Source organism: Limanda limanda, chromosome 5 (assembly GCF_963576545.1).
Source record: "Limanda limanda chromosome 5, fLimLim1.1, whole genome shotgun sequence".
Lineage (NCBI taxonomy): Eukaryota > Metazoa > Chordata > Actinopteri > Pleuronectiformes > Pleuronectidae > Limanda > Limanda limanda.
This window is the reverse complement of record NC_083640.1, coordinates 22,867,846-22,938,362: the sequence shown is the minus strand read 5'-3', so window position 1 is coordinate 22,938,362 and position 70,517 is coordinate 22,867,846. Positions and strand designations below refer to the sequence as shown.

The 70,517-nt window shown below is 40.5% G+C and overlaps 7 protein-coding genes across 7 annotated transcripts; all 7 read right to left on the bottom strand.

Annotated features, from left to right (window-relative positions):
* Nucleotides 1–35,811: 35,811 nt before the first annotated feature.
* cenatac (centrosomal AT-AC splicing factor) lies at nucleotides 35,812–39,940 on the bottom strand. The gene is made up of 11 exons (XM_061071090.1): nucleotides 39,704–39,940; nucleotides 38,771–38,937; nucleotides 38,579–38,677; nucleotides 38,421–38,487; nucleotides 38,193–38,255; nucleotides 37,782–37,849; nucleotides 37,561–37,675; nucleotides 37,438–37,468; nucleotides 36,893–36,994; nucleotides 36,400–36,532; nucleotides 35,812–36,168 (listed from the first exon to the last, which is right to left on the bottom strand). The coding sequence occupies exons 1-11, from the start codon at nucleotides 39,818–39,820 to the stop codon at nucleotides 36,045–36,047; spliced, it is 1,086 nt and encodes a 361-aa protein (XP_060927073.1). The 5' UTR covers nucleotides 39,821–39,940; the 3' UTR covers nucleotides 35,812–36,044.
* An 886-nt stretch (nucleotides 39,941–40,826) lies between these two features.
* LOC133001498 (zinc finger protein 892-like) lies at nucleotides 40,827–42,914 on the bottom strand. The gene is made up of 2 exons (XM_061071089.1): nucleotides 42,689–42,914; nucleotides 40,827–42,079 (listed from the first exon to the last, which is right to left on the bottom strand). Exons 1-2 carry the CDS (start codon nucleotides 42,858–42,860, stop codon nucleotides 41,115–41,117), a joined length of 1,137 nt encoding a protein of 378 aa, XP_060927072.1. The 5' UTR covers nucleotides 42,861–42,914; the 3' UTR covers nucleotides 40,827–41,114.
* Nucleotides 42,915–43,493: 579 nt separating this feature from the next.
* On the bottom strand, nucleotides 43,494–45,858 carry LOC133001495 (oocyte zinc finger protein XlCOF6.1-like). The gene has a single exon (XM_061071084.1). The coding sequence runs from the start codon at nucleotides 45,630–45,632 to the stop codon at nucleotides 44,445–44,447; it is 1,188 nt and encodes a 395-aa protein (XP_060927067.1). The 5' UTR covers nucleotides 45,633–45,858; the 3' UTR covers nucleotides 43,494–44,444.
* Nucleotides 45,859–48,522: 2,664 nt separating this feature from the next.
* Nucleotides 48,523–51,520, bottom strand: LOC133001491 (gastrula zinc finger protein XlCGF26.1-like). Its single transcript, XM_061071078.1, has 3 exons — nucleotides 51,165–51,520; nucleotides 50,932–51,060; nucleotides 48,523–50,806 (listed from the first exon to the last, which is right to left on the bottom strand). The coding sequence occupies exons 1-3, from the start codon at nucleotides 51,340–51,342 to the stop codon at nucleotides 49,440–49,442; spliced, it is 1,674 nt and encodes a 557-aa protein (XP_060927061.1). The 5' UTR covers nucleotides 51,343–51,520; the 3' UTR covers nucleotides 48,523–49,439.
* A 1,985-nt stretch (nucleotides 51,521–53,505) lies between these two features.
* LOC133002169 (zinc finger protein 567-like) lies at nucleotides 53,506–56,221 on the bottom strand. Its single transcript, XM_061071934.1, has 3 exons — nucleotides 56,050–56,221; nucleotides 55,038–55,166; nucleotides 53,506–54,918 (listed from the first exon to the last, which is right to left on the bottom strand). The coding sequence occupies exons 1-3, from the start codon at nucleotides 56,219–56,221 to the stop codon at nucleotides 53,705–53,707; spliced, it is 1,515 nt and encodes a 504-aa protein (XP_060927917.1). The 3' UTR covers nucleotides 53,506–53,704.
* Nucleotides 56,222–62,745: 6,524 nt separating this feature from the next.
* Nucleotides 62,746–65,574, bottom strand: LOC133001492 (zinc finger protein 567-like). Its single transcript, XM_061071079.1, has 3 exons — nucleotides 65,260–65,574; nucleotides 65,027–65,155; nucleotides 62,746–64,901 (listed from the first exon to the last, which is right to left on the bottom strand). The coding sequence occupies exons 1-3, from the start codon at nucleotides 65,435–65,437 to the stop codon at nucleotides 63,628–63,630; spliced, it is 1,581 nt and encodes a 526-aa protein (XP_060927062.1). The 5' UTR covers nucleotides 65,438–65,574; the 3' UTR covers nucleotides 62,746–63,627.
* Nucleotides 65,575–66,040: 466 nt separating this feature from the next.
* On the bottom strand, nucleotides 66,041–69,899 carry LOC133002168 (zinc finger protein 239-like). The gene is made up of 2 exons (XM_061071933.1): nucleotides 69,878–69,899; nucleotides 66,041–68,434 (listed from the first exon to the last, which is right to left on the bottom strand). The coding sequence occupies exons 1-2, from the start codon at nucleotides 69,897–69,899 to the stop codon at nucleotides 67,308–67,310; spliced, it is 1,149 nt and encodes a 382-aa protein (XP_060927916.1). The 3' UTR covers nucleotides 66,041–67,307.
* Nucleotides 69,900–70,517: the final 618 nt, after the last annotated feature.

The following is a 70,517-nucleotide window of genomic DNA, read 5'->3' as shown; positions in this document are numbered from 1 at the left end:
GTATCTCTTCATGATAAATTGGTGTAGACAACATCTTTCTTCTTACTAATTCTCACTCTACTAAGTTAAAATCAATCATACACAAAAGCTCATACACAATATACACCAGCCAGTGCAAGTCCTCCAAGGTCTTGTTAAGGCCATGGAATGAGCCACACGGCCCCCTGGGTAATGGACTGGGGATGTGCTGGAGGGAAACTCAAGCCCTCTTGCCATTCCAGGCAGAGCACAGCAGGCCATACTCAATATCAATGACAAAAGCAGACAGGCAGCGAGCGCTGATGCATAAAACATGAGCCTGAGAAAGTTCGCACAACTCACTCGATTATCGTTTTTTTTTTTTTTGAGGGTCGGGGAAAAAGACGCTGCAGCAGAAGAACTATATTAATGTTTGTCAAATCACATAATAACTTTATTACCAAAGGAAGCTGACATTATTTAAAGTGCTAATATAAAGGAGGCTACCTTCATTTCCTTTAAGTGACAGTACAATCTGAGACTCTGATTGGGACGAGTGACGTAATCTGACGCAGAGTCCATGGAGAATACGACTTAAAGAATTACTGAAGGGAAAAGTATCTAACATAACAATATTTAGTGAGAGACAACTTCGCTAAGGAGCGTTAACTCTAACGCAAACACATTTAAACAGGCATGTAGGCAAACTACTGTGTAGTCCACAAAGATACAGCAGTTTTGTGTAAATCCAGACAAGGCCAACGAGTTGTTTTGGTTGAAACCATGTGGGACTCATTTGTGAGGGAGCTTCTGGCATCGATTCCAAGGCCTGGTTTTGATGTTCAGATAGGCACGGTACACATTCGGTCAACACGAAACCATTCCAAGATAAATGTGTCGCTGTCGTCGTCATGGTGAGAAAACGGCAAACCTAAATCATGCACACGTTAAATTAACTTTAATTTATTTCCCCAACATAAATGCAGGGAGTTGGGTTGTTCCACATTTTCTAATAATTGCGTCCAACGCCCATTAAATAAATGTCAGTTTTAATATTTCTCATCTATTAAGTCAAGCGAGTTTTATTGGCGAGATATTCCAGTAATTGGAATCCAGTATAAAAAAACAATAAAGTTACAGTGAACATTTCTCAGCTCAACTTTTAACAGGCGGATTTTTTTGTGTCTGCTTTTCTCTCCTGCTTGGATCAAATTAGTTGAGGGGCCTGTTCAGGGAGAACTGAAGCTACAGCCGAGACCAACACAAGGTTCGACTCCAAAAACCTCTTTGTTGCATCAGCTTCTCCTGCAGTTACATCAAATCTTACGAAAAAGGAGGAGGAGGAGGAAGCTTCCCCGAAACCAGAAACCACGTGATGACTGTCTGCACTAACCTGAGACCTCCTCAGACAAGGGGCCAAATAACATCTGGGAGAGGATTTTTATTCACTCCAGTCCAACTTTTTCATGAGAAAGGAACGAGGTATAGTGTTTAAGACCTTTTTTTTAAACACAGGAAACTTAGAAAATCAGCGGAAATGGACAAGAGAGGAACATTTTTCTTCAAGCCCCTTATACTTAAGAAACCAATTCAGTAAATGATAGTGTGTTGAGCTGTTTCCATGCATTGAAGTATATGGACAGTTTTCAGATATTTTTTCAGAAGGGCCTGAATGTAGAGGCGTGACCCGAGAGGAAGGTTCAGACAAAAAGTATGAAATGATATCATTCATTGCAAAAATACACTTATTTTGATAAAAACTATTTGTGAAGCCTTTATACACTGATACATGGCACACAGTTAAGTCAGTTAAGTCACTTAAGATGCTTCATCTGTTTTCAAGCAAATGTTCCACATATAAAAAAAGACTGATTTAATCCTTACATTCAAAGTACATTAATCAATCCTGTACAGCAAGTTACCAAAACCTAGTTTAGCGTATACTTTAAATTACTGCTGAAATCATGAGGACATTTTATCCAACAAAAGTAATTCATCCCATTTCGCTACAGGGAGCCGACAGCAAAGTGTTAGAAATATTAAGTTATAGAAAATGTAATAAGAGGGATATCTGGCTTTAGAGCAGAAAATCTGAGAACGCTTTCAAGTGCTGGTATCATTCAGCGGTTGGATAAAGAGGAGCAGTGGTAAAGCCTGCAGGAATCTTTTTCACCTCTGAGGAATCTGACAGAGTCAAATCAAAGTGCGTGGAGCCTCGGTATTTCTTTCCTTCATGCAACCTGCTTTGAGCAGTGAAACTTCAATCTTCATTTCCTGCAGCACAGGACTCTTTCAACCTGGAACCTAAGTCTACCGGCAGCTGCACGCCCGCATGGAGCTGCCTCCATGAGAGATCCTCCGCCTGTGTCCATCAGGTAGACTGAAGGGCTGAGGACGTACTACAGGCCGCTGGTTAGGTGTCACGTTCACATATTGAACAGGTGAGATACAGAGAATCAGTAACAGGTACACACACCTTCACAAACTCACTCAGTATTAAAGTATAACAAAGGTTCTCCTACTCTATCCCAATCCATTCATTTCTACTGAGATCTTTAATGGCTGCATCTTTTGATTAAAGGCAAAAGGACTTTTTCTATGGCCAGTTGGCGGCAGATTCCTCTCGTAGCATTAAATGTAATATCAGACACATAAACACTTAAATGTATCAATGTAATAAGAACCACCTAAATGAAAGGAGACCATCTTTGGTAAATAATTATACCGCTTTTTTGGTGGCTAATAGAGTAAGTAGGGTTTATGACCCATACTGCAGCCAGCCACCAGGGGACGATCCAGAGGATTTGGCTTCGATTTCTAAATGCCCAGTGAACAATGTGGTTTTAAAGCCTTGTCACTGAAAACAGGTGCCTCCTGCCGACGATAACAATGAACTGTAAAGTTGTGGCCAAACAGCTGAGCTGAAACTATAAAGCTCCGTAAAGCTGAGGACAGCTGATCATTCTTTGTGGCTTCATCACTATGAGTCAACAACAGTCAAAGGTGTGGTTGTCAGGGACCATTTCAACCATGGATTAATACACATTAGTTTTAATGGCAGTTGTGATGGTGCATCTGGGGTCAACTTTAAATAAAGTACAGTCCCTGCACATTCCTCATTTTTAAGTGCTCTGGCTCTGGGATACCAACAATACAGAATATATGTATTTGTCTAAATGTGTTGAGCTGTTACATAATCTGCTGCCTTGAATGAATTTGAAAAATGATAAGGGAAGAGTTTATCTGCATCTTTTATCATTTCACACTCATGATTTCTGAGTGAGGCCCGAATACTTGAAGGGAAATGAGATACCTTCACTTCTGGTGGTGCCAGCTGGTCAGAGAGAGAAAGATGTGTGTGTTCATGTGTGTGTGTGTGTGTGTGTGTGTGTGTGTGTGTGTGTGTGTGTGTGTGTGTGTGTGTTAGTGTGTGTATGTGTGTGTATATGTGTGTGTGTGCATGTGTGTGTGTGTGTGTGTGTGTGTGTGTGTGTGTGTGTGTGTGTGTGTGTGTGTGTGTGTGTGTGTGTGTGTGTGTGTGTGTGTGTGTGTGTGTGTGACTGAGGGAGGATGCAGCTGCAACCTGGCTATATGATGGTAGGGGTTCAGGAGCAGATGGGGGCTTCAGGCTGCGCTGCAATATGATATCCATTTTTGAAATACCCACATATGTTTTTTACAAAAACAAATAAAAATCACTTTCTTCACCAGAGTTTCTGAAACAAGAACCTGTGCATTTCCAAAGCCCCTATTTATTTAAGTTTTTATCTTGTGTTTTTAAAGCTCAAATATCCGGATGTCATCTTCTTATCCTTTTAAAACAGCTTCCTGCACACGGACACTTTAAGACTTTACTGTATAATTTTCACATGATAATACAGCGACACACTGGATTCATACACAGATGTAGTTTCCATCTTTCTATGAAGACACAGTTTTCCTTGACGAAAGGCATCAGCTGATGATGAAGTCCTGCAGACCAGCATTGGAATTCAGCTTTTGTCAAAGGTCTCGAGGTTGGAAATGACTGAGGAACTTTGGCATCTGAACTGAATGAAACCTAATATTAGGAATGCTTCCCCCCCCCCCCATCTCTCCCTCCCACACTTTCTACCCTGAGGGGTTTCAGTTTATCCTGAGGCCTCTCTCTAATAGGAACAATAATAAAGGGCAGAATGCAAAGGAATACGTCATTATCTGGCTTCACCACAGTATATCTACATGCTTATACACTGTCCTCTCAATGAAATAAATGAACAAGTGCACCAAATATTAATGGGATCTCTCCTGACCCATACCGCATCCTTCTACCCAGTTTCATGATAATATATCCTGTGGTTTTTGTGTAAGTTTTGCTTATGAACAAACAACAAACAAAAGGACAGGGGTAAAAACATGTCCTACTTGGAGCAACTTAGTATTTTCCGCAAAAACAGCATTGATATTACGACATATAAGAGGTCCACTATTGTGGGAAACTTTGTAACATCGAAAACCCAAATTTAAATCCATTTCAGCAGTTCTCAGGAAGTCTGAAGCCAACAGGATAATGACATAATACGGGCTCACTGAAAACTCACACATTTATGTAATTTCTCAATAATCTGTAATGTATCAGGTCTCAAATCAACCTCAGTGGGGGGGAATAGATGTTCCAGGCTGAACGTGATGAAGGAGGAGAGGAGGAGCCGCTGCCTCGCTGCCCTGAATGTGACCCAGACCTGCTGTCCCAGGAGGAGGTCGACCCCATGAGGCCGGGAACCCAGAAACTCACAAAAATGTCATCAGTCTTCTGCCAAATCCGTTTGATTACTTCTACTTTTTCTCATATTTTTCTTCTGTGACAGCTCTGGGAAAAAATGAAAAGGACACTCGCTGTTCTGCAATCCAGAGTGAAATACTACACAATTGATTTCAGGTGACACACATATCATCAGCAGCTTTAGAGATCCTCAGACCTAAGATGATTATCTTGGGGGTTCATTACACATCTTCAATGTCAGGCTGACCTAAGCCCCAAGCTTTGACTGTAACCATGGTAATCAATGTCCATATGAGTCTTTAAATCATACTATCATCTTCTTACATGCTGTACTACAAAAATATCAAAAAGCCCCTAAGATAAAAAAGAGAAATCCAACATTACTTACTAGTTATTATTAGCTTTTTACAACACATGTTAGCTTGCATGCTAACAAACTCACAGTGGGACTCAGTCAGACTAACTGTATTTCAAAGCTCATCGGCTAATCGTGCTCTCACTAAGAAAGCTGTAAACATAATTTCCGAACTGCAGAACTTTTCAATCAAACCAAATATCGCAAAACCTCATTCTTGTGTTTACGATTTCATTAAAGGTCCAGTGTGTAAGATTAAGGTGAAAGGATCTATTGTCAGAAATTGAATATAAAATAATCCTAGTTATGTTTTCACTAGTGAGTTTCATCTAAATTGTATGAATTGTTGTTCTCTTTACCCTAGAATGGGCCTTTATATTTAAATACTGTATATTTACATCAGGAGCAGGTCCTCTCTACAGAGGCCACCATGTTTTTTACCAGTAGCCCAGACTGGACAAACTAAACACCTTTGAGTTTTTATGAGAACTGAAGGTTACCACAGGTTCATGTTTTGGAAGGTGACAGTGAAGTGAGGGGTATTCAGCTGCAACATGTAACTTCACCACTAGATGTCCCTCAATTCTACACACTACACCTTTAATTATAAAGACATTAACCTAAATATTGTTTTGTTTGCTCCACCATGCCAGATAGAATAACTCCTACCCAACGGCATGCAACTCCCCTTTATGTCACCCAGGTCTGGACATGAGTTAACGCAGCTATAATGTGGAAGCTGTTTCACTTTTATCGCTCCAATTATAGTTAAAAACATGACGCCTGCATAAATGCCTGTTTGAATGTTCACTCATCACGAAGAGAGGAGGGGAGGGAGGAGGGCAGAGGGAAACGTACACTCAACGTTGTGAAGTGAGGGTTTATGAAGCGCCTGTCCCCCCAGCAGGAGATGTTTTATTAGCAGTGTTTAAATGACCGGCTTGTTAAACATCAAGCGGCAGGCGGGCGGCCAGGCGGCTGTGGCCTCAGGATCCGCCGCGCTGCTACATCGCTGGCTATTTTCACCCTCTTCAGAGCTTTATTTGACATGCTAGTGTGCAGACAGGGTTGTTTCGAGACACAATAATCACTTTTAACCTCAGCTGAAACACTAGATTCCCACCTGTGAGTGGGAGTTGGGACTCGGGTGGTCCCGACTCACTCAGTATCTCCACAACATCAGAGACACAGAGGAGTGCGCCAGGGAAGAGAGGTTAGATAAATAAGAAGCCTTGACACGCTCTGAGGATTTATTCAAAACCTCACAAGGACATTCAGACGCACACAGAGAAAGGAAAAGATTTCTAAACAAATCCAAAGCACAGTTTTTAAAATTCCAATGGAAGATAATGTGATTCCTTTGCTTGAAAGGTCATGGGAGCAGATAAAAAATAAAGGATCCCTGGAGATGAAGGGTGCAGTCGTGGAAAATATGAGACATCGAGTCTGTTCTTTGATGATGACACAGATGGAACATCACGAAAAAGGGTCAAGCTACGGTTTCAGACGCCCATTTGTTTTAGGACACAGCTGATTATTACATCAAACTTCTCTTGTTCTCATACTCTGTCTGAAAGCTCAATTGGCTTAAGTCAAAGTCAAAAAAAGAATTATGCCTTAAACATTAATTTTTATGTTTACTTGAGTGATTTGATTAAATAAACGTAAAACATGAAACCTGTAAGTTAAATGTAAATATTTATCTAGAAGTTCAACTATATTAAGTTATTTGATTAATTAATACAAACTCAACATGACAGAAAACACTAATAAAATGGAAATGTAATTGATATATTAAGTGAAAGCTTTAGGCAGAACTATTTTTTGAGAGGAGTTATGCATGAATTCAGCTTGGCAAAGAATTCAGAGCCAAAAAATGAATGGCCAAATATGGACGACACAAACTCAGAGTATGAGTATTATTTAACATAAACAACATCATCGGCACATTTCTGCAAAGCCACACTGAATAAACTTTACATTGCAGAATTTCCTGTGCTTCTGTTGAGGTTTTAACCCTTTCTGCTGACAATGCTAAGTGAAAATACTTTCCCTGTCTTTTTTATACGCCGACTCCAAACTGTAGAGCCAATGAAGAACAGCATCAAAGTCACATCCCTCTGACTGTCAGTCAAAACGAGAGGACACTAGTTGAATAAAAGACAAAATATTTTCTTAAATATTCTATGATTGAATTTTATACCCTTTCTGGATTTGCGTCAGCGCGGCCGCAGGCATGAGTATGTAAACTTCTCTGGCTGGAGACAGGAAATTGGCACAGGATCAAAATTCAGACATGATCACATTCAGGTGTTTTTTCTGTGGATGTCAGATCAAAGCGTAATTCAATCAGCGTTGCTTGAAGGGTTAAACATGGGTGACTTTCTTTTTTTTTTTTTTTAACAATCTGTTTATTGAATTTTTTACATAATTAACAAACAAACAATATTGTTCCATCAATAACAATTACAGATGTAATTTCAACATACCACAGAACAGATACCAACCACCCACCCCCCTCCCTCTGGCACCTAGCCCCAACAGATGAGCACATATAGTTGAAAAATAAAGAAAAACAAACAAAAGATGGGTTGATAGAGGAAGAGAGAGAAAGGATAAATGAATATAATAAAAGAATAAAAGAATAGATGACATAAATCATCATAATAATAATAATAATAATAATAACAATATAAGAGTAATACTAAAAATAAATGAATTAATAAATAAATAGATAGATACATAAGATCAATACAAAAAAATAAAAAATAAAAATATTAAGAAAAGAAATAAAATAAAAGAAATAAAAGAAAAGAAACACAAGTTCAGCAAGGCAGTACTTAGCTCACAGCGATCAGACAGCTTGTGCTATTAACATGGGTGACTTTCAATCAGGTGAAATAGAGAATGTCAGTCTGAGGATCATTTACTTGCAATGACGCAACTTCAAAAACCTTAACTACAACTTTAAAACCATCACTAAAATCTACTTTCTGTAGTTAACATGTGTCAATGTTGTCGTTCCTTACATATAATATTTCCTAGGTATACTATTTGTGTTTTAAAAGTTTTGCCTGAGTTTCTATATTGAGGCAAACCATGGAACCTATTCGAATGGAACCGTGAAGGAGGAGGGTTTTTTTCAGCAGGTAAAGTGAGTATTATGTTCCGCTGCTATTTAAAGTACTGTAACTTCTCATGTAACATTTACACAGACATGAATAGTCTGCTATGTACACTATAGATAAGTAACCTATACAGGCTAAAAGACCTTGAAGCTCTTCCAGAAACTGAGCAGAACCCATTTTATCTCAAAGAACGCATTGGATTTAGAAGCGTTATCGTCAAATACACCTGCAACAGTCTAAATAAAGCTTGGCCTGCAGCTCCTTTGTGGTCCTGGTTGGGCTGAACACTGAAGGGGTGGTCCCGTCTGGTAATCAAAGCTGTTTCTGATATATTATCACTGTTTCCATGTCTGTAATAACTCCAGGTTTGTTCCAGACCAAAGGGAATAACTGCACAGGGCTTTTGTCTCCACTTGAGCTTTATAATTAGCTGGAGGTGGCAAAGAGATGTTTTTTGACCTCAATCGTCCAGACTGCTTTAAAAAATTATAACTTTAGGAACAGTTATCAGAGAATCAACTTTAAAATGTATTAAATATGTCAAAGATTTTGCTGTGCCCGAGGAAATTTAATGAAAACTCTGCACAGTTTGTGACATTAAGTCAATAAGTCAATAAGTCAAGCCCTGACGGAAAACATGTGGTCAAACTGCAAGAAAAACAAGGCTAATAATCTCAGCAATGCCAGAGAACAGGAATGTGCATGTAACATTCATACAAATGTTTTAATATTTCATAGAGGGCCTGAGGCTTGCATGATTAAACGTTTGAAAAATGCAATCTCTGTGCGAACCAGTAGCTCATCTTATAGAGCATGTACCATTAAGTCTTCTCTCTCCACTTTGATAATCACTCTCGGCAATGACAAAGATTTTGTGTAGTGTAGTTTCAGATTCATGAAGCTGTTGCGTTTAAGCTAAAAGTTAAAGAGATTTGTTGTGCAATTTTGTTGTGTATTTTTTGCTTAAATGCAACAGTGTCATGAATCTAAAACTACCCATTAATATCTTTGTCATTTGGAAATTAGTTTGCCGAAAGTAATAGTTAAATCCCAGAAATGGATGTTTTAAAACCAGGACTAATAAAAACTAAACTACCTAAAATACATTATACTGAAAATGTTTAATCTCTAGCAGCAACATGTAAATGTATCCTACTTGAGTTCCTCTAGTTCTGATCTTTCAAAGAAAAATTATTTTCAAACATTCATCGCTTCCTGTAACTACGATGTGAATTTCGTCTACAGGAGCAGATGCAAGCTTTTAATAGCGAGTCCTGAGCCGTCCAGTTGATGGATGTGATTTAGATCCTGCTGGAAATCGCTCAGCGCCGTTGTCCCGACTGCCCGTGATTTATCTGGTGTCTACAGATTAAACAGTGTACACTCCCGGCAGCCTCGGAGACAAGCTGCTCTCAGAACAATTTCAAATGTAAATACAACCTGAATATGAAAATCTATCTTTGAGCTCTGGGGCTTCGCCGTGTTGTCAGAGCAAATGAGGGCAGTGGAATCAGCGCCGGCACAGGGAGTCTTCCCGCAGCGAGCAAAACACTTTGAGAAGGTTGTGCAAACCCGGGCTCGGAACCAGGAAATTGTGCAGAACAGGCAAATTATCTACGCCGATACACCTTTGTGCAAACAAAAGCATAAAGACTGATTGGATGATTCAAATGACAACAAGAGCAGAGGGCAAACCCTTGGTCTAACACGGCGTCTAAACAGAACAAGCTGGACAAATCCTCCTGTGTACTCTGATCATATTCTATACCCCGGCCTGTTTTCCCTGTGAGAGATGAGGCCTGTAAGCAAACGCTGGCTTCTCAGACACTGTGCTGTATTAATGATCCACCAGGGAGTGGTTTGAATCCAGAGCATATTTCATGAGCCAGAAGGAATGAGCGCTGAGGTTTCTGGTTTGGGGTCATCTGAAGAGTCAAGACCAAACATCCCCTGTGGAGTCCCAACAGGAAGTCATCGCAAGGAGTGCAATTAGAGAGAGGAGGCCCCGCTTTCTGCTCAGAGTGTCTCCCAGATAATGTTGGCCTTTCGAGGGCGGTAAAAAACAAGAGAGCTGGTTGGTACCAGTTGTCTGATCTATCAAAAAGTTATAAAGCCGAAACACCGGATAAATTGGTAGTGTATTAATAAACTTTGAATCAACAGGCGACCAGCGCTGTGCAGCAAGTATTCAAATCTCTCCTCCCTGGTTTAGTTGAAACACTCAGTTCAGTCTCAGTTTCATGTTGTATTATTTGGTATCAACCTCAATAGTGACTGATGGAACTGAAGAAATCCAAGAACATGTTAGTTTTCAGCTCCTTTTTACACCAATCTATTTCCTCGTGTTCAGCAGTGACACGTCAGAGCTGCTGAACCCAGCGACTCTTCTCTCTGCGAGATGACGTCTCCGTTTGTGATGAGTGTTTTACGCGGCCACTCGCTCACACAGCTGAACGACGTGTTTACGTTTCGGAGGGTTTTGGCGTTAGCACCAGGTGGGCTCCTCGTCCAGCTGGTTGTTTACGTTCACTCTGGAGACCAACCACCTACAGGGCGCCATGAGCTCCGTCCAGAGAGACACAACCACCGTGTGCGAGTACTCTCCCACTGTAAATATTTCCGTAGCTGTGCATTTGTCGGCCGCCGTCTCTGGCAACGCTCAGGTTTTTAAAAAGGTGTGGGCTCGGACTGATGGAGACCAAAGTGGCTCGTGTTTTTAGAGAGCAAAATGTTCTCTCAGCAGAATCACGTCCTCCTGCATGACGGCTGAGAGACGTCCCGGGTGGTTTTATGTGCCGAGCTGATTAATGGTGACTTTGTCCTCATCATAACAACAATGAGTCGTTTGACACATCAGCATTCACTGCTTTTATTCAACAGAAAATAGATATCAGAGCCAAGTCAGCTTTCGAAACGAGACATGTTGTGATTTTCATTTTAAAGTCTACAAAGTTAAAATTCCCAAAGTGTCTGTGGTAAAGGGAGAAACCCCCCGTCAGAAGTTTGTCAGATACTTCAGCTTCATGGTGACATCACACTGTGGATCACATGTGGACAGCATACTTTTTGCGGCTAGTCCGACACGCCCCCTAACAAAACCACACAAAAGCGACAGCGGAGGTCAACGTTTCCTACACGTGCTAGAAGTGGTCGACCAATCAGAGCAGAGTGGGCCAGCTGGCCAATCAGAGCAGCCTGGGCTTTATCGGGAGGTGGGGCCTTAAAGAGACAGGAGTTCAAACCAAGTGTTTCAGACAGAGGCTGAAAAGAGGACCTGCAGCAATGGACAGTTTGAGGAAAGTGATGTATTCTCTGAACTTTAGAGCGTGTTAACATTTTCAAGGAAATACACTAATTAAAGTTTAGAACCTGAATATGTCTATAAAAACGTCTCTTTTAATATATTAGTCCAAATTGATCAGCATTTCTTATCTTTTCCTCTTTGACAGTAAACTGAATATTATATGAAACATACCATGGCCTCTTGGGATGTAGAGTTTTTTCCAATCATGACAATAATCTGTAGACTAATCATAAATCCCTATCAATTCAACACCACCTCTTCAAGTGTTGTGAATACTAAATAAAACATTAATAGTTCAGACATTTGCCGCATTGCCTCATTTACAGAAGTTTGGTGTCACATCAAATTTGACCTTTTCCAGGATCTAAAGTTTTTAGAGTTTATTGTCAGTATGTGTTTGTATGAGGCAAAACTAATTCATTAACTGTTCCCTGAGCACTATACATACATTAAATGGATTTTTACAATAATGCCACAAAATACTACAGCCCAAGGAGTATTTACACACTAAAATATTATATATAAAACCCTCACAGGAGGACAAATATGAGAATGAAAGAGTTATGTTGGTTTATACCAGTTATGATGAAGAAACAACATATACTGATTGAGCGAGTGTCACCAAAATTGAAAGCTTCTTGTGCGTGTGGCATTTTATTACACAAAAGCAAACACAAGCGGGACTCATTATACAGTGGAGCATCACACATCTGAGAGATTTTGCTTCACAAACAGTTTAAACATTAAAAAAAAGCTTATTTTCTATTTCAATCGAGAAAATCATTAGTGACTCAACATATTAGTTTGGATCAGGGATGGATTTTTATTTTTACAATAATTAACTAGTTGCTATGGCGATGCTGAGGGGAAAATATGATGCTGCGCCATCGGAATGTCTCCTCGGTGTCCTGCCAAATCTGAGCTGGAAACACTTAGTAGGGAACCTGTGTGTACTAGGAACCGCTAATAATTTGCTTCAGGGAACTCACATCTGGTTGGACGGCTGAGGCAGAGGTTAAGAGTGTCGAAAGTGGGCCACCGCTCCTCGCCAGTTGCAGGCTGAGAATAGTGCCTAATGTTAAACAAAAATGTTAACTACAGGAAATAGGCCTGTTATCATAATATAACCATTTGCCTTGGCTGACAACCAGACTGAAATTGCTGCTTGTTTACTACTTTTGAGTGGGGCCAAAAGTTTATGGACAGATAAATCACAAATCCTGAGCAGAGCAGTGGCGTTCGCCGAGCTGTTTATTTTTGGTATCGCGGCCAAAAAGAGCAAAGCACACAGACGGAGCAAGTGTGAAAAAAGGCGAGTTTGTTGACACAGCTATCAGCGTTGTTTGAGGGATTAGATGATAATCCAAAGAGTTCCGCCCTCGGAGCTACTGAGCGGTGACGAGCGCTCGCACACTTCATAATTTCTTGCAACAGCTGCTTTTAGAAACAAAAGCAAACACAGAAGAAGTGTTTAAACGCTGCGGCCTGGCCGTGAAAAAATAGAAAACCAATTAGGATCAGGAAAATAGTGTTCCTTCAACAACATTGGAGGTTGGAAGGAGAAGTTAAAGATTCTCTTGTCCTTCTAGGAATCCTCTTGGAGAAGAGGTGAAATGCTCCAGTCGACGTTACATCACAGCTGTATAGAAATATGAAAGTATTGTCATTAACTATTTAAAAACATATTTCTGTCAGTCAGGAAAAATTTGTTAATATTAGTTACACACTTACATTTTTTGTTTTGTGTGGCTCAAAGTCAAATATTAGCCGACTACTGAATGTTTTTCTTTGCATGAGGTTACTTCACATAAAAGTAATATGCCTGTTAACCCATCCTGTGCTCTAATTGGCTGTAGTTGTCGCTGATTTGTCTAGATGTTTAGCCGGCAGAAATCGGCAACTACCGATCGAATGCCGATTTGGCGCCGATCTCTGATCTTTGTCAGTGACTATTAAAGCTCGTCTGCAACTGGAAAGATGGATTAAAGATAACAAAAGTCTTTGCTAAATTAAACGAGAATGTCCCTCAGTAGAGCACATGTCTCCACCAAGGCCCCGGCAAGTCTACCAAGCTGCATCAGATTGCACACACTCATAAATATCACGTCCCTAAATATGTCAGATTTTTATTTCATCAAGATTTAAGGGAGATCAGGGAAAATCTCGTAAAGTTAAAAAAGGTGAAAAAATCCAAAAATGCCAAAATTGTATGGGCTCATTCTTGGCCCACATCCCATTTGCCAAGTTTCATGGAAATCTGTTGAGTAGTTTTGCATAATCCTGGTGATAAACAAACAAACAAACCGATAAACAAACAAACAGTGGTGCAGACATGACCTCTTTGGCAGAGTTGAAAAGACAAGAAGGGAAAAGAACAGACGATAGAAAGGAATGAAAAAAAAGAGTAGGAGCTTGTTGGCAAAGTGTATTTAAGCAACATGGAAGAAAGTTTGTGGCCTTGAGCTTCTCACCTGTTCCTCCCACTCACTGAACCTTCAGCTCTTTTTTTTATCATAAATTAACTCAACGTGACAGCAATGCACAGTTTGACCTCATGTGAAAATGACCTCTCAAATCCTCTCTGAAAGACCCTTTCAGACGATGGCAGCGGGACCCGGGCGGCACTCCGGTGACCAGGAACCAGCCCCAAATTAGTGCAGCGTTTTGGCAGCGCTCCCTGCCCTGCGCTGACGGGATCAGTGTTTTGGTTCCTGACTCAGGGTGTAGTTTTCCATCACAAATAGGCTGAACCACGTCCATATGAAGTGCAGCATATTTGAGGTTATTAAAGCAGGGGCTTAGTGGCCCATGTTGGCACACTGATCATCAGCTCTGTGTATTATAAAGTTTTAGGACCCCGGGACAGCGCAGCACCCTTGTTACTGCAGACCTGTCGAGAGAAGCCTGGAGAAAAAAGACAAACAAAACCAGCTGGGAACACTTAAAACCAAAGCTAGCATGTTAAGTTTTTCCAAAACCAAAGTAAAGGTCTTTTCACTTCTGTCATTAATGCACCATATCAGCTTTTTTATACTCTTCTTAAATGTGAGCAGTGTTTGTTTCACCAGGTTTATTTTGGGTTTTCCTGCCAAAGAAAAGGTTCTTTAATGAAGCTGCTTAGAAACTGTAACGGGGGTTGGGCCAGGCACACGCACATTGTTGGACTGTTGATTCATTTCATCCATAGATCTGTTTCTTACAATAACAGGTTATGTTAAACAACATTGTTGTGCGTTCTCCTACAGACATTTTTAAACAAGACTTGGCATTAAAACAAGTTTAAAACTATTGTTATTCTCATTGACGAAACAAATGTTAAACATTTCTTTACAGGTTTAATTTTCAAAGGTTATTTTTCAATAACTTTTAGTCTTGAAGGAACATTTTTTGTCAGTTTTCATCAGAATCAATAGCCAAAATGGCCCCTCACTAAGATTTTAACACAACTTTTCAAAATCTCTGCTACATGTTTGTCGCTGAGGAAAACATAAAAGATCATTCTTCATCTTTTGAATGAAAACAAACAATTGTAGGTGTTTTGCTGCTAGAGCAGTTTATGATGATGGCGAATGCTAACGAATTGACATTGGCTTATTCCCACTGGATTACAGCTGAGACTTTAACATTTTAATCATAGTACATTTCAGTCCTAGCTAGTAACACTTTTCAAGGACACACCCACTTTATACCAACTAATAGAGCTGTGGAGAATTTAGAAGCTGGAGTCAGGTGGAGACCAAAAACGGAGCCAAAAGGCAGGTTAAAATTGGATTTACATTAAAAGTCAAGTTAAAAGCAAAAGTCCGATTGTCACTCGGTTAAATCCCCACTTACGATTCACATATCGTAAGTGGGGATTTATGGACAAACATCAGATGAGAACTTAGATGAGAACCATTTACGAAAAAAAATGGTGTATTGTACATAGTGTTTTACTATCAGTTACACAAACACTGTGTAGAAAACTCCAGAGGGATATAATTAATGTCTCAGACCAACAAAAAACAGATGTAATTCTGTTCATAAAGAGGCCACCGTGAAGCCTCTACCCGTGTATTACTGAGAAACTATTTGCTCCAGGCACTGCTACATGCATGTTTCGTTTAACAAGGATTGCTAGGCTCATAATTCTCTCATATTTTAAAGAAGGGGAACAAAAAGAGGGAGGAAAACAAGAGCCGCATTGAATAAAGATGATATTTACCAAAATACTGGGACACTGTAGGTATGATGGGAAACAAAAAACACTTCTCGGAAAAATCGTGAATCACAACCTTCATTTCGCTGCAGTCGACAGGAGCTGGCACGTGTGTTTGAAAAAAACAAAAAGGAAAACGCTTCACAAAGTGAATATGTGGTGCAAGTGAGAGAGAGGTAATGGAGTACACAAATTTGACACATGTGAAAGGTCACTCACATCCAGGTGTTTCATTTGCTCGCCCATTAAAAAGAGCTCTTTGTGAAAAAAGAAGACGCAACACGTTTCCACACTGTGTGAACCGACCGGACTCCGAACGCCTCCACTGAGCCTCGGGTGTGGATTGTGTCAAGAGGCAAAGTTGATTTTACATCATTAGTTTTGTTGTATTTGTGTAATTAAAAGGGGTTTTGAAAGTTACACTGTTCAAATAAAACCAAAGTTACCGAAAGATTTGCGTTCAAATAAACATCAGACTGAGATGACAAAACTCTCATTTGTTTAACATGTATTTGGACTTTTTAGGTTTGGTCCATATGCCACTCGCTAAAATGTAGGAGGCGGGGTTTATGACCTATATTCCAGTCAGCCACCAGGGGGCGGACAAGATGCTTCAAGGGTTTCTCTTTAGGTTATCTCAGGCTATATAAGGATGACATGACAGCTTCTCATTTTGTCCTTATATAGTCTGAGATAACTGATTTTCTTGTGCATTCTAAGTTAAATTATTTTAAATAACGAATACATGAATGTGTGTTAATGAACACATGCAACTGAATTAGGTTTTGGCTGCTTTTATATTGAATATATTGAACAGTATGTCGTCACTGCAGTTTCCATCAGATTAACCAATGGTCTGGTCAGATTTCTCTTGGTTTTTATAGATCGTCTACTCGTCTTTCATGACTCTGCAGCTTTACAGCTCTCTGAGTTTGGTCACTCTGACTAACACGATGACTCAGGTCTTTATGAGGAAAATGCATTAGGTCTGTTAGAGGTTTACTGAAAACTCTGTTGTAAAATCCTGAGTTACCGTAACGTTCTCTCACAGCGCCGACCCTTTCATGAGGTCATTAAATGCAAAGAGTGGATTTTAATGTGGGACAAATCAAGGAAACAGCTTCATTATGGATTACATTAGTGTTCACTGTGCTCGACTCTAAATGCTGCTTTCTACTTCAGACGAGAAGGAAAGTTCTGCAAAGAATGCCACAGTGACTGCATTCAAATGCAAAGAAAGCAGATTTATTCTGAAATTGGTTCCAATCTTAACACAACAAAGTATTATTTAGTTTTCCGGGGTGGGACAGGTAAACGTCTGTGTGAGACAAACCAGTGGGTTTCTGTCTGCAGGCCTATCTCAACCATCTGAGGGAACCCAAAACAGGGGGGGAGGGAGCTGCACCCAGATCTACAGACTCTTGTCAGAGTTCATTTACCCGAAACCTCCTCCTCCCAATGAATTCCAGATGTTCTGCAGACGAAAGTGAGTTTTAAGGGGTAGAGGGGTGCACACGTATAGGGCGAGTTGTTCTTGTATAATCTATGCATGTACCTGACCTAAAAAAAGTCATAAAGGCCCCTTACACATGGCGGGACTCCAAACTCATGCTCAGACATTTTGTCCTCAGTGATCAAGCAGAGAAAATCCAATTTGGCTGTAACTCAAATGCAATAATTAACATTTATAAGGAACACAAATAAAAAATCTTTAGTCGTTAAAGGCAAAATTCCACACAAACTCTATTATTGCCAACTCCATTCAAGTAACAGCCGGCATAAAACTACTCCCAAGACTAATGAAGTTCTGACTTGCACATCTTTGGCACGGAGAGTCCACAATTCTGTGAACCCTGACATTTAAATAGTAGCTCAGGCAAACAGAGAGGAGGTGTTTCAGATGTAGTGACTGTGTGTGGTCCGCCTCACTGGAATAACCTGAGGTAAAGAAGTCACGACTGGAAGAAATATGCTGCTCTCTATTTTTAATAAATATCAAATCCTTCTTGCCCGAGGGCCAGATGAAAAGAAGCCTCCACCTCGTGTTCCTCTTGGCTCCTCATAAAATGGCAGCCCCCCATGAAAGATTCTCAGACAACAGGAGTCTAACGAAAAAATGCATGAAATGCAATTACTGTCCCGGCAGTTTCTACAAAGTCTGCACAGTATGGAAGAGGTTTCTACTCCAGTTATCACCTGAACTGGAAGTGTGCACTTGAGCGTCACACACGTTTTAATCTTCTGCTCGTTTTGCGTTTAGCTTCTCGTGGTTTGTTTTTCTTTCACATATGAACGAGGCTGATGTGAGGGAAGCGTGAACTTCCATGACCCCTCGTCAGATCCATTAAGGCCTCCCTCAAACCACTCCAATCACCACCATCCTCCAACCAGTCGGACTTAAGGCTGTAAATCACGGTTTCATGCTCACCGCTCTTTTGCCTGACTCACTCCACCAGGACTTCAGACTCACTGTTTGCTTTCATACCTGATAGCAGCGCACGTCTGCTACCGCACATGACATTGGCAGCAGATGTGGCGGAGGCCCCGAAAAAATAAACTGGCCGACGAGGATGCCGTCCGCAGAAGCTAAATATTGACTTAGCGACCTGTAATCAGATTCACACACATGACAGAATGGAAATAAACAGCAACATTTGCCCGTCGCCTCTGCCGACCCTCCCACCACAACACAGGAAAAGCATCTCGCTGAGAAAAACCATCCGCCCGGGGCTCTCCGCTCAGCCTATCTGGTAATGAGAACTTGCCAATGGTGCCAAGGGGTGGGAATAAGAAAACTGGAGACATATTATAATGTGTAATTACTTGTGTGACACTTCTGCCTCCGACCAGCCCTGAGAATCAAGCGCTGGAGTGAAAGCTGTGGAGAAAACTCTTATCTGACCTTTTAAATTTAACAATAAACAAGTAGGAGGTGTTTCATGCTGCATTCACCGCTGTTTAGATGGAGTTTTTCTGTTTTTGTCAACAACAAAAAACGAAAGTAGCCTGTTAAAGAGATAACCTTTCTCCACATCTGTTTGTAGGATCAATGCTAATCCAAGCATCTGTTTATGTGCCCTTGTCACAATGCTGGCTCATCTTCTGCAGAGAGGGAAAAATTAAGCCTGCATTCTCTGAGCACTATAAATTAAGGCTCTAAATATGAGACCTTCATGTGGTTGGAATCTGGAGATTAAACAATGGCCGTAAATCAGACGCATCTGGGGTGCAATAAATCTGTCGTTCTATCTTTGGGCTCATTTCGCTCCGGGTCCCGTTTACCAGGATCTGACGAGCTCTCGGTGCAGATAGAGGGATCACTTTGGGAGGGGATCATCTCACATAGTTGTGTTGTTCATCCATGAAAATCACTTTTTTGCTGTGAATCAGAATGCACTTGGAATCAAGCTGTCCATGGATTTCATTACTCAGACACTTACATTTGGTTCCAAGGATTATTTGGACTCACAACAAAGGTTTTTCTTTTCACTGATCTGCAAAAAGAGGCACATGGCTGATTCAGCTGTGACTCATGCAGCCTCATAATTTGAATTTAACACTTCTAGCGAGTCTCACTTTGCTTGTGTTATCACATCTTTATATCTGATGCTAAACCTGCAGGAACTGGTCTTAACGATTGAACTGCTTTTCCACTGGTCAGAAAATGGAAATGCAATGAGAATAGATGCAATCGGCATTGACTCCCAGGTCAAAATCTACAAGCTCATTTCTTCTGCTTTATTTTTTGGCAGCAACTGCACCTCCTATGAAACGGCCATATGATGCCGATTGAACTTACAGGCGTCGGCCCATAAATTTCCATGATCCTTTGCATACTCTTGGTTTTTTCATCTTGGGAACAGCATGCAACTGCAATCTTTTTCAACGTATCATACAAGATGCATCACAAGAAACCAAAGTACTGACTCATTGGTTTCTAGCAAAAAGGCTAATCCCTCTACCATTTTTAAGCAGGTTTACCCATGTTAAAAAATACTGCTAATTTTAGAGTAAAAAGATATGATATAATTATAATAATATTCTGCATAAAAATGGGTTTTGCAGTGTCTGCAAACATGCAACACTGTGGCTTGGTGCATTATTTAAGACACCAAGCCATTGCTCTGCAGATACTCAACCACTCCCTTGTTTATGCATTAAAATATGTATCAGTACCCTCATCATTATGAAGCAATGCGTTTGCCTGATCTCTTCAGACGACTACTGGATTCACGATTGCATCATAATGTTGCTGAAGAGAAGCGACGCTTTGATCGAGAATGAAGTTGCATCTATATTTGAGTTCCACGCATAATTATTATTTCTATCGCCGTCTTCTTGGGTTAATTTGCAGCAGATGTTTGGGGATTGATTCTGTATCATACACCAAACCATATGTTGCTCACTCGCTCTATTTGTTTTGTTTTCTATGAATCCAACACATTAGGATCTTTCATCACTTGCCAGAGGACCCAACTAATGAGGGATTTGAAAGTTATTCTGCACTAAAGCCTTTGACCACATGCTTTTGTAGCCTCTATTTATACATGTGTCTGAAGTCATCAATCTGAAGTACTGTAAGAGGATAAATTGATGTTGAAGTCAACAAGATGTTCATTTCTCCCCTCCATAAAAGAGTTAGCTGAATAATAAGCTCTAGTTCGACCGCACCAAACTGGTGCAGAGTTTTTCCAACCCAAGCTTCACTCCAGGTTTTTACACAAGATAAATAACTCTCCACTCACAAGCACTTTTAATGCAATGGGACACTCTACATCCACTGACTCTTCTGGAAAACCCAAGAAACAAGAACTCGGCCTACATTGAAGTGTGAACTGCGATGTTTTATGTATCTCAAGCAAGTTTCAAGTCTCTGCAAATTGATGTGGATTCTGTGGTGACATGAACTTGAAGTATTGGCTGCCTGGAAGCTACAGTGCAGGGAGAACATGTTAGATCAAACAATCAGTAGCATGCGTTCAGGAAAATTGATGGTTTATTCTATGAGAGTCTCACGGTGCATCCAGTCGAAGGCGTTACACTTCAGATGAGACAAAACTCAAACTAGCTTTCACAAATGATTAGAATCATCAAACTCAAAGGGCCTTATAGCAAACACCTACGACACAGTGTATTGCTAGGATAAATCACACACACACACACACACACACACACACACACATACACGCACACCGACAATCAGACATATAGGAACTGTACTAGAGTCCGATTGGTCTCTAGTTGGTCAATCAAAGTCAATTTGCTTCGTTAAAACTTATTTTTTATACTTTAGAAGCTCTTTACTCAGCAGAAACGTCAATTACAGTATGTGTCGCCCTCCAAAAAATCTGCCGTTTGCTTTTAACCTTTACCGTTTTTTGTGTGCGCCCCCTGTGAGTCATGCCACATGGAAAATTGTGGTGTTAGCTGTCACTGTGAATCCGCTAATGCCCTGGAAATACCAAGCATAAGTACGGAAGTACACAAAGTGAGCATCTAAAGAGCAGGCTTTTGAATCAGACCCAGGTGAGATGGCTGCCATATGGTCCCGTCTATGTGTGGGAATGTGTTTTGACATTTCCTCCCCATTGTTAAGATCTAAATGAACTCTCCAAATGTTGCCCTTTATTTCAGCAGGAGCCTGTAATTGTCGGATTCCTGGATAAACTGTCAGCTTAGAGCAAAATGTATTCTGCGGCCATCTGGGCCATTCACAATTGGCCCCATTAGTCCCCCTTCAGTGCCTGCACATTTTTGGCCTCACTACACAGGAGAGGAGATAGCGGCTCAGATGACGCCAAAGGTAATCGCAGGAACTCCAGCGAGCGACTGCCATTGGTGCTCGGACCAGACTGATAAGTTGGGACAAAACGCACATTGGAGTTTTTTTGAGGAGGAGATTTATTTCTGGGCCGGCTAATTGCTGCTGATTTGCCGGGCAGATTGGTGAATCGTTGGCTAATCACGATGGCAGCAGATTGATCAAACCCCCGACCTCGGCCTTTGAACGTGGGCCTGTTCTCTCCGAGTGAAACTATTCTATCGGGGGGGAATCAGCAATCAGGAAGGAAACACGACAGAAATATGTTTCCTGCTCACATACATTCATCACTAAGGTCAGTTTTGGCATTTAAAAGACATTTATCAATTGACAATATTAACATGAAGGCAAATGACTGTTTTCTGATCATATTCAACACTGGAATTGTTCTGGAATGAGAAGACAAAGAATGAGTCATGCTGCATTACGTGAGCTACCTAAACATTGAGTGTCATAAAGTTTGAGTTACTATTTATGTGTGTGTTATGAGCAAGGATTTATCGTGATTGTTTTCAGGATCAGCTGATGCAGATAATCTGTCATATAATAAATGTAAGCCGGTGTTGAATGAATGCCAAAGCAAATAATTATAAATAAATCTCTAGCTTTATTAGGAACAGACTTTTTCCCCACGTGTTTTGTTCATGAGAACAAGTCTTCTGAAACACGCTAGGTTTGGAGGAGATAGTTTTCCTTCTAATCTTTCTCCAATAAGCAGAAGTCAATATAGGACCAGCTCCTGAATGTGAAAAGATAGATCATTATTACTGCTATATCACAAGATGTTCTGATATTCTAACTGACTGTAGATATTTTTCCAATTGTCTAAATTATCATCATATACTTGGTGCTGTATGTGGACCTCCAACCACAGGAGGAGACAAATCAATATATACGGAGGAAGCATTTGACTACTCTTCTCTCAGTCATTCAGCTGTGAGTTATTGCTTTGCAAATTAGATAATTGAGTCAACACTTGAAACATACTTTTAACAAGCTGTTGCGGAGATTGACCAGCTGAAATGAAATGTTGTTCTCGGCCAATCAGGAATCTTCAGCGCTGCAGGCTCCACCCCTACAAATGAGTTAAAAAGATTTTTACGGAACTTCATTTACATTCCTGCTCACATTGAGTTCACGCAAAGGCTCCTATAGTTCCTGCAGAATAGTAAAGATAACATAGAGGAAGGTTTGGTCGATGTGGCAGCTCTTCCTGCCGCTCGTCACAAGCAGAGTGTGAAGCAGCTGCAGGAAAACAGAGGTGAGCGTCAGAGGTCATTAATCCTCCTCGGACCACTTGTTGTTTGCCGAGATGACACATCTTCAAAGAGAAGCTCTGTCTACGATGAACTTGTTGCCTTCACTGACACAGGTTTAGCTTGTCCAGCTGTTTGAAGTGTGTGCTCTTCTGGAACTGTCTAAATGATGATGAATGAGATGTCGAAGCAGGGGACTCGGCATCAGTTCCTGGAACCGATCTCAGTCTGGAGAATATCATGTGCATCTTTACTACATTTTCCATCTTATCTGGTTCATTTCCTGTGAGCTTCTGCTCAAATTAAACTCTTCACTTCGTGGCCTCTGGCAAGAGGGAATAATGTGGAACAGGGAACTGCCGACTACAAGGAATCACCGGAACCTTCAGCAGCGTTAGATTACTTAAAATATTTAAACCTTTTACATTTTTATATTTAAATCTTTACAAAATCTCACAAGTTTAATTCTCACATAACTAATTTGTCCTTGTTCACTTAGTGTAACAACAAATATTCAACTGCAAATTATCATTTGATTAATTTGAATAAGAAATGTATTATCTTTTTTAAATATAAATGCTATTTTTGCAATGACGTCTGTTCTAGCTGATTTTTGGCCACTTGGGGGCAGTGCATCCAACTGAAAATGATTCTGCGTTTATTCTCAAGCTTCTTCTATGAATATCTTTGAGTTCTTCTGACGATGTCACTTCAGGCTTTAGGAAATTGTGATCCGCCATTTTCTTCCATTTTATAGGCTAAACAAGTAATTGATTAATCAAGAAAATAATCTACAATGAATATAATCTGCAGTTTCTTAATATCTTGTAAACAAGCAGTGATCTCTGCTACAAAAAAATTGATGGAAAATGAAAGAGCAGTTAATCTCTGAAAATATATAAAAATGTGACTTCAACAGATCTCGTGTCTTTGTTACTGTCCGGCTTCAGTCAATGCTTGTGATTTTTTATGTCACAATGGATCCCTATAGACCAAACTAATCCAATCATCAAGCTGGGATTTGCGTCTGATGAATTTAAATCAACCCTAGTTTCCATTTTGGAAGAGCTATGATACAGAGACAGGGGACAGTAAACTGTTGTTTATTCTTTACTTTTCTCCAAGGAGCTAAGAAATCGCCAACAAAGTTTCCATTGTGGAAGAACAGACGTCCTTTGTGTGTCCTGCCGCTGAGTTGTGTGTTTCCATAGCCCTGTGCTCTCCACTCTCTAAATCACAGAATATTCCTGAGCTACAATGACACGTGCAGGATAGAGTTTCTCAGACGTTTTCTGTCAGAGCATCTTAAAAGTAGGCCCAGAAACCTGAGCTCCTCTCCACAGGCCACTCGACTAATGACAAAGACTTTCAGTAAGAAGACTGAAAACCATAAAAAGCTGCTTTGGATTCGATGTTCACCAGCTCATTAGCACTAAACCCCAAAATAATTGGACTGTCATTAGCAAAAAACAGTGTATTGGACAAATTAAAGAAATCATGTTGCTGTTTACAAAGATGGATGACGCGTGTCCATTTCCTCCCACTTTCCCGAAATGAAGCCGAAATATCCAAAATACTAACAACGTCATTTTCCACATTTGAAGCCAGAGTTTGCCAAGTGGCGACCAGTGGGCGGAGCCACAGTCGTGAGGTTCCATCGATACACACACTCGACCAATCATGAGTCAGTTACAGCCCACTTTTATAGCAGCTAACTTAATAACTCACTGTAAAAAATGTACATTGGAAAACACTTGTATGTGATAAGAAGTGACTAAAATGCCAGAAACCATCTCAGGGAAAAACTTACTTGATGTGTACTTTGACTTTTTAGTTTGTCCCAGGTGAGATTTATAAGCTATACTGCAGCCAGCCACCAGGTGGCGATAGAGACACTTTGGCTGATACAGTCTATGGTCTGAACCAAGTTTCATAAAAATCCATCAAATAGTCGTTGAGAGATATTATTAAAAAGCACAAATGTCAAACTCCCAATGGCACTTGAGTCAAAGGGGAATCAGGGAGATTTACATTATCCTCAGGGAACCATGAACGTCTGCAAACAAGCAGACACTGCCTCGACAAGTCAAAAACTGTTATGTATATAGAGCTAAATCATGACATCAGTTATCTCTAAGGCATTTTTCATGTTGAGCAGATCTATGGACTGTGATCTTTAAGCTACTAAGCATGGCTACAAATGAGGATTAGAATCAATGTCTTCAATTTACAAGCTGCTAGAACACTATAAAACATTTTGGTAAAACCATGTAAGTTGTGCAAGTTTGTGCTTCTCAGTTTGACCTGCAGACAACTCCTGTGTTTTAATATTTTGGTATTCATATCTTGGCAGCGTTTCCATTTCCTCTCTCCTCCTTTTCTTCCCTCCTGCACTTCTCCCCTCAGTGGCTCCTCCTCTTTTACTGGCTTTCAGAGACATATCTGTGGTTCTGTGGGATCCTCCCATGTAAACAGGCAAGTTTACCACCAGCAGACTGCCAAAACCTCTCAATTTGTCACTTCCCCAGAGTCAGTTAGCTTCTTTGTGGGCTGCAAGGTGCTAGAAAAGGTGCTTTGAGAGGAAAACCTCAGGAGGAGCGAGGCCAGAGATGAACGAGATGTGGTCGGTGGCTGCTGCCGTTTTCTTGTAGGTGTACTGAAAGTACAAACCACCAGACTGGCTCCGACAGAAAGCGTTACAACCTTCATCTGTTTACACTTCAGACACGACTCAGCTTGACAGATGTTAGTTCTCAGCGAATTAGACCATCAGGTCGTCATATTACTCACAGTGTAGATTTACCTGTATAACCAATGGTCACTGGCAGGATCTGCACATCCACAACTTGGCATCTTGACTCCTCTGAACCACAAACCCACCATTCATTAGCAGTGCAGGGCCGTGGATATGCAATATGCAAAGTACAGGAGATGAATACGGTCTTTTGTAACTTTACACTTCACAGGCTTCTGCTCTAAAGTCACAGTGTGGAGCAAAGTGTCAGAAAAGTCTAAAAGATCAATCTTACACCCATACAAATAATAAGTTGTGGTTTCACAGTATGTCAGTAGAGGGTTATTTGACTTTGACTTAGCTCTACACATGCGATTTCTCCAGGAAAAGATCAATGAGAGATATCTGTTTTAAAAGGAAATCTAATATCTCTATAAGTTATTCACAGCCACAGTCAAAGGAGGAGGTGACATTTTCATTTTGTGTTATTACAGTGAACATACAGAGCAATTCACCGTCTCAACAAGGGGCTCGGATGTTTGTACTTGTAACAGCTTGTCAGATAATCTGCTGCAGCATCGTGATAATCTGGGTATGATGGTACTTGAGGTTTCCTATGTACAAGGGGCAGACAAACATTGACACTGAGCTGAAGATGAACTGGATTTACTCAAATTACACAAAAATGCACGATAACCTGCAACACACTTTGTACGTCTAAATATAGGTCGTTGGTGTGTGTGTCTGAACAGTGCATAAGAAAGATGTGCAGCTAAGTGAGAGCTACAAAACCCACACCAATGAAAACACCTGTGTGGGGATCAAACCTGTGATCATCATGTTACAACCACCAGATGTTGAAATGATGTTAGTGGTTGGGCTGCATGATCAGTAATCATGTGTAACCATGATAACGCAAATTCTGTGACGCTTACATTAACTGAATCAGGTGCTTTCATACTTTTCTCTCACTCGTTCTATTTCACTGACGGTGTTCTGCTACTGTGCATCACATGGGCTAACGCAGCCTTGTCATTGGTCGAGGCGGAGAAAGTAGCGCTTGTTTTGATGTAGCTGAAGTTCCCAATCAAAATGCAGCAGAATCGTTGTCGGTTAGAAAGGAGATTGCATGTATGTGTGAATCGATTGTGAGAATGAGTTTTTAATATGATGATTCATGCAGCCCTGGTTTATATTTGGTGACAGATTTGAGCAGCTGTGGACAGTTCAGATACTGAAGTGGTTTCTGTGGCTGTTGGTTCAGTGTCTCTACAGAACCGAACTCTCACAGGAAAATACTTTCAGATTGGATTTAGCTGACAAAGACCATCAGTGGCTTTTTTCATCACACACACACACTTCTCCCAAACTTGTCTATTGTCTTTCCACAGCTCATGTTCGCCAGATGCACCAAGAAAAAGATGAGAGAGAGAGAGAGAGAGAGAGACAGAGAGAGAGAGAGAGAGAGAGGGACAGAGAGAGAGAGAGAGAGAGAGAGAGAGAGAGAGACCCTGACCACTGAGGAAGAGACTGAAGAAGTCAGAGAAGACAGAGAGATATAGAGGAGAAGAGAGGAGGGAGTCGGGGGAGGAGTGTGGATGGAGACGTGTGGGAATATGATTCTGCAAGATGAAGGAGGGGAGAGGTCAAAGGGAAAGCAAGTGGGGGGGCGAGCATATTTGTACATTTCATGCAGAAAGAAAAAATGTGAAAACATTTTGTGGAAACAATGGTTTCGTGGTTAATCTGGAAAATATTAGGCGGTATTTGGTTCAATGTACGACGGTGGAATACAAATCATTATATTTTACAACTGAATCGGTTTTAGAAACAATTCTTGCCATTTTCAAACAAAAAAACAAAACTTCACTGGTTTTATCTTCTCAAATTTGAAGATTTAACTAAAAATGTCATGTGATTTTACATGTTTATGTTGATTTCAACTGTATCACCCGAGTGGATTTACTGTAAGTTTACCAAACTTCTTCTGGAGTAATACATCTCACATGTCCGTCCACCTCATAACTCCACCTGAGAACATGTCCCTCTTTTCTTCCCGTCCACACAGCCCTTCACAGGGGGCACAAGGTCAGAGCAGAACACAGAAAAAGCCCAGGAGCCCCCTGGAGATATCTGGGGAATGCCGAACTCGACCGGCAAATGAAGACACAGCTGCGCTGGTCTGAGAGCTCCCAGTCTCTCAGGAACGCTGGAGTTATGAGGCCGCTCACACACGACTCTGTTTGCTTAGTCTCTGACACGGAAAGACAACCAACACGAGAGATGGGAAGAGGGTGAGAGAAACGAGGAGAGAAGGGGGGAAAGAGGGTGAGACGAGAGTGAGCGGGTGAAAGACTGATGGTGTGAAGCTCTGCAGATCAAAGTTATAGCACAAAGACAGATGGCAGAAAGAAAGAGCAGAGGCAGAGAGAGACTGGGACAATCTGCAGGCCGTCAACACATGATCAGCCTGATATATAGTTATAAATGGAATTCTGGGGGCTGATGCTGATATTAGGGAGTAAAAGATTTACACATTGGCCGAAATATACATCTATGAAAACTAGAATGTCACTCAGTAAAGTGCAGGAATCCACCAAGGCCCATTCGTTCCCTTAAATTCCCTTAACATGTCGAATTTTTCAAAAAGATCCATGAAAAATTCCTTGGGAAATCTGTGAAAATTGCGACAAAAAATGTAATACAAAAGTGACAGAATATCCCTGGATCCTTTTTCTGGATCTATGTCATAATTTAATGGGATCTTTTATGGCCAATGTCTAATCCATCCTCTAGTTTCTGTATAATATTGTTTTTAAACAAACAAACAAGCAAACAGACAGACTGGGGTGAAAACACAACACAATATTATTATTATTTATTATAAGGAAATATATATAAATAAAACATAAATACAACCAAATGTGTTTATCTTGAATTAGGAAACTAAACAAAATGTAAATGCACATCTATTCTACATTGCTTATAAACACATGTAAACGTTGATTTGTCTCCAAGACTCACATTAGGTGATTGAGGGAGTTTCAGCCTTTTCTGATAACTGCAGACAGGATGATTTGTTTCTTCAAAGAATGCAGAACACACTCCTATTCCAGAAATATTGCAATATTATCCTTTGTTGACGTGAAAAGTTGTTTCCCAAATTCTTGCATGGATTTTTAAAACCATTGGGATCAATCACATTCAGCTTCTGTTTCTTTCGCCAAAGTTTTCCCACAAACCTTCTTGAGAAACTGCAAATGTCGACATGATTTCGTGTCAGGACGATTCTCCAGTTACACCCAAGTTCTCATGTGCAAAGAAAAATATTTTCTGTCCGGCAGCCAAACACAGAATTTCATGAGATGTCCGAGCTCATGCTGCAGCTTTTTTACATTACTTTGTGTTGTTTCCAATGGGTGTGACTCACTTGAAGACAAAACACGAATGTGCTCCTATCGCTTCATTTTTTATATCTTTTATTATTCTGCTCTTTATCAAGGATTCAGACGTAGTCTCTGTCTGAGAACTGAGTAAGACTCAAGCAGCAATTTGTCTGTGGAATTTATTCATTGAAAATTACATATGTTGGTCATTTCGAGAGACCTCTCCTGTTATATTTTTTTTATATTTTGATTTGTGTTTAGATTCTAGTGCTTTATTTCATTGCTTCTATACCAGGATCTCAGCGCTTGGTTAAGTTCCCTCTCATGTACGTCATGTTTTTTTGGATTGACAAGAAAATCTTCCTGAATTTGTGAAATCTGTCTTCATCCCAAAAGGTGAAATGTTACCACACCAAAGCGAATTGTACAAATTAACACAAATCAACACAAATTAACACAAAAACAAATGATATATACAATATAAACGGAACAAATACTGTTTTCAGTGACTTTTCTTATGTGTGGAAACTGGTTTTGTAGATACAAACCCTGCATAGATATAAAGACACACACAAAAAATGACAGAGAGCAATGTAAATTGTATGAGGTGCAGCTAATGGACTAATTGGTGTGAAACCACTGGTAAAGTTGTTTGAAATGACACACACACACACACACACACACACACACACACACACACACAGATAGAGAGAGAGAGACACACACAACACAGCTTCATCCAAAAGGTGTCAGACATTGCTCTTGGTTGGTGGCCCACTGATGTCAATGTTAAGACTAAACCCTCTCAACACGCGCACACACACACACACACACACACACACACACACACACACACACACACACACACACACACACACACACACAGGGTTGAAACAGCTGGCCAAGCTAAACCTGAGTTAGTGAAGGCAACAGACAGGGGTTCCCTTTGAAGTGAGTCGACACCATTGTGAGCAGAGGAAGATTTACGAGCCCTGCAGCTCACCTCTGCTTCACGCAGCTGCTGGTCACAGATACACACACACACACACACACACACACACACACACACACGCACACACAGCAGACAGAGACTCACACAGACTGACACTAGAGACGAGGACACAAGAACTGGTCCACACTTTGTTCGACGAGTATTTAAATAACCTGAGAAACAGGTTTGAATATAACACGTATTCTGTGCGTCAAGTTAAATCCTGATCCTGCTGACAGAGGTGTCAGTGTTACTTCGCTTTTTCTTCTATATGTTTGTAACGTTTTTCTGTGACGAGTCCCAGTGAGGCAGTCACAGCCATATCAACAAGGTAACTAACGCCCCCTAGTGGCCAGCAGTCCTCTCACTTAAACATACTTTGAAAGAACTGAGATTTTGAACCATTCTGGTACGACTGGAAAATACTATTCTGACAATAATAAATAAAAATGTTTGTTTTATATGCGTTTTCAATGTCATAGTTGTCTTTGTTCTGATGCATGTCTTGTTTCAGTATTACCAGTTTAACATTCTGGACTGTTGATCATTAGTTGTAGTTACTGTCAGTGTATTTTTCATTTATTGAAAATGATGTGTCAGCACACAGCTCCTGATATTATAATTAACTGTGTATCCCACATACACATTTTACAATTCTGTCTTTGATTAGATTGCTGTCAGTTATTTTGATAATCAATTCATTGTTTAAGTGATTTTTCAAGCTATAAAGATTTGCTGCTTTTTAACAAAGGTCTGAGACTCTATGTGATATAAAGGGAATATTTACTAATATTTGCATCTGAGAAGCTGGAACCAGAGAATTTATCTTCTATACCACTTATCCTGGAGGCTGGAGCCAATCAGTTAAAACCTCTGTGGGGATTTTACATCCACACGTTCATTGACATTAACCATGAATGATCCCAGTCACTAAACAGCAGAGTAACGTATTCAAAAATCGAAATAAAGAGTTCAAATTTTATTTTAAAAGCCATGTTTTTGTCTGTGTTTGAAAACATGCACATGCACCTCACGCACTGCAGGGGTCTATATTATCATAGAGCTATACAGATAAATCGACCATGTTATTGCATGATTTGTCCACCAGAGGGCACTGCAAGTGATTCTTTCAACAGTTACAAGTCCCATTCAGCCTATGTATGATCATTTAAAAACAAATCTAACAGACCCATTTCAATATATCTGCTTTGTTTGTGTTTAAAAAAAATAATTACTATAGGCTAGCACTAAAATTTGTTTTATTAAACATGCTACAAATATCTATATCAATAACCAGAATCTGCCTCAAAAACCTAGTATCAGCTGGGCAATGTCCCGAGACACTGTGAAAGTGTGACGTATTTCAATACGTACTAATATTCTATAAGGTTCAACAATAAATCATTAAATAAAATAAAGAACTTACAGATTAATGAGACTCTAAAGCTTTAAATCGTAAATAGAAATGGGAAATGTTGATATGATCACAATATATGACATTTCATATCAGTATATTGATGCAAACTTGATTAAATATTAAATAACATTGATTTCAATTAATGAAATAAAGGAGAAATCCAGACTTGACATTACCTTGGTGCAAATGTACGTGAAATGTTATATAAAGAAAACTAACAGAGATTGTACCAAAAGAACATCCAATGGTCTGTAATGGAGTCATATGTGTGAAGAATACACAACCACAACAGGCAGTAAATCCATCTTCATCTAAAATGTTTTATCTTAAAGTCCATTTCTTTTTGAAAACAACAGGACATGGATACTGTAAGACCTTATTTTACAGCAGCAGGCTATGATCAATAGTTTCGGGCTCATGAGTCATCAGACCTGCTGCCAACTCTCACTGCTCCACATTCACGGGACTTCTCCTCACAAACGCAACATTTATACAAATCCCACATCCTGTGAAAATCAGAGCGTCCCTTTTCTAAAACATGCAAAAGTTCTTAAGCAGAAATGCAAACAAACAAAGCCAAAGCAAAACTGGGGTCTCGAAATTGCTACTTTAGTAACCATGAAATTACAAGGTAACATTATAGCTTATACAGCCATAAAAGCATAATTGTGCACTGTGGTTTTATGAATACTGCGGTTTTCAAAATGAGGTCCCTTAGAAAAGCAGAATACCTTTCTGTTAATTTGTTCCCAGGCCTTTGATTCGGCCACTGTGGCGAGATAAACGTTTATAAATCACGGGGTTGGCGACGGAGACACTCGCTGCGAGCACACAAGCGTGTCTGGCCAGAATGGATATGGTTTTGATTTGCAGTGCACACCAATGCTCCAGCCAATGCTAATCGCCAGGGAAAGCTTGTGAAAACCATGATGGATTTCGCAGATATGGGTTTTTGAGCTTGGAATGTCATCACAAATCCTTTTAAGCTTTTATTTAATTTGGTTAAATATACACAAAGCCTTTTTTATCTTTTTATGTGTCAGTTTTTGACCCACTATAGCCTCATTGGAAAGAATGACACAGAAAGGAAAGTTCCTGCTGATACTGACTTCTTGAACTTTAATTCTTATATCTTACACACCAACGGCCCAGGGGAATTTAAGGTCTTGCCCAAGGACACTTTGCCGTGCCGATTGGAGGATCTGGGAATCAAACCATCGACCCTCTGCACCAGTTTCTGCCTTTAACCTCTCAGATTTCTTAACGCACGGATGCCATCCATCCTGTAACAATCATGGCTACTTTACCTCCAGTACACAACATCCACATTTATAGTCTTATTCTTCTTTTATGTTGTGTATATGTTGCACGTTTTGATGCACTACTGATACACTTCGGAACCATGAAAACTAATTTTTATTCAGTCAAATCTGAACTTGAAAGAGAGAGAGAGGGTGACAGAGAGAGAGAGATGGTGAGAGAGAGAGAGAGTGAGAAAGAGAGAGTGAGAGAGAGAGACAGAGAGAGAGAGAGCGAGAGAGAGAGAGGGTGCGTTGGTGAAGACACATTTGTCATGTGTAAGTGAAGCGATCAAAATAACTCATGAGTAACATTTGTGTTCTGCACATTTTGATAAAAGTGAAAACTTCACCCTCATAAATTTAATTTAACACAAAACATAAAAAAAGTCGTTCCTACATCCTACAAATTATTGTCAGGTGCTTATAATAATAATAATAATCATTATAATAGTAATAATAATAATAATAATAATGAAAAATCTCCAAATTCATTCAGTAAAAATTATTTATTTAATACAGTGAATATCTTGAAATTATCTATTCCACAGTGAAAATGTTGGACTCTAATTTGAAAAATCTTCACATCTATACAGTTAAAATGTTTGATATTCAGTATGTAGGTAGTCCTGAACATAGGCATATCAGTCTCTCTCTGAACTTATTGAGCAAAGTGTTTCTACAGTACTTTGAAGTATCCTGAAATTATCTATTTACTTTAATTTGAGGTCTCCAAAAATCTCCAAATGTATACAGTAAATATCACATCATCACCACAGCACCTGCTGATACAAAGCAACACCTGAATAGCACCAAGGATTTTACTAATTCAGTGCAATATTAAGTCAGAGCCTTTTTCCCCCAGTGTATTGATCGGGTTTTCAAAAATATATAGAGATAATATTCAATGTCTGAAAGATGATGAGAATCTAAATAAATGATAGATGAAAGCAAAAATATTTGTCATATGAATTTTGATTATAACCAGCATTACAACAGTCCAAGCAAACAAACTATCTACAACGGCCATTGCACCAGTAAAGCAAATAATAGATTACTATACTTAAATACAATTTCTAAACTGGTCATGATTCACCTGTGTATCGATTTTTGTAAAGATCGGTCAATGTGAACACGTTCCGGGGGTCTCGGGGGGCACCGTTGAGCCATTTTGCGACGCCCATTGAAAATTCCTCCAGAATACGTACATTTTCACCACTTTCTAATTTTCTGCAAATTTTGGTAAGAATTAGAGCATTTTAAAGCCCTCAAAAAGCCAATTCATTTGCCTGAATAATAATAGTAATCCTTACAATTTCAATAGGGCCTCATCTGTCAGTGCCTGTCAGTGCTCGGGCCCTAATAATCAATGTGTTTCACTATAAAAGAAAATAATGAATAAAACATCTGTTTTTCCCCTCAAAGGTCTGAACTCACACTTACTCCATCAATCACATTATTAGAAAAGGCATGATTATGAATATTAGTTTGTAATGGAGAAGGGGGCTGAGCGAGGTTGGGCTTCATGAGGGGGGAGATTTCAACCAGCTGAGCAAACACAATCTCTGTGATTTATGAAGCCACATGTGAACTGCTAATGGTCCAAAGTGAGTAAGGAGCCACGATCAGCTGATTACTGATGAATATACAGCACCGAGCGGTGGGTGGGTGGTCTGACACACAGATACAGAGCTGTCCCAGACTCTGCTTTCATTTTAATCAATGATAGATTCTGTATCACTGTTTATACCTCCCCACAAAGCTGTAGCTATATACATTCATATACATCACGTTGATATCTGACAGCAACCTGCAGTACAATCATATTTTGCAGTGCATGAGCCTTTGATTGTGTCTGTATCATAGTCTGTGAACAGAAAAGAGAGAAGAGAAGATGAAGTATGTTCTTATACAGGAAGTAGTGAAAAAAGTGTAGGATGTGAAGCCTCCTAACTTTAAAATATCTTTGTGTGATTTCACTTCTGACGTTCACCAAATTATCTAAATTACCAGTGAATGTTTTATGTCCCAGATTTAGGTGCAACTATATAAATGGCCACTTGATGGCAGTATTGGTTTTGGAACATGCAGCTCACGTCAGAGTTTAGTGAAGGCAAAATCTGCATCAGTGCATCTAACATACTTCAAGAAATCCAATACTTAAAGTTAATTCGTAACAAATACTAGTGCAAATACTGCAAATTTTCATTATACTTACTCAAAGATATAGAAATGTAATGGTGTCAGCGTATGAAGAACGATAAGATGGCAGAATGCAACAAGGACTGTAATGTCATCATGTTCCAGTCAATGTTTGTGTGTCTGCTTATATCAGAGCTATGTGTGGTTCAGACTCTGACATTTGCATTAAATAAATAACAAAACTAATTTAATTTCTTTGAAACATTTGGTACTGAATTTATTTACACATAAAATTATTTATATATACACATTAATAACCTAAAGCTTTGAGAGTTAAAGGCCGTTCTCCTTAACCACAGATTTACGATTACATCGAGACAAAGCAGAGAAATGTTCTGTTCCTGCTTTCCTGTTAAAATCAATATATTACATTGGATTAAGAGATTCGTAATATTTTTTCCAGATTCCTCTTCAAATTCAAGAATTCAAGATTGAATACATGAAGTAGACAGGTATTAGTGGAAACCAACTTGACTTCATAAAGTTGCGATTTGTGTTGGGTAGAGTTAATAACGGGTGAAATGTATCTGAGACATGGGAATCAGCAGAACCTTAAGTTAATCAGTGGCTAAACATTCCTAGTGTCCACAGGCGAGTCGTCCTCCAGTCTGTAAACGATCTGTCCTGTATCTTCTATGTGGTAAACTGTGGCAGAGACATTTAATATGTTGTTTAAACGCTCCAAACACATAAATAACAAACATTTTGTTTACTGCGTCCATGTTTACTTCCACATTCTGACTTCAAAGCACGTGAACACACTGAAGTCAGAACAGCAACGACTTCACAGGTGGGGAAACTGGACTTTCTGAGGAGGATGTGAATGCACGTGTCTGTTTCCTGTTGACGTGTGGACTCTTCTCTGAAAACACAGCAGGTGCCTTTGTCAGAACGGTGTCTTGCGCCCCCTGCTGTTCACATTGTCCTCACAGTTCAGAGAGCCGTAGTAAAGTAACTTTAAGAGTCATGGACTTGGTGGAAGAATGTGGACAGGAAACTAATTTCATTAGCTCTTTTTATACAAAATATACAATCACTGTTAACATAATACGTTCACCAGTGCCCATTGGGTAAATATGTGGAATGCCATTATGTTATAAAGAAGTGTTTTGACAAAGGTGTCTATCAAGGCAGGTACAAGTCCTCAGAGAAATACAGTAGAAAACCTCATTCACCTCCTGCAAACTATATGAACTATATACACATCCCTTCACTCAGGAACTCACACTCAGTTTTAAGTGCCGTCAGGGTTTGTCAGCTGTCCAGATGTTTTACTTTTCTTTGACCCATCTGAGTTCTGCTCCTGCTTCCTCTTTGGTCTCTTCTTCTTCTTCCCTTCTTCGTCTCTGAACTGGTCCCTGTTGTGAGAAAGAAAAAGTTTGCCAAGAGTACTGAAGTTATGGTACATAACAAAAAGAGGACAACAGATGGAATGTTTGCTTTGAGGCCAACTACGGCATATATACTACAACGACGAGGTTAAAGCCTGTGAGTGTGTAAAATGAATGTTATGGAGTTATTTGTTTTTTACAATGTTTACAACTCTTCTGTAGGACTCTTATGTGAAGTGACGGGTTATGTGATCTCACCTGGACTGCCAGCGCCTGCCGCTGTTCCACACTCTTCCAAAAGAGGGAAGCCAGTTTGCGTCAGTCTGTGAGCTGTGATCAAAGTTGGCACCAACTCTGTTCGGGGGAAGCTTCTTCAGCTTCTCTTGCTCCTCTGGCAAAAGACAGATGAGATCATTTTCAATCATCAAATTCATTTATTTTCATTCTACACAAGTCTACAAAGATTAAAAGCTCTGCATCACTGAGACGTGAGAAGATTAAAATGACCAGTATTATCAAAATGTTGATACTTAGATACCATGATTAAAAAATATATATATATTAATCTGATTTCACATTTGACACAGACACAAAGTCACTTAAACATCAAAACCACAAGATGAGTGATAAATAATAAAAGCTACCATGAGTAATGTCACAGCCTTCAGTAACACATGATCTGTCCGGTCTCATGGAAATAATTAACAAGGAAATAACAAACGGATGATAAGTAATTCAAAATGACTCCTACTCTGTTTGAGGAACCCTTGGAGCGATGGGCCGATCTCTGGTTGTGCTTTAGCCCCAGAGGGCCCCTCCAAAGGATCGTCCTGGAGCCAAGGTGGGACTCCGCCTACAACACAGTCAGAACACTTTTCACTACTGGAGACACAGGGTTTCCAAGCTTTAAAACATGGGAAACACGATAAGATTGTAATTACTTTGTTGAATGAAAGGTACATTCTTTTCAGGATCATACAGGATGTTTTGTAATGTTTTCAGAATAATAATAAACCTAATATTAATTAAGACAAAATATACATTGACACCACAGCAGTCAAGTCGTCTGGAAAATTGACTTTTAAAAACTTGAATTCAAAATATGGGTTTTTAAGGTTCATAATAATGAGCAAATGTGATTTCATATTAATTAAAAAATGAGTCAAACTAGAAATCTTGTCATTTTTTTTACACCCAGAGGAGACACCCCAAATTATTGCATTTCAACGATTTATTATTGGACTGATACAACTATAGAGCTTCAGTTTAGATACTGAAATTCATGCATCACTGTACCTGTGTGAACATTTCCTCTGTTTGCTGAATCCTGTAACAGACATCAGAGGAGGTCATTGTGTTTGTGTACAAAAGAAAGCAGTCACTCATGAAAGACTTTCTGACAGACGGGTGTCCTTCTACCTGATGGCCGATGAAAGTCAGGCCCTGTCCCGCTGCCGCCCACGGTGCTTTGACCATTGACTTGAAGAAGCTGCTCCCTGGCTGCCGGTCTGATCCCTGAGAAGTAAACTGCGAGCTGTTCCCAGGAGAACGAGGTGAACCCACAACAAAGGAAAGTAATTCAAATTATATTGAGGACACTATGCAAAGAGAGGATATGTCCCAGGCAGACAAAGTGTTACCTGACAGAATCCTCCGCAGACATGTCTGTGCCATTGGGTCCATTGAACGACTCCAGGTCTGCTTCACGCTGATAGTGATTCAGGAAATGCCAACAGTGGTTCACAGGGGAAGTCGGACCACTAACCATCTTCATCTCAGCTTTTATCATCACATTCCTCACACACTACTTTGCCCCAAATGTTAACACAACATTATCCCCCCCCCCCCCCCCCCCCCATCTCCATCTAATTATAACCATAACCTGAAACCAGTTAGTCATTAAACCACCCTGACCTCCAAAAAACACAGTTAAAAAGATTTTCAGTTACACAGTTAGGACTTTTCTCATCTTACATACAACTCAAAACCACAAATAGCAACAGTCAAGGCTGTAGTGATGGATACTGCCACTGCATCCCTGGAAAACCAACCTCTAATAGAGACTGAAGGACCTCTTGACGTTGCTTCTCCTGGGCCCGGATATGATCAGCATGCTTAAGCCATGGAAAGAAAAAATTGATTTCCGTGAACAGATTTCAAGTTCGGGTGACATTTCTTAGACACTTTTTAGGAATGCTAGTGGCAGTGTCAGAGACTGCCACCACTGCTGTAGACTGTATTAGTTGTCATTAAAGATAATGTCAAGTGCATTAGTGTACCTGTTTAATGAATTCATCCTCCTCCTCCACAAATGATTCCAAAACTTGTGGCAGCTCAGCTTTAAACCTAAACAAAAGCAAACAGTGATCCATGAAGACAATCTTTTATTTTCCCGAAAAATCTTTATAATATTGACTTCTAGCTCTCGGAGAACTACCTTTCAGTTTCCTCCTCTGTGATGATGACCTTGTCTCGAAGCTTGGGGTCGGCTTTATTTTCCCACCAGAACTTGTGTGTATTCTTCCTGTGTGCTGGGCTGAAACCAAGTCCATTTGAAAGGTCGATCATGCAATTTTCATTTTACAAAAACCAATAAAAACAAAATAGCAGTTACTTTGATCAAACTTACGTGGCCATGTGTTCCAACAAGCCTCCATGCAGCACCGTCATGTTGCCGTCTGTAACATTTCTGTCTACTTCGAGCCCACAGCAGTAGCACCAGAATGTCTGCGGATGCTGGCTGCAGTCAAACTTTTCTACTTGGGGCTTTTTGAGTGTGCGGCGAGCTTCCTTCACCTGGTACACAGAGAATGGAACATACACAGGAAGCATAGATAAACATGGTGGTTGGACTCTAGCTCTGATTAAATCTGAAGCCGTCTACTCTAATACTACAGCTCTGCAATAAACCCTCAATTCATAAAGGTTAAATGTTGATTAAGTCACTTCTTTGTCTGTAATTTGCTTTGTTGTTTTTATCACAATGGTTTTTAGTGTAGTATAGTTAAATTCACACAACATAAATTAAAAGATACATGAATGAAATGTTAAAATGCATGTGTGCTTGGGTACAAACATCATACAACCTTGTATGCATGTATCATGAGCAATACAGGAAATACAAGGTGGAATTCATGAATAAAACAAGTTAGATCGTATAAATGGACACTGCAAATATTTGTGTGAAATAAATAATCTAATAGTGCAACTCTGGATCCTTTTAAGGTCGCATAGTTATTAGAGTAACTGACCAACCTGAACACCTAAGCTTATGTGTTTACATGAGAATATAAATTACCTCATTTCACTTCTCTATAATCTACTGTTGGTCAAATTGTGAGATGTTTTTAATGGCTGGTCCCCAATGTCCCTGATGCAGCTCATAGTGGCCATTTTGTGGACTTAAAAGTCAACATAAGACAGAAGTGACGTTGTTGGCTAGCACCAGCTGCTAGCATCAGGGCTAGCATTCATGTAGATCCACCAAGTGGCGGAAAATAGAACGAATGTCACTGAAAATATTCAGCATCAGCCCGACCCCCTTTTAAATCGAACCACTTACTTTCTCTAGGAACTTGAGGAGAACCACTCTCAATCGGCTCTGGTGACTTTTCCCGAAGATGTGTCCCTTCCCGGCGAATGTAGTTTGCCGACACACGGCACAATAATGAGGAGCCATTTATACAGAGTATATTAGAGATGAGGTGACGCAGGAACCGAGCTAAAGCCGAACCGTTCTGTTTATTAATCTCATTGTTTACTTGTTGGTTAAAAGCAAATCCACACTTACAACCGGATATCTGGTCCAGAACGGAAGTGGTTCCGTCTCGATATGTTTCCCCCTTTAAACAAGCACGATATTTCGTTCCCATTTGTTAAATCATGTGTCGTACAATTCCTGTGAAAAATATCGTATTCAACTTATTGGATTATTTTACTTCCAATCATAAATTTCCACTGTTCATATTACAACTATCTTATCTAGTTCCTTGTGTTTAGAATATATTATGCTAATTTGTCAGTCTCACTGATATCAACCCCTTGATGTCTTAAAAAAATATCCCACCCCCCCCCATAAACACTTAGATCCCTCTGATTTCCAAGTAAAAGTATATGTAGTATTCCTGCTTAGTTTCTTTCGGTAGACTGGCAGTCTAAGCTGTTGTCTGATGGAGCTGCTTCGTTACAAATCAAAAGTTTCACATTGAAGGCTTTTTTACGAAGATGAAAGCATCAAACATCTGCATTTAAGCTTTGAAGGTCACATGATGTTCCAGGGGTAATGGTTTTAACATCTGAGTAAACTGTAAATTAGTTTGTTTGTGAATATGCTGTGTTGCACGGGAAAAAAAGATCAGGTCCCAACCAGAATTTTATTGGGCACTGATGACTACTGTATGTATAGTTGTTTCAAAGATATGGAAAAACAAGATGTGCAGGACTGCTACAATTAATAACAGTGATGTTGCCTTCGAACAAGTAAAGACTGAATAGAAAAGACAGAGGACTTTAGAATTAAAAACAAAAGACTCTCCAGCTTGTATTTTTAAGATGAGCTAACACATTGTTAAAAGTTGCAAACTCTAATTATTATTATCAATTTCCAGTTTAGATTCAGAGAAAGACCAGGTGACCGAAAGTGAAATACTGTCTTTATTTTTATATCTTAACATTTCAATAGCTCATGCTGAACACGTTATATTTTTAAATAATTTTCACTCTTACACAGTAGAGATTCTAAACAGGTTTGTGAACGTGATGATATGACATGACATCTGGGAAACAAGGCAAAGATGCATATGTAATGTTAAACGATACAATAATATCTGCACCATTACTCACAAGTATACTTAATAATCTGCAAGTTATGCTTTAGTAGAACAGGAAAACGACAAAAGGCGATAAATAAGCTGTTCAAGTTGAATCCCAGTTTCAAGTTTTGAACTTTTAGGAGCCACTCCACACAAAGTAGTTCAGCTCTGTTGATTTTCCCCAGCATGAGTCCTTCTGTGTAATCTTAGCCCCGTGTTATGAGCGAAATTCCTCCCACACAGGTTGCACGTGTACGGCTTCTCCCCTGTATGGACTCGGGTGTGGATTTTCAATGTTGTGTTGATAGCAAACCTCTTCCCACACCAAATACATTTATAAGGCTTTTCCCCTGTATGCACCCGGACGTGATTAGTGAGAGACGAGTGATGTGAAAACTTATTACCGCAGAAGATACAGCTGTACGGCTTCTCCCCCGTGTGAGTTCGGTTGTGCCTCCTCAGGTCGGCTCTACGGGTGAAAGTTTTACCGCAAGTGACGCAGTTGTGCGGCTTCTCGCCTGAGTGAGTTCTCATATGACTGATGTGGTTTGATTGACATTTGAACCCTTTCCCACAGGTGCCACATTTAAAACGTTTTTCACCAGTGTGGGTCCTCGAGTGAAATTTGAACTTTAAGAAATCATTAAACTCCTCAGAGCAAAGCATGCATTTGAAATGTTTGTTCTCTGGTGTCTGATGTGAACTCGCATTGTCCTGGTGTCCTCTTTCAAGGTCTCTGTCTTTGGCTATGTGTGAGTTGTGAGAAAGCTGATGGTCACTGTTTAGAACTGATACGCCCGAACCCCTTGTGTAAGATTCTGATTTCACTTGTGTAGCTGCAAAGTGGGTCTGCAACTGTCTTTGTGCTGCATTCTGAATTTGGTGAGGGTCCATTAGCAGAATCTGGTCTTCAGTGTAATCACTTCCCTCATGTGCAAGTCTTAACAAGTCAGTCTCCTGCTTCAGTACAAGCTGCTCTCTGTCCCGACTGGAGCAGAGTTCCTCCGCATCCACGCTAAACTCTGACTCCCCTTGGCTCAGGGTGGAGTTCCTCTTCTGGTTACAGTCACAGAGCCTCTGTTGGCCCAGGAGAACCTCCTCATTACAGGAAGATGACTGAGAGACGTCTGAAGTGGACCCAAAAAGAAGCACATAGTCAGTAGGTTAGAGGAGCATCTCTGGAAAGCTATGAATCCCCCAGTGGTGTATTCAAACCCATTAGTTGAGCCCTAGGAGTCATATTGTGAGCTGTTTCACTGATTCATGAATCAATAACTAATGGACTCCGTGAATGACATCAGGTTTTCACCTGTGTCCGATTGTTTGTTGGGTTGTGACGATGATTCCAAAATAAAGTACTGGACCGACCACGAAACTTGGTGGACGGACGTCGTATAAATCTGAACATTTTTTTGAACATTTTGCAGATTCAGAATTCTTTTTTTTCGTCAAACATAGCAGGATAGGACGGTTTTTTAACATTTAAGATTGATTTCTCAGAGAATAATTCATGGGTTGCTGTGTAGAATTGTGTAGTGAATTGATTTGAATTGTTTCATGTGTTGCGATTTTTTTTTTGCAGCGTGTTTCTGTACCTGCATGTGCTATGAGTTGCAGTGCGTTCAGGTCTCTCGGCCACCGTAAAATACAGCGTATATATAATATATAAAAAGAAGATGGAGTCCTGTCAGCATTTAATTCACCCCCTGTCATCAGTGGACGGTGATGCTACGAACCTTTCTCGGGTAGTTTAGTCTCCAGCAGTCTCCGCTGACGCTCGATCTCCTCCTCGTAAACCTGAACTGTTTGTTCGAAGACTCCTAATATCTCCTCAGCGGCAGCGATCAGTCGCTCACTCACAAACTTTCTGAAACACGGAACCGACGACATGTTTAATCCTCGGGACATGAGATCGACCACAGCTGACGAGCCGCTGGGATTTGCACACAGCTGCGACTCTTTGTTTACTTCCGCCAGGGGTGGGAAAAACTACTTCCGGAAAGACAGGCGTGCTTCTCACTTAAATAAACGCGCCCTCTAGCGGGTGTTTAACGCAAGAGTTTCAATAGCGGCTCCCAGACTGAGCTCCGGAGATTCTCCGCACCTCCTCTGGACTCCAGTGCCTATCTGAAAGAAGCTATAAGAAATTAGAACTAAAAAACAGTCATGTACTCTACCGAACTCCTCTGCATCATGTCTGTAATAATCAGCTCGGTATGTTTAATTTGAAGTGGATATTTAACTTCCTGTCTCTTTTGTTGATATCATTCTAAAACAAAGTATTCTTCAGTGTTTTTCATGTATCGTACTTGTTTCAATTCAATCCAGCAGCACCAAGTTACACACACTTATGGATGATGGTCCTCTAAATGTGTAAGATGTTTTTCCTCAGGATCACCTGACCACATCTTTTCACCCAGTTTAATGTTTATGTTCAGGAGTTTTTTGTTAATTTACAGACAAACACAGATTCAACGTGTGACAGACATAAAATACAACCATGATGATTGAAGAAACTTTAATGAACTGCAAATGCACTGAAGTATTGAATACACGTAGTACAAAAGAATAACCATTTACAGTGACAGTCAGTTTGGACTGTGTACACATAAACAACATATTTTCTTCTTTTGTAATAGAAAGAGAAAAGAAAAAGTGAAGTCATCTGATAATCTGCACAACATACTGTGTTATAATAAATCTCTGTACCACAAATATATCAGATTTTTACATCTTGATCCACAGTCTTTCCTGACACATTGACAACATCTTTCAACATTTAGTGATAATAAAATATCCTGGATCTTTTTACTTAATCAATTGATCTCACCCCCGTCCCCTTCCTGCACCATTTGGTATAAATTGCTGATAAATTAATAGACAAAAAGACATGGTTGAAAACATCACTTCCTTTACAGATGTAAATATCAATGACAGTCACATGAAGAACAGAAACGTGGGCACTTCAGCAAATGTTGTTAACCATGTACTGCATCAAAGATATTGTGATTTCTCCTCAATGGGATATTTTCCATTCAGTTACAGAGATGCAGCTAATGTAAATGTAGACAATCTCTCGTGTAGATGTAAGTGATGAACCTGGATTTAGTTCAATGCTTTGTGAAGTTATTGAAGTCTGCTACTCATGAGTGGTAATGGAACTTCATAAAGCATTGAACTACAACAAGGCTCCTCACTTTTTTGGTCCCCTGGAAACATTTCCAGAGCTGTTTTCGCTTACTGTTGTGTCACTTATTAATGATTCAATAACTATGTTACAACTTCATTGACAACACTTGAGCGAATCTTATCCCTCTCGTGTTGCCATGGTTTGGCTTCTCAACTGGATGTATTCTCCTGTGGAGTTTGTATAAACTGACAAGTCAGAGATCTTTCCATCTTTACAAAATATCTGTTTCACAATGTGTGAGTACTCCAATGTTTTGTTAGAAGTGATTTGATAACAAATCTTTCCCCACAAGTTTTACAGGGTTACGACTCCTCACCTTTATGGCTTCTCATGTGGACTTTCAACCTACATCCACGTGTAAAACTTTTGCCACAAGTTTTGCAAGAAAAAGGCTTCTCCCCCGTGTGCGTTCTCTCGTGTATCTTTAGGACATCTCTAGTTGTAAAACGTTTCCCACAAGTTTTGCAAGAAAAAGGTTTCTCGCCCGTGTGTATTCTCTCGTGGACCTGCAAATTCACTCTAGTTGTAAAACTTCTCTCACAAGTTTTGCAAGGAAAAGGTCTCTCGCCCGTGTGCGTTCTCTCGTGTCTCTGCAGGGTATTTCTTACACTAAAACGAATCCCACAAGTTTTGCAAGAGAAAGGTTTCTCGCCCGTGTGCGTTCTCTCGTGGATCTGCAGGGTATTTCCACGCATAAATCTTTCCCCACAAGTTTTGCAAGAATAAGGTTTCTCGCCCGTGTGTATTCTCTCGTGGACCTGCAGATTCATTCTAGTTGTAAAACTCCCCCCACAAGTTTTGCAAGGGAAAGGTTTCTCGCCCGTGTGCGTTCTCTCATGTCTCTTCAGGGTATTTGCACGCATAAAACTTCTCCCACAAGTTTTGCAAGAAAAAGGTCTCTCGCCCGTGTGTGTTCTCTCGTGGACCTGCAGGGTATATTTAGATGTAAAACCACTCCCACAAGTTTTGCAAGAAAAAGGTCTCTCGCCCGTGTGTGATCTCTCGTGGATCTTTAAATTTGTGCTAGTTGTGAAACTTTTTTCACACATTTTGCAAGAATGCTGTTTCCGCCCTGTGTGGACTCTCAGATGTGTTTCTAGTGCTGACTTGTAACAAAATCTTTTTCCACAGGTTTTGCAAATATATGGTTTCTCACCTCTGTGCACCTTAAGATGTTTGCTTAATCCTGACTTCCACTTAAAGACTTGTAAACAAGTGTCACACTGGAGATCTTTTTTACTCTGACAGATATCTGGCACAATCTTTAACATGGTAGTGCTACATGCAAGGTTACTGGGACTTGTCCTCCCTTTTGCTCTTGTGATGACATGATGTCCCTTTTCTGATGCCTGCTCTGGATTTTTAACTGATTTTGAGTTTCCATGCGGGCCTCCTTTAAAATCTTGGCTCTGAGCTGAGCTGTGGGAGAGGAGCTGGTTGTCACTTGGTTCTGGTTCACTGTGGTCACTTTCCATGAAAGTAGGATTCATCAAAAGGTTATCTTGATCCTCCTGCTTCAGTACAAGCTGCTCTACTTCCAGACCGATGCAGTGCTCCTCCTCCTCTTTAATCTGTGGAGGTTCTGGCTCCTCTTGGTCCAGAATGGGGTTACTCTCAAGGTTCCAGAGCTGCTGGTCAGATGGAAACTCTTCCTCATTAAGAAAATGTTGCTCTGGGAGCTCTAGAGGAGACAATAGACAGAAGTAGGTAGATGATAGATTAATGATAATAAGAAGTGTGTGCAATTTGGTGCAGATCCAAGCAAAAAAAAATCCAGATCGAGTGAATTTAAATGTGGTTTCAAAAGGAGACAGACCGATGCAGTGCTCCTCCTGCTGCTCCTTAATCTGTGGAGGTTCTGGCTCCTCTTGGTCTGGACTGGGGTTCCTCTCCAGCAGGTCAGCAGGAAACTCTTCCTTGACACAGACATGTCGCTGTGGGAGCTCTGGAGGAGACAATGGACAGAAGTCATGATAAAAGAGCCCATGTGTTTAGACGAGCAGGGATTATAAGTGTGGTGTATAGTTCGCTAACTCAGCTGATACAGACCTATTCTCTGCAGCTCTACTACAGGTTTCAAAGTTACATCCAGCAGTCTGCGCTGACGAGCGATCTCATCCTCGTACTTTGCGACAGTCGCTTCAAAACATCCAAATATGTCTTCAGCAGCAGTGTGTAACCTCTCGTTGATAAACTGTCTGAAACTCAGGATTGTTGACATTTCCATTCGAACACTTTAGCCAACTAACTTCTCCGAGAACGAAGCGAAGACCGAATACGGAAGATGGCGACTTGCTTTTCTTCTGCCGACAATTGTTATAAACGCAACAAAACCACGTGTGTAGTAGAAGAGTTGATCCGAAAGCATTTAGCCGAGTAGCATCAAGTTCTGTTGGATGTTAGCATAGCGGGCTAACAACAGTACTTCTTCTACGAATAATGGTTGACAAAGTTCCGGGCACATTACTGCCACCTTCTGGATGGAGTGTGGCAAAACAGATTCAGGACTAAAACATTGAATTCTCCTTGTAACTCCGGCATCTATTAGAGCAGTGGTTCCCAAACTGTGTGCCGCGGCACACTGGTGTGCCGTGAGGCAAGTCCAAGTGTGCCGTGGGATTTTGTGACAACCATAGCCTACTGCAATATAGTATACAACTATACAAAAATAATTATTTTAATTTACTAAATACTACTTTGAATGCACTCATTCCATAATACAGAGGCAAACTCTTTATCTAAAAACTATTTAAAAAATCCTCAAAGAGGATCCCACATTTCGCTCTTCGCGCAGTGGCGCAGGTGAACACAACATTAAAACATAAACAAGAGGGAAAATTGAGCGCTTTCTCGTGCGGAGCAAACCACCAACCACCAGTGCAGAGACTGCCGAGTCCGACAACCCCTTTTGGAATTTTCACGTGAACACGCTGTCCCTCATAAGGACAGGCTCGCGGATGAGAGCTGGTGCGCCAGGCTGGCTTACCTTGCAGACATATTTGGGCATCTCAACGAGTTAAACGCCAAGCTTCAGGGCAGGAATGAAAACATTTTATCATCCACAGACAAGATTCGGGGCTTTATGGGCAAACTGACCCTGTGGCGCGAGGCTTTGGAACAGGGCTCCATGAACATGTTCCCGCTGGCATCAGCTGCGCCACAGGCAGCCAGTGAGCGCGCTATATATGCCGAACACCTTCAGACCTTAAAAGAGAGGTTTGAGCGCTATTTTCCACGTGTGGCGGACATCGAGGACAATGACTGGATCCGAGACCCATTCAACCAGGAGTCCGAGTCCTCAACCGAGAAGCTCACTATGAAGGAGAGAGAGGAGAGCGCAGAGCTCCGTGCGGACCGCACGCTGAAACTGAAATTTAGTGAGCTCACACTCGATCAGTTTTGGTTGGTTTGTGCATCAGAATATCCAACCATCTCCCACCTGCTATCGACCAACTTCTTCATTTCCCCACCACCTACCTGTGTGAGTTGGCGTTCTCCACTCTTGTTCACATGAAGAACAAGACCAGGTCACGGCTCTCTGTTGAGCAGGACTTGCGAGTGGCCCTCTCCTCCGTGCCACCAAGGATTAAAAAAATCTGTGCGCCCCGACAGGCACATGTGTCCCACTGATTTGTTAGTAGGCAGAATATTTACAAAAAAAGCCTGATTCTAAATGTTACAGTTATAATTTGTGGGTCAGATTCAGGACCATGCAGCTTTCTCATGGACAGTTCTCTGCTGAATTTCTGTTTCCTTTGCCTCACCTGTCTGGTTGAAATGGGTGTGTTTGATTAAGCCCAATTTGATAAAGTTTAAATATTTTTGTGAAGTATTTTGTTAATAAATATTTCATGAGTAGAATAGTTGTCTTGGTCACATCTTATTTGGCATTAGTAAATAATTATAAACTTAACAGATAAACAGATGATATTAGTGATAACACGTGTTATAAGGCTATTTTGCACAATAGGTGTGCCTTGAAATTTTTATTTGTCCTTTGGTGTGCCTTGGGCACAAAAAGTTTGGGAACCACTGTATTAGAGATATAAAAACAGTTCTGTACTCTATCGAACTACTCTGCAACATTTCAGTAATATTCAGCTCTGTCTGAATAATTTGAAGTGGATATTTAACTTCCGGTCTCCTTTGTTGATATCACTCTAAAACAAAGTATTCTTCAGTGTTTCCATGTATCGTACTTGCTTCAATTCAATCCAGCAGCAACAAGTTACACACACTTATGAATGATAGTCCTCTAAATGTGTAAGATGTTTTTCATCAGGATCACCTGACCACATCTTTTCACCCAGTTTCAGGGTGATGTCCATGATTTTTTTTTGTTAATTTACAGACAAAAAAATAACATAAAAAACAATCATCATAATTCAAGAAACTTTAATATACTGCAAATGCACTGAAGTATTGAATACACGTAGTACAAAAGAATAACCATTTACAGTGACAGTCATTTAGGACTGTGTACACATTAACAAGAGATTTAATTGTTTTGTAATAGAGAAAAGAAAAAGGGAAGTGATCTGATAATCTGCACCACATACTGTGTTCTCATATATTTCTGTACCACAAATATGTCAGAATTTTACATCTTGATCCACAGTCTTTCTTGACACATTGACAACAACTCTCAAGTTATAATAAAATATCCTGGATCTGCCACTTTAACTCAATCAATGTCTCTCACCCCCGTCCCCTTCCTGCACCATTTGGTATAAATGGATGATAAATTAATAAACAAAGAGACATGGTTGAAAACATCACTTCCTTTACAGATGTAAATATCATAATAATCACATGAAGAACAGAAACGTGGGTACTTTAGCAAATGTTGTTAACCATGTACTGCATCAAAAATATTGTGATGTCTCCTCAATGGGAGATTTTCCACATTCAGTTACAAGGATGCAGTTAATGCAAATGTACACAATATCTCTTGTGTAGATGTAAGTGATGAACCTGGATTTAGTTCAATGCTTTGTGAAGTTATGGAAATCTGCTACTCATCAGTGGTGATGGAACTTCATAAAGCATTGAACTACAACAAGGTTCATCACTTGTTTGATCCCTGGAAACATTTCCTGAGTCGCTTTCGCTAACTGTTGAATCTCTAATTAATGAATCAATAACTAAGTAACAACTTCTTTGACAACGCTTGAGCAAATCTAATCCCTCTTGTGTTGCCATGGTGTGGCTTCTCAACTGGATGTATTCTCCTGTGGACTTTGTATAAACTGGCAAGACGAAGATCTTTCAAACATTTTACAAAAATATCTGTTTCACTATGTGTGGGTGATCAAATGTTTAGTTAGAAGGGATTTGATAAAAAATCTTTCCCCACAAGTTGTACAGAGATACGACTCCTCACCTTTATGGCTTCTCATGTGGACTTTCAAGCTACTTCCCCATTTAAACCTTTTCTCACAAGTTTTGCAAGTAAAAGGTGTCTCGCCCGTGTGCGTTCTCTCGTGGACCTGCAGCTGATATCTCTGAATAAAACTTCTCCCACAAGTTTTGCAAGAAAAAGGTTTCTCGCCCGTGTGCATTCTCTCATGTTCCTGCATGTTATTTAAATGCTTAAAACTTTTCCCACAAGTTTTGCAAGAAAAAGGTTTCTTGCCAGTGTGCGTTCTCTCGTGGACCTGCAGGTTTCTTTTCAGGCTAAAACTTCTACCACAAGTTTTGCAAGAAAAAGGTTTCTCGCCCGTGTGCGTTCTCTCGTGTCTCTGCAGGTGATTTCTCTGAATAAAACTTCTCCCACAAGTTTGGCAAGAAAAAGGTTTCTCGCCCGTGTGTATTCTCTTGTGCCTCTGCAGGGTACTTCTCTCGCTAAAACTTTTCCCACAAGTTTTGCAAGAGAAAGGTTTCTCGCCCGTGTGCGTTCTCTCATGTCCTTTCAGGGTATTTCTCTCACTAAAACTTCTCCCACAAGTTTTGCAAGAGAAAGGTTTCTCGCCCGTGTGCGTTCTCTTGTGGATCTTCAACGTTGTGCTAGTTGTGAAACTTTTTTCACACAATTTGCAAGAATGCAGATTCTCCCCTGTGTGGACTCTAACATGTGTTTTTAGTGCTGACTTGTAACTAAATCTTTTTCCGCAGGTTCTGCAAAGATGTGGCCTCTCATCTGTGTGCAGCTTCAAATGTCCATTTAATCCTGACTTCCACTTAAAGACTTTTCCACAAGTGTCACACTGGAAACCCTTTTTACTCTTGCAGATATTCGGCACAATCTTTGACATGGTAGTGCTACATGCAAGGTTACTGGGACTTGTCCTCCCTTTTGCTCTTGTGATGACATGATGTCCCTTTTCTGATGCCTGCTCCGCATTACTAACTGATTTTGAGTTTCCATGCTTGTCTCCTTTGAGATCTTGGCTCTGAGCTGAGCAGTGGGAGAGGAGCTGGTGGTCACTTGTCTCTGGTTCACTGTGGTCACTTTCCATGAAAGTAGGATTCAACAAAAGGTTATCTTGATCCTCCTGCTTCAGTACAAGCTGCTCTACTGCCAGACTGATGCAGTGCTCCTCCTCCTCTTTAATCTGTGGAGGTTCTGGCTCCTCTTGTTCTAGAATGGGGTTCCTCTCAAGGTTCCAGAGCTGCTGGTCAGATGGAAACTCTTCCTCATTCAGAAAATGTTGCTCTGGGAGCTCTAGAGGAGACAATAGACAGAAGTAGGTAAATGATATATTAATGATAGTTATGAGTGTGTGTAATTTGGTGCAGATCCAAGCAAAAATCGAGTGAATTAAAATGTGGTTTCAAAAGGAGACAGACCGATGCAGTGCTCCTCCTGCTGCTCCTTAATCTGTGGAGGTTCTGGCTCCTCTTGGTCTGGACTGGGGTTCCTCTCCAGCAGGTCAGCAGGAAACTCTTCCTTGATACAGACATGTCGCTGTGGGAGCTCTGGAGGAGACAATGGACAGAAGTCATGATGAAAGAGCCCATGTGTTTAGACTAGCAGGGATTATAAGTGTGGTGTATAGTTCGCTAACTCAGGTGATACAGACCTATTCTCTGCAGCTTTACTACAGGTTTCAAAGTTACATCCAGCAGTCTGCGCTGACGACCGATCTCATCCTCGTACTTTGCGACAGTCGCTTCAAAACATCCAAATATGTCTTCAGCAGCAGTGTGTAACCTCTCGTTGATAAACTGTCTGAAACTCAGGATTGTTGACATTTCCATTCGAACGCTTTAGCCAACTAACTTCCCCGAGAACGCAGCGGAGACCGAATACGGAAGATGGCGACTTGCTTTACTTCTGCTGACAAATGTTATAAACGCAACAAAACCACGTGTGTAGTAGAAGAGTTGATCCGAAAGCATTCAGCCGAGTAGCATCACGTACTGTTGGATGTTAGCATAGCTGGCTAACAACAGTACTTCTACTTCTCCGAATGATGGTTGACAAACTTCCGGGTACATTACTGCCACCTTCTGGATGGAGTGTGGCTCAAAACAGATTCAGCATTAAAACATTAAATTCTTCTTGTAACTCCGGCATCTATTAGAGATATAAAAACAGTTCTGTACTCTACCGAACTACTCTGCAGCATTTCTCTAATATTCAGCTCTGTCTTATTAATTTGAAGTGGATATTTAACTTCCTGTCTCCTTTGTTGATATAATTCTAAAACAAAGTATTCTTCAGTGTTTCCATGTATCGCACTTGTTTCAATTCAATCCAGCAGCACCAAGTTACACACACTTATGAATGATGGTCCTCTAAATGTGTAATATGTTTTTCATCAGGATCACCTGACCACATCTTTTCACCCAGTTTCATGTTGATGTCCATGAGTTTTTTGTTAATTTACAGACAAACATAGATTCAACATGTGACAGACATAAAATACAATCATCACAACTCCAGAAACTTTAATGAACTGCAAATGCACTGAAGTATTGAATACACGTAATACAAAAGAATAACCCTTTACAGTGAGTCATTTAGGACTGTGTACACATTAACAAGAGACTTTCATCTTTTGTAAAAGAAAGAGAAAAGAAAAAGGGAAGTCATCTGATAATCTGCACCACATACTGTGTTCTTATAAATTTCTGTACCACAAATATCTCAGATTTTTTAACCTTGACCCAAAGTCTTTCCTGACACATTGACAACATCTCTCAAGTTATAATAAAATATACTGGATCTGCCACTTCAACCCAATCAATTTATCTCACCCCAGTCCCCTTCCTGCACCATTTGGTATAAATGGCTGATAAATGAATAAACAAAGAGACATGGGTGAAGGCATAAATTCCTTTGCAGAGGTAAATATCTCTGACAGTCACATGAAGAACAGAAACGTGGGCACTTCAGCAAATGATGTTGACCATGTACTGCATCAAAGATATTGTGATGTCTTCTCAATGGGATATTTTCCACATTCAGTTACAGAGATGCAGCTAATGTAAATGTAGACAATCTCTCTTGTGTGGCTGTAAGTGATGAACCTGGATTTAGTTCAATGCTTTGTGAAGTTATTGAAATCTGCTACTCATCAGTGGGGATGGAACTTCATAAAGCATTGAACTTCTACAAGGTTCATCACTTGTTTGATCCCCTGGAAACATTTCCAGTGTTGTTTCCGCTAACTGTTGTATCTCTAATTAATGAATCAATAACTAAGTAACAACTTCTTTGACAACACTTGACCAAATCTAATCCCTCTCATGTTGCCATGGTGTGGCTTCTCAACTGGATGTATTCTCCTGTGGACTTTGTATAAACCTGCAAGTCAGAGATCTTTGCAACATTTTACAAAATATCAGTTTTGCGATGTGTTGGTGATCAAATGTTTTGTTAAAAGGGCTTTGATAACAAATCTTTTCCCTCAAGTTGTACAGGGATACGACTCCTCCCCTTTATGGCTTCTCATGTGGACTTTCAATCTTCTCCACATTTAAAACTTTTCTTACAAGTTTTGCAAGAAAAAGATCGGAACAGCCCCCAGCCTTATCCAAACATGACGCAGAGAGTTCTTAAACTGATGTCACGGCTCTTGTTTCACCTCATCGTAGCGCCGTAAAGCTAAAATGACAGTAAACGCAATCAAATTATTCAATAAAAGCCAAATACAACTTTTAAAATACACAAACATAACCACGTGAGACAAAGTTTGGCGAGTTAATGTGACTTAGCGACTCCTATTCCGCGCAACCTGCAGCAAAGTGAGTAGAACCAGCTTCCTTACCTCGTTCCGCTCTGTGAGGGGAAGTAAACTATAACCATTAGGTCCGTAAGGTTGTGAATTGCCTCTGCTGGCTTCCTGTCGTTCTTGCTTCTACTGTTCTTGTTTCGCAGCTGTACGGCAGGTGATAAATTTGCATTGGTCCAGAAGCGAGGGGTCGGGTGCGTTTATTAAAATGGTCAGCTCGTTAAAGCTACAGGTATTCATGTTAGGGGAGTCGCTACTTGTAAAAAGACAACAAATTACTAACTGAAATAACCCAATACATAGTTGAACATAAAGAAGAAAATAAGCCCAACCTAAATAATAGTATAAAACAGTATACATAAACTGGCAGGTTTAGCAGACAGCTACAAAGGTTTCTGGCCCGTGTGCGTTCTCTCGTGGATCTGCAGGTAATTTCTCCGAATAAAACTTCTCCCACAAGTTTTGCAAGAGAAAGGTTTCTCGCCCGTGTGTGTTCTCTCGTGTCTCTGCAGGGTACTTCTCAGGCTAAAACTTCTCCCACAAGTTTTGCAAGAAAAAGGTCTCTCGCCCGTGTGTGTTCTCTCGTGGACCTGCAGGTGATTTCTCCGGATAAAACTTCTCCCACAAGTTTTGCAAGAGAAAGGTCTCTCACCCGTGTGGGTTCTCTCGTGTCTCTGCAGGGTATTTCTCTCGCTAAAACTTTTCCCACAAGTTTTGCAAGAGAAAGGTCTCTCACCCGTGTGGGTTCTCTCGTGTCTCTGCAGGTGATTTCTCTCGCTAAAACTTCTCCCACAAGTTTTGCAGGAGAAAGGTCTCTCGCCCGTGTGGGTTCTCTCATGGACTTGAAGGCTAATCCTCTGACTAAAACTTCTCCCACATGTTTTACAAGTAAAAGGTTTTTCGCCCGTGTGCGTTCTCTCGTGGATCTTCAACTTTGTGCTAGTTGTGAAACTTTTTTCACACAATTTGCAAGAATGCAGTTTCTCCCCTGTGTGGGCTCTCATATGTGATTTTAGTGCTGACTTGTAACCAAATCTTTTTCCACAGGTTCTGCAAATATATGATTTCTCATCTGTGTGCACCTTCAAATGTCCATTTAATCCTGACTTCAACTTAAAGACTTTTCCACAAGTGTCACACTGGAAAACCTTTTTACTCTTGCAGATATTTGGCACAATCTTTGACATGGTGGTGCTACATGCAAGGTTACTGGGACTTGTCCTCCCTTTTGCTCTTGTGATGACATGATGTTCCTTTTCTGATGCCTGCTCTGCATTACTAACTGATTTTGAGTTTCCATGCTTGCCTCCTTTGAGATGTTGGCTCTGAGCTGAGCTGTGGGAGAGGAGCTGGTGGTCACTTGGTTCTGGTTCACTGTGGTCACTTTCCTTGAGAGTAGGATTCAACAAAAGGGTATCTTGATCCTCCTGCTTCAGTACAAGCTGCTCTACTTCCAGACCGATGCAGTGCTCCTCCTCCTCTTTAATCTGTGGAGGTTCTGGCTCCTCTTGGTCCAGAATGGGGTTCCTCTCAAGGTTCCAGAGCTGCTGGTCAGATGGAAACTCATCCTCAATAAGAAAACGTTGCTCTGGGAGCTCTAGAGGAGACAATAGACAGTAGTAGGTAAATGATAGAATAGTTATGAGTGTGTGCAATTTGGTGCAGATCCAAGCAAAAATCAAGTGAATTTAAATGTGGTTTCAAAAGGAGACAGACCGATGCAGTGCTCCTCCTGCTGCTCCTGTATCTGTGGAGGTTCTGGCTCCTCTTGGTCTGGACTGGGGTTCCTCTCCAGCAGGTCAGCAGGAAACTCTTCCTTGATACAGACATGTTGCTGTGGGAGCTCTGGAGGAGACAATGGACAGAAGTCATGATGAAAGAGCCCATGTGTTTAGACTAGCAGTCAAGTCAAGTCAGAATCAGAAGGTATTTATTGCCAAGTAGGTTTACACCTACTGTTGAGATATCTATGTTTTGTTCTTTATCTTATGACTATATTTTACATATATCCTGTGAATAAATATTAGCTGTATAGTCTATAGAATCAATAATACTACAACTGTTTCTTTTCATTGGAATGATGTATAACTTTTTGACTCAGACGCAGGGTCAGACACAGAGCACAACCACACAGAGCACATGAAAAACTCCCTGTTGGCCAAGGACACTTGGTCCGATTGGATTTTCCCTTACAAGTGAGATGCTTGCAAAATACTGCACTTTGAGAAGACAGTATACATCTGGCTAATTGCTGAGTTCCCTCAAGGAAAGAACCGCCTCTGTGTTGCACCCTGTGTCTTTACAAATACTGTGGACTTAGGATGAGGGGGGCTTCTTCTCGACATGATCCAGAAAACCTGGTGACGTGTCCGACAGAACCCCAGAGACTCTCTGTAAGTATTGTTCTTATACAATAAACGTATTACTGTGAAACTTTTGAACATTGAACTTGCCTAAATTATTAACCTTTCCCACTTGAACCTCGAATCTACGAACACGTTGTCTGGTCCGGATGGGACCGGGCTCAACACTACCTGGAATTTGCCTAGTTATTGGTGCATACAATGAACATAGAAACATAAAAACACAAATAAATACACCACACATAAGAAAAACAATATATATACTTACTCACTATTTACTTCTTATTTACTCACTTTTACTAATATTTAGACATTTATATATTTATAAGTGTGGTGTATAGTTCGCTAACTCAGGTGATACAGACCTATTCTCTGCAGCTTTACTACAGGTTTCAAAGTTACATCCAGCAGTCTGCGCTGACGACCGATCTCATCCTCGTACTTTGCGACAGTCGCTTCAAAACATCCAAATATGTCTTCAGCAGCAGTGTGTAACCTCTCGTTGATAAACTGTCTTAAACTCAGGGTTGTTGACATTTCCATTCGAACGCTTTAGTCAACTAACTTCTCCGAGAACGAAGCGAAGAACGAGTACGGAAGATGGCGACTTGCTTTTCTTCTGTCGACAAATGTTATAAACGCAACAAAACCACGTGTGTAGTAGAAGAGTTGATCCGAAAGCATTTAGCCGAGTAGCATCAAGTTCTGTTGGATGTTAGCATGCATGTCTTACAACTGTACTTCTTCTTCTCCTAATGACGGTTGACAAACTGCTTCCGGGTGCATTACTGCCACCTTCTGGATGGAGTGTGGCTCAAAACAGATTCAGGACTAAAACATTTAATTCTCCTTGTAACTCCGGCCTCTATTAGAGATATAAAAACAGTCCTGTACTCTACCGAACTCCTCTGCAGCATTTCTGTAATATTCAGCTCTGTCTGATTACTTTCAAGTGGATATTTAACTTCCTGTCTCATTTGTTGATATCATTCTAAAACAAAGTATTCTTCAGTGTTTCCATGTATCGTACTTTTTCAATTCAATCCAGCAGCACCAAGTTACACACACTTATGAATGATAGTCCTCTAAATGAGTAAGATGGTTTTCCTCAGGATCACCTGACCACATCTTTTCACCCAGTTTCATGTTGATGTCCAGGAGTTTTTTGTTAATGAGCGCCTATAGAGATGAGGTAAGGGGCTTGGTAACATGGTGCCAAGTGAACAACCTGTCTCTCAACTTCTGCAAGACCGAGGAGATGATCGTGGACTTCAGGAAGCTGCATAAGGGGGAGTCATAATCCCATACACATCGAAGGAGCCGTAGTGGAGAGAGTCTCCGACTTCAAAGTCCTCGGTGTGTTCATCACGAATGACATGACCTGGTCCAAACAAGCGGACTCGGTGGTCAAAACTACACAATAGCGCCTCTATTTCCTGAGGACACTCAAGAAGTTTGGCATGGCTGGAAAAACCCTGACAAACTTTTACAGGTGCACCACTGAGAGCATCCTCTCAGGCTGCATCACTGCCTGGTATGGTAGCTGCTCTGCTGCTGATCGCAAGGCCCTGCAGAGGCTGGTGAAGACAGCGGAGCGGATCACTGGCTGCCATCTCCCTTCCGTGCAAGGAATCTACAGCACAAGATGCCTGAGAAAAGCACGGAAAATCATCAAGGACCACAGCCACCCAGGCTGTGGACTTCTCACACTGCTACCGTCTGGGAGACGGTACCGGAGCATCCGAGCACGGACCACCAGACTTAAAAACAGCTTCTTCCCCCAGGCCGTAAGGCTTCTGAATCAGCAACACTGACCCTCTGAACAGTTACAATGTACATTCTGCTCCACCACCCATACAAATACACTTACTACACATATATTCATATTATTTAATTAAATATTCCCCCCGCTTCAAACTGTTGGTAAACTGCTGCTTCATTTTGCTATGTTATATGTTATATGTTAGCGGTTATATGTTTTATGGTATGTTATTTTTATTTTGTAAAGCCCTTGCCTGCCAGGTCACAAGATCAAAGGTCCCACTTACGACGTACTTACTACATATATATTCATATTTTTTTAAATTTAATATTCCCCTCTCCTTCACCCGGTAAACTGCTGCTTCATTTAAATATTTTTATATGTTATGTCAATTTTGTAAAATTTTTGTAAAGCCCGTCTACTGTGTAGATGCTGCCTGCATAGATGCTGCCTGCCATGTCCCAAGAATTTCACTGCTCCAATGACGGTCATTGCTGCATGTGACAATAAACTTTGATTTGATTTGACAAACACAGATTCCACGTGTGACAGTATTAAATACATTCATCATAATTCAAGAAACTTTAATAAACTGCAAATGCACTGAATATTGAATACACATAGTACAAAAGAATAACCATTTACAGTGACAGCTATTTAGGACTGTGTACACATGAACAACATATTTTCTTCTTTTGTAATAGAAAAAGAAAAGAAAAAGGGAAGTCATCTGATAATCTGCACCACATACTGTGTTCTTATAAATTTCTGTACAACAAATGTCAGATTTTTACATCTTGATCCACAGTCGTTCCTGACACAATGACAACATCTCTCAACATTCAGTGATAATATTATATCCTGGATCTGCCACTTTAACCCAATCAATGTCTCTCATCCCCGTCCCCTTCCTGCGACATTTGGTATAAATGGCTGATAAATGCATTAAAAAAGAGACATGGTGAAAACATCACTTCCTTTGCAGATGTAAATATCAATGACAGTCACAAGAAAAACAGAAACGTGGGTACTTTAGCAAATGCTGTTAACCATGTACTGCATCAAAGATATTGTGAAAAAAATTTTTTTTTGGAAACTAACAATTAAATGGCACTTACTTATAGCATTTTGTAGTTTTGCTTTATTTTTGAAGAACGTTTAATTTCTTGATGCTTGTTGTTCTTGGTTTGTACCCTCGGTTTTGAATGCACTTATTGTAAGTCGCTTTGGATAAAAGTGTCAGCTAAATGAAATGTAATGTAATGTAATGTGAGGTCTCCTCAATAGGATATTTTCAACATTCAGTAACAGAGATGCAGCTAATGTAAATGTAGACAATATCTCTTGTGTAGATGTAAGATTTTTTTTAAGATTAAGATACATTTTATTATCCCACACACATGCACAGACATGCACAAGCACACTCATGCAAGGGGAAATTTAACCTCTGCTTTAAACCCATCTGGTGCCAGACACACAGAGCAGTGGGCAGCCGTGTACGGCGCCTGGGGAGCAGATGTTAGGGGAGTAAGGTGCCTTGCTCAGGGCGATAGACAGGGTAGAGAGAATCCTCCTGGATTTTTGGACAGATCAATCCAGGTTCGTCTTTTTGTTGTTTCTCCGTGGAGTCGAACCAGAGATGAACCAGAGACCTTTTCTGCCCATAGTCCAAGTTTCTGCCACTAGTCCACCGCCTCTCCAAGTGAGTGTAAGTGATGAACCTGGATTTAGTTCAATGTTTTGTGAAGTTATTGAAGTCTGCTACTCATGAGTGGTGATGGAACTTCATAAAGCATTGAACTACAAAAAGGTTCATCACTTTTTTTGGCCCCTGGAAACATTTCCTGAGTTTGTTCGCTAAATGTGGCGACACCGGCGAGGTAGTTCTGGCAGGCAACTCGAGCTGCGCTGCTCCAATCATTTTACATACATTCCGTGACATACTTTACATTCCACAACCATCTATAGTACTACACACTTTATCAGGTGGTCTATTTAACCAGAGAGACATGTCCCATCAACCCCTCTTGCTCGCACTGCTGTTGCAGTATTGCCACCTGTTGCTTCAGCCTCTCCACCACCCCAGCATCCACCTGTAGGCTCCAATGGGGGTTTACAAGTATTTGCTCATCACTCCCATCATTCCTGTGTAATCATATGGGGGAGTGATTAAGTTGGAGCCTAGACGCTAAACACTAAATCTGTTGTAATGCTGCAATAAATGTTAGAACGTGAGTTGTCTGACTGATCTGTTGTATCCCTAATTAATGAATAAATAACTAAGTAACAACTTCTTTGACAATGCTTGAGCAAATCTAATCCCTCTCATGTTGCCATGGTGTGGCTTCTCAACTGGATGTATCCTCCTGTGGACTTTGTATGAACCTGCAAGTCAGAGATCTTTCAAACATTTTACAAAATATCAGTTTTGCTATGTGTGGGTACTCAAATGTTTTGTTAAAAGGGATTTGGTAACAAATCTTTCCCACCAGTTCTACAGGGATATGACTCCTCCCCTTTATGGCTTCTCATGTGGACATTCAACCTACATCCACGTGTATAACTTTTCCCACAAGTTTTGCAAGTAAAAGGTTTCTCGCCCGTGTGCGTTCTCTCGTGTCTTTTCAGGGAATTACTCTCGTTAAAACTTCTCCCACAAGTTTTGCAGGAGAAAGGTTTCTCGCCCGTGTGTGTTCTCTCGTGGACCTGCACATGCAGTCTAGTTGTAAAACTTCTCCCACACGTTTTGCAAGAAAAGGGTTTCTCGCCTGTGTGCGTTCTCTCGTGGACCTGAAGGTTAATCCTCCGAATAAAACTTCTCCCACATGTGTTGCAAGAAAAAGGCTTCTCACCGGTGTGCGTTCTCTTGTGGATCTTCAAATTTGTACTAGTTGTGAAACTTTTTTCACACCTTTCGCAAGAATGCAGTTTCTGACCTGTGTGGACACTCAAATGTGTTTTTAGTACTGACTTGTGACTAAATCTTTTTCCACAGATATTGCAAAGATATGGTTTCTCACCTGTGTGCGTTCTCTCGTGGACCTGCAGGTTACTTCTAATGCTAAAACATGTCCCACAAGTTTTGCAAGAAAAAGGTTTATCGCCAGTGTGTATTCTCTCGTGGACCTGCAGGTAATCTTCTCGCATAAAACTTCTCCCACAAGTTTTGCAAGGAAAGGGTTTCTCGCCCGTGTGCGTTCTCTCATGCATCTTCAGGGAAGCTCTCTGGCTAAAACTTCTCCCACAAGTTTTACAAGAGAAAGGTTTTTCGCCAGTGTGCGTTCTCTCATGGTCCTGCAGGATATGTACACGCGTAAAACCTTTCCCACAAGTTTTGCAAGAAAAAGGTTTTTCGTCTGTGTGCGTAATCTTGTGTCTCTGCAGGTTACTTCTAGTTGCGAAAGTTTTTTCACACATTTCGCAAGAATGCTGATTCTGCCCTGTGTGGACTCTCAAATGTGATTTTAGTACTGACTTGGAACCAAATCTTTTTCCACAGGTTTTGCAAAGAAAAGGATCCTCATCTGTGTGCACCTTCAAATGTCCATTTAATCCTGACTTCGACTTAAAGACTTTTCCACAAGTGTCACACTGGAAACCCTTTTTACTCTTGCAGATATTCGGCACAATCTTTGACATGGTGGTGCTACATGTAAGGTTACTGGGACTTGTGCTTTCTTTTGCTCTTGTGATGACATGATGTCCCTTTTCTGATGCCTGCTCTGCATTACTAACTGATGTTGAGTTTCCATTCTTGCCTCCTTTGAGATCTTGGCTCTGAACTGAGCTGTGGGAGAGGAGCTGGTGGTCATTTGGTTCTGGTTCACTGTGGTCCCTTTCCATGAAAGTAGGATTCAACAAAAGGTTATCTTGATCCTCCTGCTTCAGTACAAGCTGCTCTACTTCCAGACCAATGCAGAGCTCCTCCTCCTCTTTAATCTGTGGAGGTTCTGGCTCCTCTTGGTCCAGAATGGGGTTCCTCTCAAGGTTCCAGAGCTGCTGGTCAGATGGAAACTCATCCTCAATCACAAAATGTTGCTCTGGGAGCTCTAGAGGAGACAATAGACAGAAGTAGGTCAATTATAGATTAATGATTGTTATGAGTGTGTGCAATTTGGTGCAGATCCGAGCAAACATCGAGTGTATTAAAATGTGGTTTCAAAAGGAGACTCACCGATGCAGTGCTCCTCCTGCTGCTCCTTAATCTGTGGAGGTTCTGGCTCCTCTTGGTCTGGACTGGGGTTCCTCTCCAGCAGGTCAGCAGGAAACTCTTCCTTGATACAGACATGTCGCTGTGGGAGCTCTGGAGGAGACGATGGACAGAAGTCATGATAAAAGAGCCCATGTGTTTAGACGAGCAGGGATTATAAGTGTGGTGTATAGTTCGCTAACTCAGGTGATACAGACCTATTCTCTGCAGCTTTACTTCAGGTTTCAAAGATACATCCAGCAGTCTGCGCTGACGACCGATCTCATCCTCGTACTTTGCGACAGTCGCTTCAAAACATCCAAATATATCTTCAGCAGCAGTGTGTAACCTCTCGTTGATAAACTGTCTTAAACTCAGGAGTGAAGGCATTTCCATTCGAACGCTTTAGCCAACTAACTTCTCCGAGAACGAAGCGAAGACCGAATACGGAAGATGGCGACTTGCTTTACTTCTGCCGACAAATGTTATAAACGCACAAAACCACGTGTGTAGTAGAAGAGTTGATCCGAAAGCATTTAGCCGAGTAGCATCAAGTTCTGTTGGATGTTAGCATAGCGTGCTAACAACAGTACTTCTTCTACAAATAATGGTTGACAAACTTCCGGGCACATTACTGCCACCTTCTGGATGGAGTGTGTCTCAAAACAGATTCAGGACTAAAACATTGAATTCTCCTTGTAACTCCGGCATCTATTAGAGATATAAAAACAGTCCTGTACTCTACCGAACTCCTCTGCAACATTTCAGTAATATTCAGCTCTGTCTGAATAATTTGAAGTGGATATTTAACTTCCTGTCTCCTTTGTTGATATCATTCTAAAACAAAGTATTCTTCAGTGTTTCCATGTATTGTACTTGTTTCAATTCAATCCAGCAGCACCAAGTTACACACACTTATGAATGATAGTCCTCTAAATGTGTAAGATGTTCTTCCTCAGGATCACCTGACCACATCTTTTCACCCAGTTTCATGTTGATGTCCAAAAGTTTATTGATAATTTAAAGACAAACACAGATTCAACGTGTGAAAGAAATTAAATACATTCATCATAATTCAAGAAACTTTAATAAACTGCAAATGCACTGAATATTGAATACACGTAGTACAAAAGAACAACCATTTACAGTGACAGCTATTTAGGACTGTGTAAACATTAACAACATATTTTCTTCTTTTGTAATAGAAAAAGAAAAGAAAAAGGGATGTCATCTGATTATCTGCACCACATACTGTGTTCTTATAAATTTCTGTACCACAAATATGTCAGATTTTTACATCTTGATCCACAGTCTTTCCTGACATATTGACAACATCTCTCAAGTTATAATAAAATATCCTGGATCTGCCACTTTAACTCAATCAATGTCTCTCACCCCCGTCCCCTTCCTTGCACCATTTGGTATAAATGGCTGATAAATGAATAAACAAAAAGACATGGTTGAAAACATCACTTCCTTTACAGATGTAAATATCAATGACAGTCACATGACGAACTGAAACGTGGGCACTTCAGCAAATGTTGTTGACCATGTACTTCATCAAAGATATTGTGATGTCTCCTCAATGGGATATTTTACACATTCAGTTACAGAGATGCAGCTAATGTAAATGTAGACAATTTCTCTTGTGTAAATGTAAGTGATGAACCTGGATTTAGTTCAATGCTTTGTGAGTTATTGAAATGTGCTACTCATGAGTGGTGATGGAACTTCATAAAGCATTGAACTACAACAAGGTTCATCACTTGTTTGATCCCCTGGAAACATTTCCAGTATTGTTGTCGCTAACTGTGGTATCACTTATTAATGAATCAATAACTAAGTAACAACTTCTTTGACAACGCTTGAGCAAATCTTATCCCTCTCATGTTGCCATGGTGTGGCTTCTCAACTGGATGTATTCTCCTGTGGACTTTGTATAAACTGGCAAGTCAGAGATCTGTCAAACATTTTACAAAAATATCAGTTTTGCTATGTGTGGGTGATCAAATGTTTTGTTAGAAGTGATTTGATAACAAATCTTTCCCCACAAGTTGTACAGAGATACGACTCCTCCCCTTTATGGCTTCTCATGTGGACTTTCAACCTTCTTACACATTTAAAACTTGTCTCACAAGTTTTGCAAGTAAAAGCTGTCTCGCTTGTGTGAGTTCTCTCGTGTATCTTTAGGACATTTCTAGTTGTAAAACTTCTCCCACAAGTTTTGCAAGGAAAAGGTTTCTCGCCCGTGTGTGTTCTCAAGTGGACCTGCAGATTCGTACTAGTTGTAAAACTTCTCCCACACGTTTTGCAAGTAAAAGGTCTCTCGCCAGTGTGAGTTCTCTCGTGTATCTTTAGGACATTTTTAGTTGTAAAACTTCTCCCACAAGTTTTGCAAGAAAAAGGTTTTTCGCCCGTGTGCGTTGTCTCGTGGACCTGCAGCTGATGTCTCTGAATAAAACTTCTCACACATGTTTTGCAAGAAAAAGGTTTCTCGCCCGTGTGTGTTCTCTCGTGGACCTGCAGATTCATTCTAGTTGTAAAACTTCTCCTACAAGTTTTGCAAGTAAAAGGTTTCTCGCCCGTGTGCGTTCTCTTGTGGACATGCAGGTTACTTCTAAGATTAAAACTTCTCCCACAAGTTTTGCAAGAAAAAGGTTTCTCAACCATGTGTGATCTCTCATGGATCTTCAAATTTGTGCAAGTTGTGAAACTTTTTTCACAAGTATGGTTTTCCTCCCCTGTATGCACCTTCAAATGTCCATTGAATCCGGACCTCCACTTAAAGACTTTTCCACAAGTGTCACACTGAAAAACCTTTTTACTCTTGTAGATATTCGGGACAATCTTTGACATGGTAGTGCTACATGCAAGGTTACTGGGACTTGTGCTTTCTTTTGCTCTTGTGATGTAATGATGTCCCTTTTCTGATGCCTGCTCTGCATTTATAACTGATTTTAAGTTTCCATGCTTGTGTCCGTTGAGATCTTGGCTCTGAGCTGAGCTGTGGGAGAGGAGCTGGTGGTCACTTGGTTCTGGTTCACTGTGGTCACTTTCCATGAAAGTAGGATTCAACAAAAGGTTATCATGATCCTCCTGCTTCAGTACAAGCTGCTCTACTTCCAGACCGATGCAGTGCTCCTCCTCCTCTTTAATCTGTGGAGGGTCTGGCTCCTCTTGGTCCAGAATGGGGTTCCTCTCAAGGTTCCAGAGCTGCTGGTCAGATGGAAACTCATCCTCAATCAGAAAATGCTGCTCTGGGAGCTCTAGAGGAGACAATAGACAGAAGTAAGTTAATGATAGACTAATGATTGTTATGAGTGTGTGCAATTTGGTGCAGGTCCAAGCAAAAATCGAGTGAATTTAAATGCAGTTTCAAAAGGAGACAGACCGATGCAGTGCTCCTCCTGCTGCTCCTTAATCTGTGGAGGTTCTGGCTCCTCTTGGTCTGGACTGGGGTTCCTCTCCAGCAGGTCAGCAGGAAACTCTTCCTTGATACAGACATGTCGCTGTGGGAGCTCTGGAGGAGACAATGGACAGAAGTCATGATAAAAGAGCCCATGTGTTTAGACTACCAGGGATTATAAGTGTGGTGTATAGTTCGTTAACTCAGGTGATACAGACCTTTTCTCTGCAGCTCTACTACAGGTTTCAAAGTTACATCCAGCACTCTGCGCTGACGACCGATCTCATCGTCGTACTTTGCGACAGCCGCTTCAAAACATCCAAATATGTCTTCAGCAGCAGTGTGTAACCTCTCGTTGATATACTGTCTGAAACTCAGGAGTGAAGACATTTCCATTCGAACGCTTTAGCCAACTAACTTCTCCGAGAACGCAGCGAAGACCGAATACGGAAGATGACGACTTGCTTTACTTCTGCTGACAAATGTTATAAACGCAACAAAACCACGTGTGTAGTAGAAGAGTTAATCCGATAGCTTTTAGCCGAGTAGCATCAAGTTCTGTTGGATGTTAGCAAGGCGGGCTAACAACAATACTTCTTCTTCTCCTGGTTGACAAACTGCTTCCGGGTGCATTTCTGCCACCTTCTGGATGGAGTGTGGCTCAAAACAGATTCAGGACTAAAACATTAAATTCTCCTTTTAAGTCCGGAATCTATTACATATATAAAAACAGTCACGTACTAAAGAAAATGGAAAGATTTCATGTGTTTGCACAAAAGTGTAATCAGTTCTTTTCTGACCCATGCCACATCTTTTCACCCAGTTTCATGGTGATATCCAGGAATTTGAGCATATTTTTGCTAACTAACAGATGTGATGGAAATTCATCTTGAGATTTTAAATAATTAAATTCTCAGACAGCAGTTCCTTTTGAGTCTTTATAATAACAAGCTCTGCAGAGTTTATACAATAAGCACGGGTGCTCAAAATGGAACAACTGGCCACAAGTTCACAAAAGCCAGATCTTATACAAAGCGGAGTTTCATAAGACATGATTTGAAAAATAAGTAGACATGAAAGACATGACATCATCCTCTGTGTGTTATCTGCTGTGTCCGTCCATCCGCGGTACCAGTTGGAAGAAAAACATCATCAAATAAGGGTTCCATCCTGTTTATCAAGGTCATAGCAGTGAGACACCTAGTCAGGGGAATTTTCCTCCACACAGACAAACACCGATTAAACGTGTGACAGATATAAAATACAAGCATTATAAATCAAGAAACTTTAATGAACTGCAAATGCACTGAAGTATTGAATACACGTAGTACAAAAGAATAACCATTTACAGTGACAGTCATTTAGGACTGTGTACACATTAACAACAGACTTTCATCTTTTGTAAAAGAAAGAGAAAAGAAAAAGGGAAGTCATCTGATAATCTGCACCACATACTGTGTTCTTATAAATTTCTGTACCGCAAATATGTCAGATTTTTACATCTTGATCCAAAGTCTTTCTTGACACATTGACAACATCTCTCAAGTTATAATAAAATATCCTGGATCTGCCACTTTAACTCAATCAATGTCTCTCACCCCCGTCCCCTTCCTGCACCATTTGGTATAAATGGTTGATAAATGAAAAAACAAAGACACATGGGTGAAGACATAAATTCCTTTGCAGATGTAAATATCAATTACAGTCACATGAAGAACAGAAATGTGGGTACTTCAAAAAATGTTGTTGACCATGTACTGCATCAAAGATATTGTGATGTCTTCTCAATGGGATATTTTCCATTTTCAGTTACAGAGACGCAGCTAATGTAAATGTAGACAATCTCTCTTGTGTAGATGTAAGTGATGAACCAGGCTGTAGTTCAATGCTTTGTGAAGTTATTGAAATCTGCTACTCATGAGTGGTGATGGAACTTCATAAAGCATTGAACTACAACAAGGTTCATCACTTTTTTTCCCCCTGGAAACATTTCAAGAGTCGCTTTCCCTAGCTGTTGTATCTCTAATTAATGAATCAATAAATAAGTAGCAACTTCTTTGACAACACTTGAGCAAATCTTATCCCTGTCGTGTTGCCATGGTGTGGCTTCTCAACTGGATGTATTCTCCTGTGGAGTTTGTATAAACTGGCTGGTCAGAGATCTTTCCAAAATATTACAAAAATATCAGTTTTGCTATGTGTGGTTGATCAAATGTTTTGTTAGAAGTGATTGGCTCACAAATCTTTCCCAACAAGTTGTACAGGATTACAGCTCCTCACCTTTGTGGCTTCTCATGTGGACTTTCAACCTACATACACGTGTATAACTTTTCCCACAAGTTTTGCAAGAGAAAAGCTTCTCCCCCGTGTGAGTTCTCTCGTGTATCTTTAGGACATCTCTAGTTGTAAAACTTTTCCCACACGTTTTGCAAGAAAAAGGTTTCTCGCCCGTGTGCGTTCTTTCGTGTCTCTGCAGGTGACATCTCTGATTAAAACTTCTCCCACAAGTTTTGCAAGAAAAAGGTTTCTCGCCCGTGTGCGTTCTCTCGTGTCTCTGCAGGGTATTTCTCTCGCTAAAATTTCTCCCACAAGTTTTGCAAGAAAAAGGTTTCTCGCCCGTGTGCGTTCTCTCGTGTCTCTGCATGTGATTTCTCTCGCTAAAACTTCTCCCACAGGTTTTGCAAGAAAAAGGTCTCTCGCCCGTGTGTGTTCTCTCGTGGATTTTCAACTTTGTGCTAATTGTGAAACTTTTTTTACAAAATTTGCAAGAAAGCAGTTTCTCCCCTGAGTGGACACTCAAATGTGTTTTTAGTGCTGAATTGTAACAAAATCCTTTTCCAAAGGTTTTGCAAAGATATGGGTTCTCATCTGTGTGCACCTTCAGATGTCCATTTAATCCTGACTTCCACTTAAATACTTTTCCACAGGTGTCACACTGGAAAACCTTTTTACTCTTGCAGATATTCTGCACAATCTTTGACATGGTAGTGCTACATGCAAGGTTACTGGGACTTGTGCTTTCTTTTGCTCTTGTGATGTAATGATGTCCCTTTTCTGATGCCTGCTCTGCATTTATAACTGATTTTGAGTTTCCATGCTTGTGTCCGTTGAGATCTTGGCTCTGAGCTGAGCTGTGGGAGAGGAGCTGGTGGTCACTTGTCTCTGGTTCACTGTGGTCACTTTCCATGAAAGTAGGATTCAGCAAAACGTTATCTTGATCCTCCTGCTTCAGTACAAGCTGCTCTACTTCCAGACCGATGCAGAGCTCCTCCTCCTCTTTAATCTGTGGAGGTTCTGGCTCCTCTTGGTCCAGAATGGGGTTCCTCTCAAGGTTCCAGAGCTGCTGGTCAGATGGAAACTCATCCTCAATAAGAACATGTTGCTCTCTGAGCTCTAGAGGAGACAATAGACAGAAGTAGGTAAATTATACACTCATGATAGTTATGAGTGTGTGCAATTTGGTGCAGATCCAAGCAAAAATCGAGTAAAGTTAAATGTGGTTTCAAAAGGCGACAGACCGATGCAGTGCTCCTCCTGCTGCTCCTTAATCTGTGGAGGTTCTGGCTCCTCTTGGTCTGGACTGGGGTTCCTCTCCAGCAGGTCAGCAGGAAACTCTTCCTTGATACAGACATGTCGCTGTGGGAGCTCTGGAGGAGACAATGGACAGAAGTCATGATAAAAGAGCCCATGTGTTTAGACTGGCAGGGATTTTAAGTGTGTTGTATAGTTCGCTAACTCAGGTGATACAGACCTATTCTCTGCAGCTTTACTACAGGTTTCAAAGTTACATCCAGCAGTCTGCGCTGACGACCGATCTCATCCTCGTACTTTGCGACAGTCGCTTCAAAACATCCACATATGTCTTCAGCAGCAGTGTGTAACCTCTCGTTGATAAACTGTCTGAAACTCAGGAGTGAAGACATTTCCATTCGAACGCTTTAGCCAACTAACTTCTCCGAGAACGCAGCGAAGACCGAATACGGAAGATGACGACTTGCTTTACTTCTGCTGACAAATGTTATAAACGCAACAAAACCACGTGTGTAGTAGAAGAGTTGATCCGAAAGCATTTAGCCGAGTAGCATCATGTTCTGTTGGATGTGAGCATAGCTGGCTAACAACAGTACTTCTTCTTCTCCGAATAATGGTTGACAAACTTCTGGTTGCATTACTGCCACCTTCAGGATGGAGTGTGGCTCAAAACAGATTCAGCACTAAAACATTTAATTCTCCTTGTAACTCCGGCATCTATTAGAGATATAAAAACAGTTCTGCACTCTACCGAACTACTCTGCAGCATTTCTGTAATATTCAGCTCTGTCTGATTAATTTAAAGTGGTTATTTAACTTCCTGTCTCCTTTGTTTATATCATTCTAAAACAAAGTATTCTTCAGTGTTTACATGTATCGTACTTGTTTCCATTCAATCCAGCAGCGCCAAGTTACACACACTTATGAATGATAGTCCTCTCAATATGCAAGAAGTTTTTCATCAGGATCACCTGACCACATCTTTTCACCCAGTTTCATGTTGATGTCCAGGAGTTTATTGTTAATTTACAGACAAACACAGATTCAATGTGTGACAGATATAAAATACAATCATCATGATTCAAAAAACTTTTATTAACTACAAATGCACTGAAGTATTGAACACACGTAGTACAAAAGAATAACCATTTACAGAAACAGTCATTTAGGACTGTGTACCACAAATAGGTCAGATTTTAACATCTTGATCCAAAGTCTTTCCTGACACTTTGACAACATCTCTCAACATTCAGTGATAATATAATATCCTGGATCTGCCACTTTAACCCAATCAATGTCTCTCACCCCTGTCCCCTTCCTGCACCATTTGGTATAAATGGCTGATAAATGCATTAAAAAAGAGACATGGGTGAAAACATCACTTTCTTTACCGATGTAAATATCATAATAGTCACATGAAGAACTGAAACGTGGGTACTTTAGCAAATGCTGTTGACCATGTACTGCATCAAAGATATTGTGATGTCTCCTCAATGGGATATTTTCCACTTTGTTACAGAGATGCAGCTAATGTAAATGTAGACAATCACTCGTGTAGATGTAAGTGATGAACCTGGATTTAGTTCAATGCTTTGTGAAGTTATTGAAGTCTGCTACTCATGAGCGGTGATGGAACTTCATAAAGCATTAAACTACAACAAGGTTCATCACATTTTTTGTCCCCTGGAAACATTTCCAGAGTTGCTTTTGCTAACTGTTGTATCTCTTATTAATGAATGAATAAATAAGTAGCAACTTCTTTGACAACACTTGAGCAAATATTATCCCTGTCGTGTTGCCATGGTGTGGCTTCTCAACTGGATGTATTCTCCTGTGGACTTTGTATAAACTGGCAAGTCAGAGCTCTTTCAAACATTTTACAAAAATATCAGTTTTGCTATGTGTGGGTGATCAAATGTTTTGTTAAAAGGGATTTGATAACAAA

Coding starts and splice junctions, on each gene's coding strand:
- LOC133001492 (XM_061071079.1), bottom strand. CDS start 65,437: ATGGAAATGTCTTCACTCCTGAGTTTCAGACAGTATATCAACGAGAGG. Junction 65,156..65,259: donor AGTAGAGCTGCAGAGAAAAG/GTCTGTATCACC, acceptor TGTCTCCTCCAG/AGCTCCCACAGCGACATGTC. Junction 64,902..65,026: donor GCAGGAGGAGCACTGCATCG/GTCTGTCTCCTT, acceptor TGTCTCCTCTAG/AGCTCCCAGAGCAGCATTTT.
- LOC133002168 (XM_061071933.1), bottom strand. CDS start 69,899: ATGGTGCAGGAAGGGGACAGGG. Junction 68,435..69,877: donor GGTGCAGGAAGGGGACAGGG/GTGAGAGACATT, acceptor TGTCTCCTCTAG/AGCTCAGAGAGCAACATGTT.
- cenatac (XM_061071090.1), bottom strand. CDS start 39,820: ATGGCTCCTCATTATTGTGCCGTGTGTCGGCAAACTACATTCGCCGGG. Junction 38,938..39,703: donor TCCTCAAGTTCCTAGAGAAA/GTAAGTGGTTCG, acceptor TCTGTGTACCAG/GTGAAGGAAGCTCGCCGCAC. Junction 37,469..37,560: donor TGACTTTCATCGGCCATCAG/GTAGAAGGACAC, acceptor TGTCTGTTACAG/GATTCAGCAAACAGAGGAAA.
- LOC133001498 (XM_061071089.1), bottom strand. CDS start 42,860: ATGTCCCGAGGATTAAACATGTCGTCGGTTCCGTGTTTCAGAAAGTTT. Junction 42,080..42,688: donor GACTAAACTACCCGAGAAAG/GTTCGTAGCATC, acceptor GGTCCACTTCAG/ACGTCTCTCAGTCATCTTCC.
- LOC133001495 (XM_061071084.1), bottom strand. CDS start 45,632: ATGAATCCTACTTTCATGGAAAGTGACCACAGTGAACCAGAACCAAGT.
- LOC133002169 (XM_061071934.1), bottom strand. CDS start 56,221: ATGTCAACAACCCTGAGTTTAAGACAGTTTATCAACGAGAGGTTACAC. Junction 55,167..56,049: donor AGTAAAGCTGCAGAGAATAG/GTCTGTATCACC, acceptor TGTCTCCTCCAG/AGCTCCCACAGCAACATGTC. Junction 54,919..55,037: donor GCAGGAGGAGCACTGCATCG/GTCTGTCTCCTT, acceptor TGTCTCCTCTAG/AGCTCCCAGAGCAACGTTTT.
- LOC133001491 (XM_061071078.1), bottom strand. CDS start 51,342: ATGGAAATGTCAACAATCCTGAGTTTCAGACAGTTTATCAACGAGAGG. Junction 51,061..51,164: donor AGTAAAGCTGCAGAGAATAG/GTCTGTATCACC, acceptor TGTCTCCTCCAG/AGCTCCCACAGCGACATGTC. Junction 50,807..50,931: donor GCAGGAGGAGCACTGCATCG/GTCTGTCTCCTT, acceptor TGTCTCCTCTAG/AGCTCCCAGAGCAACATTTT.